At 37.9% G+C, this 72,089-nt stretch overlaps 1 protein-coding gene across 1 annotated transcript; it reads right to left on the reverse strand.

Annotated features, from left to right (window-relative positions):
• Window positions 1-12,038: 12,038 nt before the first annotated feature.
• On the reverse strand, window positions 12,039-54,833 carry LOC308657035 (uncharacterized protein). The gene is made up of 5 exons (XM_081308488.1): window positions 54,820-54,833; window positions 53,595-53,772; window positions 27,650-27,729; window positions 14,233-14,305; window positions 12,039-12,560 (listed from the first exon to the last, which is right to left on the reverse strand). Exons 2-5 carry the CDS (start codon window positions 53,740-53,742, stop codon window positions 12,508-12,510), a joined length of 354 nt encoding a protein of 117 aa, XP_081164614.1. The 5' UTR covers window positions 53,743-53,772; window positions 54,820-54,833; the 3' UTR covers window positions 12,039-12,507.
• Between the last annotated feature and the right edge of the window lie 17,256 nt (window positions 54,834-72,089).

The following is a 72,089-nucleotide window of genomic DNA, read 5'->3' on the forward strand; positions in this document are numbered from 1 at the left end:
AATATTTTTTTAAAAAATTCTCTCTCTCTCTCTCTCTCTCTCTCTCTCTCTCTCTCTCTCTCTCTCCCCCCCCACTCTCTCTTAAAAAAAAAAAAAAAAAAAAAAAAAAAAGAAGCATCCTTGTGTTTAGAAGGACTGGTTAGAGAGCCAGGTCACAGGATCCATCAAGAGCCATCGAGGTGTCCCGGACTAGCAACAATGAAGAACCATTGCCACCAGGGGCCCAAGAAAATGATGTTGCTGGAGCTTGGTGAGAACTGGAGCCATCTGGCCAGCAGGAACTATAGTCGGAGAGGATGCAGCCTCTACCAGGTGGGAAGGAAGTGGGTATTGCAGACAAGGGTCAGCAGCCTGGAGCCCACTGAAGGGAAAGAAAGGGCAGAGAATGAACCTCAGAGGGGAGGTGGGGAAGAACTAGCACAATGTGTACATATGAAAGGACATGCCTCCAAACCCAGAAATGAAATTGCAACCCATCCTGAGGCATTCAGCAATTCATCCACACAACCTCCCAGAGAAGTCTAAGGAATTTCCTATCTGTTGCATTCCAACTCATCTTTATTAGTGTTTCTGGAAAAGAGAGGTCATTTTAATTTCTAAAAATGTAAAGTAGCATAACCTTATTTGTGAATGTGATTCTCTCAGGATGCTCCCAAGATTCATGCTACATCACTCTCATGGTTACAGAATATATTAAGGAGAAATTTTTCTCTCTTTTCCAATTAATAATAGTTGGAAAAAACATCAATTAATGTGGTATCTGTAGATCATGCTTCTTTTTTTTAAGTGGGTGATTTTCTGTGTTCCAATTTCTAGATGTAAAGCAGTGGTCTCAACCCCAGCTACTTGTCAGCATCAACTTCAGAACTTGTATCCAGTATAGAAGCCTGTGACCTGCCCCAGAGAGTCTCAATTGAGAATCATTAATTTAAAATTATGGACATATGATTAGGAAGCTGTACATAGAGATTTTTATCCAAGCCTCTTTGATCTATCAATAAAGTTTAACATCATTCTGTGTCATGTTTTTAAAAAGATCTCCCATGTTAGTCTCAAGATAATTTATTAGTTGGAGGTATGTACCCAAGGGAAATAGAAATTAACTTTCACATAATTTCATGCTCTTAAAAAGAAATGGATTTACTTCAAATTGAGGCTTTTCACAGAATTAAAATAAGTTTGTGGCTAAAGGCTAGGGCTGTGGCATTTCTGAAAAATTAAAATGAGTGATCTAAAACTTACTTCTGTAGCCTTCCAAGTGCAGCTCAAATCCCTCCAGAAAATGACCAACGTGAGGCATGCAGAAGGCATAAATCTTTGTTCCTCAGTTTCTCCACTAAGAAGCCATTCTGCTGTCCACTGGATGAGCAAAGTATTCTGTTCACACCTCCTACTTTGTTTTTCTATGAATATTTGCTTGCTTATTAATTTAAGTTTTTACCTTCTGGATTTTTCCAACACCTGTGTGCATGTCATATATGAACATTTTGAGCTTAAGAATTGTCTTGTTTATTTTTGCATCATTACCCATTACGCTTATCTATTTATTCAATGTTGAATCAAGACCTAACTTTTTTAAAAAATTACTTCTCTCAAATGGAGCTGAGTTTTTTAAAATGTGCCTATATGGATGATGTTTTTTATTGACTTATACTTTTCCCCATCATTCTACCCCACCCATTCTCAATTCTAGGACCAGACAAAAAAATTAAAATCTAGATCCCAGATCCAACAATTTCAGGCTCAATTTAACATTAAAGGTGCCATGCATTTAAGATCCAGAATTTCTGAGAATGTTCATTTGCAGGCAAATGTTTAGATCTAGTTAGTGGGACTTCCATTATTTTGTATGACATTTTGATTTTCTACTGTTATTGAACCTCCCTGCAAGTCCTTCTGATGAATAATAAACATCCCCCACTTTTTTTTATTCTATGTCTTTTTTCTTTCTTTCTTTTGTGGTCCTGGGGATTGAACCCAGGGCCTTATGCATGTGAGGCAAACACTCTACCAACTGAACTATATCCCCAACCCATTCTATGTCATTTTTAATGAAATTTTAAAGCCATCAGCCACCTACAAGATGGAGGATATTGTTTAAAAAAATTTTAAAAACACTGCCCATTTTATTTGATAGCCAGGAATGTCAACAAAAGATGTGTCTGGAAACATCACCCTTGCAATCAAGCACATGACGAAAAAGGACCGGAACTGATGAATTTTAATACAAGTAGGCAAAAACCCAAGGCCTGTCACACCAGCTGGTCATCCTTGCCTCAGCCATTAAAAGTAGCCTTTTTTTTTGTGGCTAACAACAGAAATGTCGGTCAATCAGACACAGCTGTAGGTCTGGGCTTGGAGCCCACACTCAACCTTGCCCCCTCCCTTTTTCCCCCCAGGCTAGGACAGAATGAAAGGGTCAGGATTGGCAGTGGGCACAGAGAAAGGGAAAACCAAGATGCTTAAATTCAGATGAAAGATTGATTGCTGCAGCATCTCAGGCCTTAGCCCATTAGGTAAAGTTTAACCCCTGCAAAGCAGGTCACTTGGCAAAAATGAAAGGAAAATACGAACTTCAGGTTGAAAGACGGTGCAGAGGCGAGGGGAGATGCTCTGCTGCATATGGTGTTCCATTAATAGGTATCACACTCCATAATGGGAACATTTTTATACAAATGTGTTCTTTGGAATTCAGCCAAAAGCAGGGCACCCTAGTGAAATCACAATGCACAGCTAATGAGCTATTTTTGGTGAATTTGGCACTAGAGACTAATAGAACCAATTTGTCCCCAAAATGTTAAATCATTTAGCGCTTCTTTGGAGGTGCTAAGTGCATCTAGAACTTTTCGGGGCTGTCAATAAAAATTAGAGACTACTCAAAGGCCTTCCGTCTTGGCTTGCGATCCTTTATCCTCAGATTAGCGAACTGCTGGGCACCTGAGGAGACTCTGAGCAAAGCCTGCTAGCTGGGGGAGTGAGTGGAAGACTGAGACCAAAGGCACTCCCCTGATTGACTGCAGAGTGAGTGTTCTCTGTCAGCATGCTGTCAACTGAAGCTCCTCTGCGGTGGCTGGCATCACCTCACTCCTCCACACGCACACTGCCATCTAGTAATGCCCCCTCCTGGCACCGACACTGGCCCAGGATCATAAGGGGAATATTGACTCCTGCCTTTCATTGACCATTTTCCTGCATCTTTCACTAGCCTTCAGTCCCGTACTCCTGGATTTTTTAAATTGTGTGTCAGAACTCCCTCTTACTAGCCTCCCTCACCACCAGCCATCCTGCATATTGGGGCAAGATGAATCTTCATTAACTAACACTCTCAAAAAGTTACCCTCCTACTTGGAAACTTTCAATGGCTCCCTGGTACCTGCCACATCAAGTCTGAGCTCAGCCATCTGACTGTCAAGGCCCTTTATAAGATGACCCCATTCAACCAAGATAGGCTTATTTTCCACAAGCTGTCTTATCCTGCTTGGCTCAGGAGAATCATTAACCATCACTGAATAAATAAATCCCTGCTACTGCTCACCCTGGAGCCCACTACAAAGAGTGAGTAAGTTACACTGAGCTACCAATGTGAGAAACAATAAAATCCAGAAGTAAAGCCTGCAATTTAAAGCATCTGCCCTTGTGAATTACAATTTAGAGCTCAGGTTAAAAAATGCTATTTGTTTTCTTGGTCTACGGCCCGCCCACCTCAGCCCCACAGAAAAGCCTCCCTCCTCATAAATCCAAAATTGGTGCAAATCCATGAAACTATTGTTGATGCTGCAGTAACAAATAAAATCAATTTCATTTAGAGAGTTGATTGCCCCACACATGTCCTTCACTATCAGACTGTTCTGGTGTTCCAGGAACACCTGCATTCCCTCCCCCCCACCTCCTGTTGCATCTGAATTGCTCCTCTTCTTGGCATGCTCCCTCCTCTCTACTCCATCCTTCCAAATTCCACTGTGAAAGGCAAGTTCTTGCCCCACCCCCTCAGGTATGCCTGCCCTAAACAGCCTCAGGTCCAGGACTTTATTCTCCATACAGTATATACAGTACTACTCATTACTGAAGTTCATATTCTCTCCAGTACTAATAGCAGATCATTTCTTTTGCTTCCTCAAGGAGAGGGTCATAATTTAAACTTCACATTTTCACACAGTGCTATGATCATGAGAAGCAACCTGGGCTCACATATAAATACCTTTTGACTGGTCCATCAAGTCATACTTTAATTCTATTCCTATCGTGCCTAAAATGGTGCTGAGCATACAGCAAGGGCTCCAAAAGCCTTGTTAATCAATAATCAGACACACTGTTACACAGTTTTTTGTTTGTTTGTTTGTTTGTTTTTATTTTGCTTTGCTTTGTTTGCAGTGCTGGGAATTGAACCCAGGATCTCACATGCTAGGCAAGTACTCTATCATGGAGTTACATCACAAGCTCTTTTAATTATTTTTTTTTTAATTTTGAAACATGGGGGCTGGGGATGTGGCTCAAGCGGTAGCGCACTTGCCTGGCGTGCGTGCGACCCGGGTTCCATCCTCAGCACCACATACCAACAAAGATGTTGTGTCCGCCGAGAACTAAAAAATAAATATTAAAAATTCTCTCTCTCTCTCTCTCTCTCTCTCTCCCCCCCCCCTCACTCTCTCTTTAAAAAAAATTTTTTTTGAAACATGATTAGAGTTGCTGAGGTTGGCCTCAAACTTATAATCCTCCTGCCTCAGCCTCCAGATGCTAGGACAAGTGTGTGCCACCATACCCGGGCCCCTCAAATGGAAGTTTTTAATGTACCCCAGATGTTAGATTGGAATATTCTCTATCATTGTGGCTAGTGTACGAGAGAAGACTAACCATCCTCCAGAATTGTGTGCTCCCTCTTACATTATACAGATTTGTCCCTGAGTAGCAGTTTTCTTACAAATGAGTGAAGCAACCAATGGAATGTGAGCCAAGGTTGCTTCTGAGCAAAGGCAGCTGAAAAACAGTGTAGCTTCTCCACCTTTCTTCTCCCTACTGGCAAGATACCACCAGGATGCAGATCTCTTGAGCTTCAGAGGATGGTAGAGCCAAAAGCTAGAAGGAATTGGTCACCTGAATTACCCTGTAGAGGAGTCTTCCTGCCAGTCATATCCCCTGTCTTGCACTTTACATATATGTGTTACTGTGGTGAGCTACCAAAAATCTGAGGTGATCACTTACCTGTCTCTGAAAAAGTAAAATTGCCATTGAGAGGAAGAGCAGTTCAAAATGAGAAGCAATTAAACTCTCATACATTAATTCATACATGATGAATTATCAAGCTAAAGGCTAACTGGCTTCCAGAGTGAGTCTCTGTACATTTAATGAGGAATTCAAGCATGTTCCACCAGTTCTAAGAAAATGATTTTATTGTATGTCCTAACATATCCAAACCCACTGCTACAAGGATAATGTGAGGAGGTCTCAATTTTCCATCTCCAGTCTAACTACTTCCCAAACTAGAGAGCTATATAAATAATTGCCACTAGGTATTTCTGGCTTGCTATTCCCCAGGCCTCTCAAATGCAAGATCCTTTAGTGCCAATCTCATCTTCTCCCATTCATCTTCACCATATTATTCTTCCTCCTGAAAGTCCTCAGTTAGGGCACTAACACCTATTAGAAAATGAGTCTCGACTCCCACAAACTTGGCTTTCTCTCCTCTTCTCCTTCTGCATAGTTTGCCTATCTCTGCCACAGCAATTGTGTGCTGTAAGAATTTGTCTACGCACTTACCTTTTCACTAGACCATAAACTTCTTAAGACATGTACCAACTCTTTTATCTGTGCAGTCACAACACCCAAATATTTGTTCAATGAAAGAACAAATGATTGTAGACCCGAAAAGAGCTCAACAATGCTATACAACTTTTCGGAAAACACATAGAAAAATCTTCAGAACATCAGATTTGGTAAAGAGTTCTTAAATATGGTAACAAAAGTATGATCCATAAAAGAAGAAATTGATAAATTTTATAACTATTAAATGCTTTTGGACTTTAAAAAGACACCATCGATAAAATGAAAAGATAAGACACAGAGAAAGGTGACAATATTTGCAAATTGTGTTTCTGATAGAAACTTTATACAAGATATATTTTTAAAGTTCCTACAGCTCAATAATAAAAGGACAATTTTGAAATTGGCAAAAGATTTAAATAGATATTGAATCAAAGAAGATGCACAAATTGCCAGTAAGCACATGAAAATATACTCAACATAACTAGTTAAAAGAGAAATGAAAATAAGAACCTCAATGAAATACCACGTCACTCTCACTAGAAAATCTGTTTTAATAAATAAATAAATAAATAAATAAAAAGCATTGGCATGGATATGGGGAAACTGGATTCCTCAAAATATTGCTGGTGGGAATGTCAAATGTTGCAGCTACTTTGGAACACAGTTCAGCAATTTCCTAAAAGTTAAACCTAAATTTACCATATGACCCAGTAATTGTAGTCCTAAGTATCTATTCAAGGAAAATAAAAACAATCTACTCAGAAGGGGTTAAAATGTGTGTCCCAAGAGTTGTCTAATAATATTCACAGCAGCATTACCCATACCTAAAATGTCTGGATAATCAATCCAAGTGAGCAGCAACTGGTGAATGGATTGCGGACAACAATATTGGATTGTGATGATGGTTGCACAACCTGTAAATCTGCAAGACATCATTGAATTGTACACTTTACAGGGGAAAATTGATAATATGCAAATTATATCTGAATGCAGTTTTTAAAATAAAAATAGCTTTATATCTGTACAGATGTGGCAAATACCATCATAATGACAACATGTGTTTATGCACCCACCATGTGCCAGGCAATGATCCAAGCACCTTACACATATATACATGTAACCCTCACAATAATGCTATTAGGTAGGTGTTCCTATTTTCCTATTTTGCACATAAAATTGAAGCACATAGAGGTCAAGTGATTTATCTGGTACCACATTGCTGCAAAATGGTAGCTCTGCAGATACTGGGAAGGAGTGAAATTTTCAAATAACTGTAATTACTAGATTAAAAAGATGTCTCATTTTATTCATATACTTCTGGAGGAAAAAAAGACAATGGTTGGGCAATTTATTTTTTCCCTTTAGAAACAAATTAAGAATAAAACATTTAATCTGAAATGATTTAGGCTCACAAATATCATTTAATTATTCTTTCTAGTAATTTCCACCATGGCATTCCTGTTAACTCACTACATGGAAAAGGTAAGATTCTATGTAAGCATGTTATATACTAATAAATGCAAGCCTGTTAAGACTCATTCCCTCCAATTTGTGGATACAAGTCTTTTTGAAGATAGAAGGATTTAGAAGATACAATGCCTCAAAATTGGCCAAAGTAAAACTCCCACTTCCCTTCCACAATGACCAGCTTCACATACCTGTAGCTGCATTAGCAGCCGTCTCTCCAGAGTTCTCTGTACTGTCATTTTGCTCTCAAACATGCCCCTTGTCCATGCCTTATCATAGGTTGTGTATGATGGTACCCAAAGTATCCATGGATGCCCAGGTTTATGTTTCATATAAGTAGTAAATATTGTATGAGGGTTAAAAAAAATCTGTTGGCATGGTTAAGCCCAGCTGTACTATAAGTAATAATTTTTCTGTCGATTTTGTAAATAAACAAGAAAAAAATTTTAAAACCTTAGAAAACCCTGTTTTAATCTGGATAGTAGTAAAAGTGTTGTCTCATGCTGAATAGCACACTGTCCACTCACTGAAGATTCAACCAAAGTTAAGTCACATGAGAAATGTAAATTTGGGTAGGAAAATAGGTCTTGCCTTTCAAAAAATGAGACAACCTTTTACTTCAGCTACAGCTGATTGAAATGTTTAAATTCTGACATAACTGATAGTAACTCGATGTGTGCAAGCATCCCCTGCAAAAATAAATTTCTTCCCCTCTTCTACCCTCTTTTTTCCCATCTTATTCTCCAGATTAAGAATATTAGCTCCTTTTTGCTGAGACTGAATCAATAATCTCATTTCTTCATTACAAATCTGAAGACAATTGCAGCAAATGAAAAATGGAATTTGACCTGCTGATGCTTAATTATTGATGTGGTCTTTTAAAAACATATTTGGTTCTCTGAAATGGTTTCTCAGAACTGTGCACCATTCCTCATTGGTTCCCTATTCTGTTTGTTCTTGGCCTCTGCGTTCCTTTTCGATTTTCTGCAAGTTAGCAAGCGCTGCATCGTCTGCTTTTGAAATGTGTCTTTAGGCATGCTTTTGTTTGACAAGGAATGCCAAGGCTGAGCTGACAAAATCTGTTTGAAAATCTTTTTCCAGGTATACAAGATCAGTGAGCCTGTTCAATGTATACTGTGATTAGAATTTTTCTTCAGATATTTATATCAACATCTCAATTTTAGGGAGAGATGTTTTCTGAGCCTACCTGTCAGAAAGAAACTTATAAAAGGTAAGGAACTCTATCATTTATATATTCAAATCTAGAAATACATTTGTGGTAAAGAGTTGACATCCTCCCCTGAATGACTTGAAAGAAACGAGACAGGTTCCAAGTACAAAGTCACTACTCCTCCCAGGGGCGGGGACATCCATCTTCCTAGGAGTTTGGTCCTCAGATGAGGGATTTCAGGTTTAACTTGGAAAGATTTATGAGGTTTTAATTGTGAAAGTTCATCTCCTGCATGTTTTCCTTCTGAGCGTAGAAGAAATGGAGCAACTGTGAGAAAATAGAGCTACTAAAGGAAAATTTGTCTCTATAAAGCTGTATATTAAAAATAGAACATACAACCTGCCAATAAGAGCTTATACGTATTCAGACTTTTTTCATATAGAGCTTCATAGTTCAATTCAGTTCACCAAATATTCATTGCGTCTCCAGATGTATTTAAAGCGCAATACATTTTACCGAAGACCTTAAAAAAGAGAATATATTCTTTCAAAATAAAAAATCTATTTTAAAATATTGCTTACTTGTGGGAAGTGAAGCTTAGCATATTACAAGAAAAGGGCACCACCCTGACCACCAGTCAGTGACTGGATCCCAGAAGTCAGGCTTGTACTAACTTGTTATACAAAGAGTTTGTAAAGGATAAAAGATAAACTAGAGTTGAGGGTCCTATCAGCTAATGAGATAAAATAGTTCTTAAATACTTTGATATGCCCTTGCAGAAAATTTACTTTCCAACTTGGTTTATCACATGATTCAATCTATTGATTAAAGAAAAATTCACAATTTATATACCTGAAAGCATTTTGTTAGCCTTTCAAGTTGGCCAATATATGCAAACAAAACATTCTGGTTTTGCTTCTATATTTCCATAATTTAGACTCTAGTTTAACTAATTTAGACTGAGCTTATCCCCAGTTATAGATGTTAAAGTTATATTGGACTGCCTTGGTCTCTGTTAAAGATTGTATTTTGTTAGTCAATCATTTAACTAATAAATATTCGCTTATAACTGCAAACAGCACAATTCTGAACTCAGAGTTATAGTCTGATGAAGGAAAAGAATAATCAGAAATGCTCTTGACAAGGTTAAAGACAACAAAAGAGCTTAAAGGTCCTAATGTGTAAAGAATAATATCAGTCAACTTAAATGCTTTGCAGAATAAGACTAAGTGAATAAAAAGTTAAATAAAGTTTGAGTTTACATGTAGCATTCCTTTAAGAAAGCATCTTAGACAACAATATTCTCATGTTATATAATCCTTTTCTTTTCTGGGGCAACATTGACATAACCATGTTCCTTTTTCAATATACTCTTCTATCAAAAACAAGAAGTTACGCTGCCTGATTCCACCACTAAAATGTATGAATGCAAGATGCTTTCCATTGAAAAGCACTGAGCATTGGTCACCCTTTCTTGTTCGTGTTTGCAAGTGCTGAACATTGATGACAATATACATCAATCTGACTTTCTACATCCAGCAGAGGAGAGTGAGGGGACAGTGAATGGAGGGATGTATAAAGAGCATCTTTATGAAGCATCACGCTTCACTGAGGGCTGAGGGATGGAGCTCCACTCTGACATCTGTTCCAGAAAGTACTGGTTCTCTGTGCTAAGTTCACCTTAACCCCCGGGATGCATTCTCCATACCTAAAATAGAAAGGGAAAGGAAAGATGTGCCTATTACATGGCTAAATAGCTCATTTTCACATCAAAACAGGTAAGTAATGAGTACCAACCCACTGGATAGCCGGTTTTAAAGCCCCATCCCCTACAGCCACTGAAGACCAAGCACAGAAGAGGGTGTGTTTCTTTGTCTCTTCATGGTTTGGTTCCCTTGGTGCCTGTGCATCAGTCTTTTATATACAGAAGGACTAAAGTCATTCCAGATACTTGGACTGTCATTTTTTAAAAAGCTGCAAGATCATCCCTGTCATGAGGGCCAAAGAAGGTGTCAGAATCTGCACTCGGGAAGGAGACAGAAAAAAAGAAATGTCATTTTAAGATGGAGGAGATCTACAGCCTATCCATTTTGTTTTGTTTCTGCTAGCTTTAACTGGACACATTATACAGAATCTCTTGTTTTTCTGCAGAAATTCCAGAGTTGTCTATGAATCCCCAAGATAAGAATATCTAATATACTTGGGGAGGTGTTACTATACTCACAAATTCAAATGATAAAAACAAATAGGGCTTTGCAAAATATGTATAATGCCAGCATACATGTTAATGCCTATGGTCTACCAGCTTAGGAGAGAGGGCCCCAGAGAAAACACTTCAGAATTCCATAACACACCTACTTCAGGGCTCGTTTCAGGAATGAAGAGTAGATAATCATTTGTTTCGGATGCACAGGAGGTGAGCAGGGAATTTGAAAGGTGAGGGAGGGAATGTTCTTATTGGGGATAAAATGGAAATTATTTACTCTAGCAATCCTCATTATCCTGTTGATTTCCATCCTACTGACACTAAGAGGTCCTCTTATCTCCCACACACTCCCCCTCTGCTCTTACAATTCTCTATTCCCTTTGATTTCATGACAAAAATTTGCAAGTCTGAAACTTATATTTCACCTGAAATGTTAATATTCAAACTCTATGTATTAAAAAGGAGGAATGGGGAAGGCCCCCACTTTCAAATCCACAGCCAGCCCTTTAGGATGAGAGAAGTTTGACAAGCAGGATTGCAGGTCCGCTTGCCAATGCATCATCACCACCTACCACTGTTGCTTTCCTTGGCTTTTTTCTAGGGGAGTCATTGCATGCAAAATTCTAAATTCATGTCAAGACAGATTGAAAAAGAACATTTTTTAGAAGAGTGCCTGATGTGCAAAAAATAATGAAGCCTAATTGCTTTCTTTCTCTTTACTTTTCTTCTTTGTAAGCTAGAAATACATTTGCTTGTGGTCTTTTGTTGTGGTGAATAGAACTTCCTGAAAAGGAAGACCAGAAATATTCTCAGGGCATGGGGAAGAAAATCCATTAAAGAGTTTAATTCTGCTAAAATAAGATCCCTAGCTGCCCAGTGCCTGAGGCAAATCATATGACGGGTGCAATTTGAAAACTTGACTAAGTAAGTAGGCTTCGCTTCTCTCCTCAGTACAGTAGTGCCCTGCCCAGTGGCCATAACTCTCTAAAACCCTACCTCTAATGCAACTTCCAAGTCATCAATACCACACTTCAGAGGAAACTTGAAAGAGTCAGACCCATTAGAATCCCAGCTCAGCAAATGTATTACTCATGACATCATTAGTCTTGGTTTCTTTATTGATAAAATGAATTTTAAAAACTGATTTAAATTTTTTCTCATACAGTCGTCATTAAAAAAAAACTCTGGAAAAACACATAAATGCTATGCCAAACATATAGTAGTCACTCAATAATTATTATTTTTCTTTTTCCAAAAATGTATCCCTATCTAGGATTTACTCTCCCTTTAACATAATAAGGGAAAAAAAACACAAAGTAAAAGAAAATCCTGCAAATAAGCAACTTATTATGAGCTTACAATCCCTCAGCCAAAACAAAATACAAACACCTTTTTTTTTCCAGATATGTGTGCTATACTAATTACATTCAAAGTACTTGCCTTCAATAATTTATCCCAAAGGGGGATTATACTTGTTGATACAGGCCCTGGATCTAAATCAGCATGTCAACATGACTTTGATTAGTTTCTAATTTGTATAGTTTGGGAAAGAATCTAAAGAAGTCCCCAAGAAAATCCTTGAGGGAAATTACAGGGGACTTTTACTCTAGGACAAGGGATTCTTGCTCAGATGTCTATTAGACCACCACAAAGGGGACAATGTAACTAGGGTCTGATGGTTCCCAAGCTGCCTTTGTTGAGGTAAACATAACAAACAAGGTATGTATCACCATAGGATAAACTCCTTAGGAAATAGAGCTTATCTCCTGTCACAGAAGCTAACCATGTTCTTCCCCAACCTGGAAATAAAGTAAAAATCAAATTGTTCAGGCTATTAGCAAGACTCCAGAGAGCCTCCACAACTGCCTCCACTGTCTTCCTGAACACAGGACTCTCTCCAGGGTCAGACCACACTGGCCACAGACAGCTGAAAATAAACCAAAGCACAAGATCTCCCTAAAAAAAAAAAAAGAAAAAAATTAAATTTATTCTGCAATATAGAATAAATACTCAAATCCCACTGAAAGCATACTCGCTCTCAACCCAATCAGATGTTTTCGGGGCCATAAATGGACCATAGTTTATGCTAAAGCCCTAAGACCTATTCTGAAGCTTATAGCCTACCAAAAGACAATATAAAAGAAAAGAAAAAAAATCACCCATCACATTCATATAACTTGAGTTGTTCTATCAAAATGGGAAGCTAATATGCTTTGACTCTATCAATTTCTAGTAAGATAAGAAAAAAATATATATTTTAGGTAGTTCTCACTTTCCCAGCCAAATAGAGTAAAAGTCCTGGTCTTATTTCAATCCCATTATCAAAGGACCATTCATCTAATATAAAAATGGAGCTCTTCATCAATTTATCATTATCAAGAACATTACTACCTAATGTAAGGGAACTGCTTTATCCCCAGGGATTCTATTAATGGAAGGTTGAAGCCAGATAACAGGCAGGTGGGCCACAGGAGGGAACTCAATAGACATGCTCAGTATTCCCTGGCAAAGGACATTGTACAATGGCCTTCAATGACTAATGGAGTTCCTGGCATGCTCAACAAGGACAGAGGCTGAGGTGCAAAAAGTTTAACTTTCCTGAGAGCACCATCTTGGTTTTTATTATTATTTTTAGAAATCCATGCTTATTTTTAATACACATTCCCCAGTGGCTCTTGATTCCTGCCCAGCCTTCTCACCCTCTCTTTATGAATATTCAGACTTGAAGTTTTGGGAATGATGCATCCTGGAATAATAAAACAATGTAAATGAGCAAATTTTTCAAAGTCTATGATGCTACTACTAGCTCCTTATTAGGTCACCTGGCAACAATACCTAATATGAAATATTTTTCTAAACTCTCTATTGCTATTAACTAATTTAATCCTCCTCAATAATTCTAATAAGCATGCTTATTATTTTTCCCATTCTACAGAAGTAAAAAAGGAGGCACAAAGAGGTCTGATAACTTGCTCTAGATAACAGAGTTAATACATACATGATAGAGCCAAGATTTGAAACCAGGAATTCTGGCCTTGGAGTCCATAGTCTTAAGCAGTAGATTATAATGGCAGTCAATCCACTTATAATAAAATAAGAGCAGGCAAATTCATACATGAATTGAAACTCAGAAATAACCAATGCACTATCAAGCATTCAGGCTGGGAAATCTGGGTGCTGCAACTAAACTTTAAACATTGAAGTCAGGTTCGTCCTAGGCAGGCTCTACAGCATGTTAGTCAGTGTGATGGATTGAATGCTTTTGCCCCCTCCAAATTCACAGGTTGAAATTCTAACCCTGGAGGTGACAGCCTTGGTTGCTGTGATAATTACCATTATCAACATATTATATTATTATTCATTATACATGTGGCTTTTCATTGCAGGTGAGTATTTGCAGGTAAACATTCTTCTTCACTCTCTCCAGGCACCCCACGGCTCTCAAAAGCCCACACATATGAGATGACTAATGGAGAGTAGGGGTATCACTGCAGCTAAGGATCATAGCATAGCTAAGGTGCTCACAGGGACCAAACCCCTCAACCTTAGGCTTCATTATCAAGCTTCTCTAGCTGAACTAACCCAGCCCACACCAGTCAGGCATTCCCTTGCAAATACAAATCATTACCCAATAACCCACAAACACAGAAGACTGTCCACAGCAGAGGCAACTGTGGGTCAGAGCAGCCAAGCCCAGAGGCCTAGAAGAAAGAGAGAAAATGCAACGGCATTAATTATATAAACAGTTACTTGGAAAAAGCTTTAAGCAAGTGTTTTAGATTCTTCTTTAATTAGGATAAATAATTACTTCACTTTCATCTTTCTGTGAGCTCCCAAACTCTCCCATGTCTGTCTTCAAATACCAACTAGAAACACACAAAGGTCAGAGGAATAAACTAACTGTGTACACTTCTAAAGCCATTTTATCTTCCTGGATCCTGGCTTCACCATCTGTACAATGAGGAGATAGGACAAGGTAAGTCTCAAAGGCCCCTTTCAGCAGATTTTCCACAACTCTGTGAATGTATTGGGGCTGACATTGGCTACATGTTGTCACTCTTCTCATATGCTTTACTAAGGAGCAGCATAACATTCAAAAACACTAACTGAATTTTTTTATTGAAATTTAAAAACTGTTTTATAAATACAAACATTAAGACATTCAACAATTCTCTAAGTATGCCAGTCTTCTACTATGAAAGAATAAAAGGGGGGGGGGAGTTTAAAAATCATTTGGAGAGAAGCTCAAGGAATGCTTGGGCAAAGATGTTCTTGGAAGTGACCAAGTTATCTCTTTTCATTAGCCTTTTGGTGTAGCTCCAGAACTGGAATCAATGAATTGATATGTCAGGCAGAGAAATACTGTATAACTTTATAAGAAATAATTTTTCATCTGAGGTAATCATTCAAAATGGAAATAAACATAATATAGGATTACAAAGCATTACTGAAAGAAAGAGGAAGACTTCCTAACAAGGTTATTTGGAAGAATTTTCTTGGCTAGGGTGATAAGTGAGGGGCATGTGCTGAGCTCATATGACTTCTGAGAATTTTTTCTGAATCCCCCCATATAGTAATAGTTTCATCATTCATGACCCTGAAACACCATTTATATAGCTCAAGTAGAGAGCTTCTGTGTAAAGAACATTTGTTGATTGGTGTCACCTTTAGAAAACTAAGAATGTCTTATTATACTTTGTATATTTCCTGATAGTCTCAAGCACATAGTCAATTTTTAGTAAATATTGGTTAAATAATAAAAAGAAAGTTAATGACCACGGAGTTTAAAACTGTCTTTGCCCTCAGAGAAGTTTGCAATCTAGTTGAAGAGCCAAAATTAACATCACTGAAATAAATTTTATATAATCATATATAACATCTTATACATAGTATTATGTTTGGGAACCCAGTCCAATTGACAGCAGTTAGTCCTAAAGTGGTGGTTTAGAACACCAAAATCTGGTCCCAACCTACCTGACCATTGCCTTTCTCCAAAATACCAACTGATTCCTTGAAGTCTCCAAAATTCACTCTTATCTTTGCCGTTTAGCTCAAGATTCTTCTGCTACCTAGACCATTCTCCCCCACTTCTCTAGAACATCAAGATCCTCATAAATTACCAGAAATCTGTATTGCTCACTTCACACCAAGTAGTACATCTAATTGCCATCTATTCATTAAGCAAACAGTCTCAATATGTGTATTGACTATCAGTATGTGTAGGCTGAGCTAAACTTTGGGGATGCAAATGGAAAGGATGTTATTTCCTGCCCTCAAGACATTTAAAGTTCACTGGAAACCAAACATTGTCTACTAACATGACTTTTTTTTAACATCAAACTACTTTTTACTGGTTCATAATAGTTAACATGATCACTTTTAATGCAGAATGTCCTGAAGGAAGCACTGACATTGGAACCTAACAGTCTGCAGACAAGGGAGGGAGAGCTTCCTGGAGGAGATGAGAAAAGTGATTCAGGGAAAAGAGTGAAGACCTTTTTAAATGAAGTGGCATAACCCCAGGTTATAGGAGGAGAAAGTAGCTGGCAACTAAAAAGAAGTAATAGCGGAGCATGAGCTGAAATAAGAAAGTGCTCTGTTGGAAAGGCTATATTTCATCTTCCCACTAATGGAATCTTTTGAAAGATTGTGAGCAGGGAAATGACCTGATCAGATTTTTCTTTAATAATGTTAATTGAAGCAGGGGTGGATTGAAAGGGAGACCAGACCCTAGACAGAGAGGTATGTTAGGAAGCAATTTTAGTGAGCCATGTATGGAGGGCATAAGGTAGTCTCACTGGGGAAGAGGAGGGGGAGACGAGATTGGCGCTATAGAATCAGTAGGGTTATTAGGGGTTCAGAGTGATTAGGGAGTCCAGGATGCCTCCTAGGAGTCTAAATGGAACAGCTAAGTGGCCAGGGATGACATTACCTGAGATAGAAACACAGTAGCAGGAGCAGGGACAAACAGCTCCATCAGGGATTGTGAGGAAGAAGGGTTCACTACCCATCCCCATCCTGCTTCCAAAAAGCAGAAGAGACCAGAATGTTCTCCACCCTGAGGCAGAGAGACTGAAATCATCCACTCGTCCCCAATAACCACTCCCCCGAGAGAAAGAAACAAAGATTTATGAATCCTAGTGGGTCAGGAGGAGACTGTCTGCTGGTGACTTATCTCTAAATTTGAATGGTACCTTTTTTTCCTCTTTCTACTTGCAGATACTTTGAAAGGTGACATTTTCTATAAATCTGCTGACCATCACCAACCCTGATTGTGACTATACATTTCCTCCCTCTAATGTGTTCTCTACTTTGTCTGAGGGAGGTGGAACAGCTCCAAGTAGGAATTCGTTTTTTTAACTGATTAAGCTTCCACTTTTCTTTTCCCTGAAGGTTGTTTTAACCAAACCACTTTACTCTACTATTTCAATTTCAAAATAAAAGGAAATTTAAAGTGGACCAAAAGACAGAAAAGGAATGTTCCCTGGACCTGAAGTGCTGCAAGGAACATTCACTTTTCACCCTAAACAATTGTAAGCCCCCTGAAGGCAAAGAGTCAGATTGTGTGTGTATGCTGGTCCCACATAGCAACTGGCTAAGTGCCTTGCATAGAGAAACTGCCCAATATCTTTTTAGGGGACTAAGTACTCATGCAATCGTTCATTTATATGTATACTTTGTTAGCTCTTGAAGTCTGTTACATACTGTTTAGCACAATTAATTACTGTCCTATTCTTTGGTTATTTCATGGATGCTGTCCTCAGAACTGCAAGTAGGCAGCAAGCTTCCTGAAGATAGGAATCGGACTCAGACCTGGCCCTGTGTTGTGTGCTGGCCTGACACAGAACTCAATAAAGCTTGTCATTCACCTGTGTTGTTCTGACTAAAAATGAATCTATTCCGCCATGTTACACCTTATGAAAGCAAAATCACTATCTCAGATTTAGCAAGACTGAAATAAGTAGTCCGAAGCATACCTTGAACAATGCAAGTTCCTACATATAGCCTAGTTGAATAACTCATTGAGGAGTTTTCACTGAGTTGGCTTCAGCAAGCTGCACTTGGGGTTTCACTGTGATCTTCAGTTGGTCAAGTTCACATGCAGACTTATAAGCAGCATCAATGATGTGGTTTATTTCTTGTGAATTAAATCATCAAAGGCTTTCAGTGTAATGTGGAAAGTTGCACTCACTGAACAGAAGGAGAGAGGAAGAGATAGAAAAAGGCAGAATTATTCAAGGAGGAAGAGTAGTGGCTATGCTCGTGATAAGAAATCTACACCAGTGGGCTCAAGCTCAAACAGAGCAGAAGGGCACTGCATAGCCTCTATATGGCTTCACAAAGATCCTTCCATTCTGAAAGAATTGCAGCAAACCTTCCTAGAAAGTATCACAATAGAATAACCAGGTTTCTTTAAATAATCCCACTTTGACTCAAGGCTGAAGAATGATCATATCTCCATCCTTCCTAAAGCCACCACAGGTTGTTGTGTTGCATTATCAAACACAGACAGCTCTAAGTGTTCCCTTTCTAAGAGTCCAAAAATGCCACCCTGAAACCAGGCATCATACATCAGTCACTAGAATGGCAATATGTAAATCAATGGAAGTGTAACTGATGTGCTACAGCAATCGGTATACGGGGTAAAAATGGGAGTTCATAACTCACTTGAATCAAACTGTGAAATATGATATATTAAGAACTATGTAATGTTTTGAACGACCAACAATAAAAAAAATTAAAAAAAAAAAAGAAATCTTAGCCCAGAGAGGTAAGCAAGAGGCCTCCAGATATGCTCAGGAAGCAAGGATCAATATCGAGGGAGGCCTGAGAGGAGCTGTGGCACAGGCAGTCAGTCACGTGCACACTCAGAGTGAATCTAGTCTGGGCCCCGGAAAACCACGCTGTTAAATACTTACGAATGAACAAGAAGAAAATCCTTCACTCCTTCCTGTCTTTCTAGCTCCCTTCCCTGTGCTAGTGCAAAATGCCAATCCAACAACTGGACATTAAAAAATCTGGCTCAGCAGGAGAGCATGGAGTAAGCTCACAGGCAGGGAGTGCACACCAGTAAAGTGGCCCTTAAATGTTGAAGTCAGTCTATACCATTGATAAATAACTGCTGCCCCAAGTCCCCAAGTACCCCAGGATGTCCTGGTCTTTCTTCCTAGGATACATCAGCCCTCTCCACTAAAGAGTTAGTGGGTCTCAATCCTATACTACGGGGACCTCCCATCAGGACAATACAGTGATTTAATGAGCCTCTTCAGTACCTCGTCACCCTAGGAAAGAAAAGTCCAAGGATATGAAGGTTGTCAGGTAAGCATGGAATCAACCAAGCACCGGCCTGACTGGAGATGGGTGAAGATGGTACTGTCTGTGGAGGCAGAGGTTGGATTTGGTTTCTGGCTTCCTTTAAATGGTTATATCTTTGGCTAGTTATATCATAAACTTTAATGCATGTGAATGTGTTCTCCCTCCTCCAGCCTGTAAGGCCTATATCAGTCCCTCAGACTGCAGTGGCTCCCCTAATCCTAAGCCAGATAAATTAAAACAAATTCACACCTAGACACAATTGCAGCATAACTGTGTAATATCAAAGGTAAGGAGAAAAATCTTAAAATATATCAAAGAATAAAAGTCAGAACATTTACAAGGAAATGACAACTGGTTCTTCAGAAGGCTTGAGTAACAATGATGCCAGAGACATAAATAATATCTTCAGAATGCTAAGGGAAAATTACTCCTAATATAGAATGCTATCAGACTAGCTAATGTAGCTTTTGAGAGTAATTGACTATTTATAGCCCCTCTTTGAAATATACAACACCATGCAGAAGAAACAGCATTGAGTAAAGAAACTGATGCATTTTTGGTAAACTTGAATAAGAATTGACTATAAATAAAAATAATAATGTCTAAAATTTGGGGGATTAAATTCATGGTGAAACTAAAATTGTAAACAATAATATGCAATATGCAAAAGGAAATTTCACATTAAAATCATTTTAAGGTCATAGTTTATTCATATAGTGGACTTTCATTGGGGGAGGTGGATTTTGCTACATTAAGCACACTTAATAACCATTTAAAGAATAACCAGTGAAAAATAGAACTAGAATGTATATCCAAACTATAGAATGGAAAAGAGAATAAAACTAAAAGTAATATGTTCAATGAGATAAAGATAAGAAAAGGATGATAAGGAACCATGATAATTTTTTAAAACATGAAATAAAATAGTAAAAATTAGGCTGACACATCAGTAATCACCCAAAAAAGTAAATGTATTATGTAATAATCTATATGTAAAGCTGGAAATTTTTAGATGGAATATGGTAAGCAAAACAAAACTAATTTCAATTACCATATGGTGTTTACAAGAGACACTCATGAAATATAAATGATGCAAAAAGGTTGAAAGTTGTGACTAAGGGTTTGGCTCAGTGGTAAAAGACCTGCCTAGCATGCATGAGGCCCTGGGTTCAATCCCCAACACACACACAAACACACACAAAAAAAAAAAGACAGAAAGAAAAGAAAAGAAAGAAAGTTAAAGAAAATGGGAAAATATACTGAGCAAATATTAGCTAAAATAAATCCATTTTGGAAATATTAATCAGTCACAAAGTAAATTCAAGGAGTACTAAAGGGATAGAAAAACTATAAAAGTCACTAGAGGAGCAGAGTGTACAGGGCTCATCTGTGAAAGCATAGGATAAGTGCAGGGTCTGGGCCAGGTATTGGTAGTCAAGACCAATCAGGAAGGATCAATTGAACAATTATTAAACTTGTTCCAATCAGGCCTACAGAAAAACCCATAACCAACAAGTAGAGTCTGTGATATTTTCTAAACATAAAACAGTTATGAAAACTGACCTTTCTTTACACCCTATGAATCAAGTGGTATTTTATTCTCAGGTTACACATGGAAAACCTGGTGCACAGGAGCTAAGTAACTGTGCATAATCATGCAAATCAGAGAGGTGCAGAGCTGGGATGAGGATGGAGACACTCTGGTTCTAGAGTTCAACTTTTAACCATAAGGTTGACTAATACAGTCAGAGCAAAACAATGAATAAAATAGGAAATTGAGAAACAAGGGATGTTCAACAAATCAAAAGCTTTTTCTCTGAAAGGCCAAAATTATACACTGTTGGTGAGACCGATCCAAAAGTTAAAAATAAAGAAGTCATACATTAATCATGATAGAAACATAACTACAGAGTGGAGATTCTAAAATAAATAAGAAAACTCTATCAACAACTCACTAAGTTTTAAAAGAGATGAAATGTACAGTTTTCTGAAAATATCTAACTTCCTAAAACTGACATAAAAAGTTAAAAACTAAGCCAGGAGCAATTAAAGAGATTAACCTGGCAAACTCCACTACTCCCCCAAAAGTCCCCAGGTCTGTTTAATTTTACAGCTAACTTTCTCCAAACTCTTAAGAAACTATTATCTACTATTATTTGGGGGTTTTTTAGTTACATTTTTAACTGACACACAAAAATTGTACATATTAATGGAGTAGCATGATGTTTTGATAATAAACATTATGCATTGTATAATGTCTTAATCAGGTTAAACACATCTCTCTCTGCAAACATTTGTCACTTCTTTATGTTGAAAATGTTCACATGCCTTTTTTCTAAGCTTTTTCAAATGTATAGTACATTATCTATAGTCCATTATCCATATATTATGCTAGTCTTTCATAGAACGGGAAAAGAAGATGAACTTTATTAATAAGATCCAGGGGCTGGGGTTGTGGCTCAGTGGTAGAACACTTGCCTAGCATGTATGAGGCACTGGGTTCGATCCTCAGAACCACATAAAAATAAAATAAAATAAAGGTATTGTGTTAAAAAAAAAGATCCAAAGTAAACTTAAATACAGATGGTGGGATGGATGCAATGTTACCCTTTATGTTTTATGTATTATTTAAATATTTCATATTAAAAAGAGGGTATAGGCAGTATATGGGCCTAACTCATCAAACAGGTCTAGATCATATCTTTGATTTCAGATTTTATATTCTTTGATTCACAATTTAGTCAGTAATTTCAGAATCAATGACTTCTAATTATGTTTTCTTTTTAGTCCAAGTACATGTTTTTTAGGGATGCCTCCACCACACCAGGCCAACCTCAACAATTTTGTCAGCATGGATGTGACCTTTTCCCACAGACCCCCTTCTTTCAGAGAGTGAACTGCTATTCTCTCCTGGACAGTTACTGAGCCTGTAACAATTTGAACATACCGCCATTTCAAGTTTCCAGTTAAAATTCATGAATTCCTACTTAAGAGTATTTTTAAAGACTCTGACATTACTCTTGCTTCTATAGAGGAATGATACTTAGCAATAGATCAGATTAGTCTTTCCCCATAGGAGCATTCGTGTTTAAATTTCAGAACCTAGAGAGACATCAACTTAGAATTAACCAGTATAATGTTCTGAGGGCGTGGGAGTGAGTCTTTCCTGGGTTTGGAAAGACCATGCCTTAGCTGAGAAGTTTCAGCAGAAGTTACAATAGGAACACCACCTTCCCAGGAAGAACTTCACTGCCTTCTGTTCTATGGGGCTCCTAGAAGAATCTGGGAAAGTCATAGTACAAATTTCACACCTTTTCATTAATTTGGAGAGAATAAAGTATTTCTCAAGAACTACACCAGAAAGTTAACAAAAGTAAAATTTAACTGCAGTGAATAATATTAGAAAGACATCTATTTGGAGTCAGGTTATAAGGAATAAGAATTCAACATAAAAGCCCAGCTTTTATGCTTTTTTAAGCAAAAAAAAAGATATTAATTTATACATTATAATGGCTTACACACTATCTCTGACTCAGCTTCGGCTAGACACTCTCTTGGAGAAAAACTATGAATTTATAGATGAGTATTTTCAATTGTCACTCAGACTCTCACTCCTAATCTTGATAATGATTGATTTTATATTATCCTTCAACAGTATTTTCCAAACCAAAAGATACTGAAGAATAATAACTATTAGTTTTCTCTACTGAAGACCCACAAAGGGCAAGGAGAATTATATTTTAAATGTATCCACATTTTCATTTTGGATTCACTATTTAAAGGAAATATGATGTGAATCCTTTGGGGAAAAGAACTTCTTTTTCAGAGTAAAGCCACTTTATAATTTATCTGTTTTTTATATAAAAGGACATGATTGCTTCATAATTATCCTTTCCTGTTCAAATTAGCATAATATGTGATGCCAACTGTATTGATTTTATGCCATATTTCATGTCACACTGATCTGTAGTATGTCATATATTATATAATAAGTTACACTGTAATATTACCATTATCCTCTAGGATGGCAATCAATGTCCACTTTTCCATGTTAATTGTATTTGTTTCTTTTCCTATGTTTTCCATAAGATGAATTGCTTTTGTGATCACTGATCATTTTTCTCAATCTGAATTGTCAGCCTTCTTCTTTATTGTGTGCTACTTTACTTTCTTCTCCACTAGTAATGTCTTAACAGCATTATACCAGAATTGCCTTGATGTTTATCCACTGATTTTGTTGTTGTTTTGCTAGAGTATTACTGATTCTTTCAGTATTTGTATGTAAAATATGCTTATCCCACAACAAAACACTGGAGATTTTATACTTATTCATATTATCCTTCAGTAATTATTTGTTTTATGTCCATGATGCACTAGGTTCTGGAAATGCAAACCCTAAATAAAATACTTGAGGTATTTATTCTCTTGCTCATCCTCCAATTCTTCAACTGGCTAATTTTTACTCAACTTTCAATCTACTTAAATGGAGTAGATAGGACACACAAAAAAACTGAATTTGGCACTAGGAAGATCACTAGGGACTTTAACAAGAACATTTTCAGTGAAGTAGGAAGAGAGGGTCAGAACCTAGACCACAGGTGGAGTAAAGAAGCAGAGTCAATGGGGACAGCCTATTCCAGAATAAAAGAAAAAAAAAAGAAGGAAGCAGATATGGTGGCAACTGGAGAGAACAGATCATCAAATAGAAAGTTTGCTTTTAATTTGGGGAAAGTTGAATATGCTTATCAACTCAAAGGCAAAGAGTTATAAAGGAGGAATTGAAGATAAAAGAAAGAATGAAGATAATCTACATAGGTAAGTTCAGAGTGATATGTTCTGAGTTGTGAGCATAGCTAGAAGATTCTGCCTGGGCAGGAGGAATTTCTCTTTGCCTGGAATATTATGGGAGGTAGCAACAGAAGAACAATTAAAATCTGGAAGTGGAGAGTAAGGAAGGAAGATAAAAGAAATGCCTCTTATTTTCACTCAGGAAAAAAAATGGAATGGAATCTTTTCCTAAAAGAAAGTTAAAGCTGAGGTAAGGAGTTTGAGAAGAATGGTAACTATTCAGAACCACTGCCAGGAGGTGCATGTATACAAGACATGCAGTGTGTCTCCCTTTTGTCTTTTCCACTTCATTCTATGACCCAGGAGCCTGAGAGTTACAGATTGCACCAACCAATTTCCCAACTCTTTGACTTTGGATTGATTTAAATCAATGGAGAAGGAAGAGTTTGGGATGTGTATTCCCTTGGGCATCTTTCTGCCTTGCTGTGAATGGCTAGTAGCAGACTTCCTCTTCTGAGGTCCATAGCTCCAATTAGAGACCTCCCCTTAAAGCTACAGGTCCTAGTAGAGTCCCCATCCCCTGCAGGCTTGGAAGGAATGGCTTTCCCTCTCTAGCTAGCCCTGGGAGCTTCACTATGCCTTTTTGGTTTTCCTTAACTCTACCCACACCTGGGGGATTAGGGGGAGTCCTTTCTTTAAAACTCTCCTCTCCTCACACTGGAGTGTGCCATTTATGTCCTGCCTAGGATCTTATGGATAAAGAATGCAAGAAGAGGCTAAGTGGAAGAAAGTAAAAAAAATTGTCTTGGGCCCAGATGAGATTAGGACCTATAAGACTGTCCCATTTGTTTGACCTGGTTATCTTACTGCCCACAAGCAGAAGCAGATGAAGAAGATGGTAGGATTCATGGAAGTTTTTGACAAAAGAATACATGTGGCAAAAGATAAGGAGGGGAATCAAGTATGCTGGTGAATGGGTCATAAAAATGACTGTCTTAGACCTAAGACTTGTTCTTCCCATGTGCAGTCAAAGTTTAAGAAAAAGGCTCTTTTCTGCTGGTTTCTTAAGTCTTTATAGCTGAATTATAATCTCTCTTGAATTGACCTATATATTCAATAAATTTTCAGAAAATAAGAATACATACTGTTTTGGTTTGAATATGAAGTGTCCCCCAAAATTCCTGTGTTAATGCAAGAATGTTGAGAGGCCAAACACTCAGATTATGACAACGGTAACCTAATCAGCCCATCCTAGTTTGAATGGACTGAGTGGTTACTATAGGCAGGTGGAGCATAGCTTAAGGATGTGGATCAGTGACTGGGGGCATGCCTTGAAGATTATATATTTTGTCCCTAGCTTCTCTCTCCTGCCCCATCACTTCTTCCTGGCTACCACAAAGTAGGCAGTTTTCCTCTGCTGTGATACTCCTCTAGCCCAGAGCAATGGAGTCAAGAAACTATGGACTAAAACCTCTGAAACCAGGAGTCAAAATAAAGTTTTATCCTCCAAGTTGTTCTTGTCAGATATTTTGGTCATAGCAACAAAAACAACAACAAACAATGACTAACACCCACACACATATAAACACTTTTTTTTTAGAGTGAGAGAGAGAGAGAGAAAATTTTTTTAAAATATTTATTTTTCAGTTTTCGGCAGACACAACATCTTTATTTTATTTTTATGTGGTGCTGAGGATCAAACCCAGCATCCCACGCATGCCAGGCGAGCACGTTACTGCTTGAACCACATCCCCAGCCCACACATATAAACACTTTGTGTTGTTCCAGACCTGAAAATACATTGGACCATCTAAACCTTCTACTACTATAGAAAAGTAACCACATTATCTTTTAGGATGTAATTATAGTTCATTCAATCCACTTGCTCAGCCCTTTATCTTCTTCTGCTATTATTTATACTTCAAGTCTGGTTTCAATTTCTCTCTCCTGGGCAGCCTCCCCTGACCAGGAAAGCCATACCTTTCCTGAAGGAATGGGTTCATTCCTTAGAGATACTGTCTGGCTGGTCTTGAATTATCATTTGACTTTACTATTTTCTTCCCTAAGGCCAAAATCTTATACTTTTGTGAACTCACCCCAGCTCCTCACAGTGCCTATACATAGCAAAAGCCTAGTAAATGTTGAATTGACTGATTATTTACCCATGATGGGAAGTGATAAAAGATTTTAATAATTAGAAGAAAACTGTTTAGTTTCATTTGTTCCTATACTTTTTAGTCACATTCAGAGAACATGAGAACACAGGGCAGGAAGACCATAGTGGTGCCCTGTTTAATAGCATGAGCGTAGCTTCTGAACCTTCACTATAGACTCTCAGTCTTCAGTCAAGACCATGCATCCCTGAGCTGGAAGTCTTAGGAATGCTGAGGGGATCATCAGAACTGGTCTTAAGCCACCTAAGAACATTACCAGTTCATTCAGTGTTTCCCAAGGCAGGGTGCCCCAGGAATTCCTGGCAAATCAGATCAAGCAAATAATTAAGTCTCCTGTAATTCTGTCATTTTAGAGACCTAAGACAATGAGTTCCCAGCAGGGTATGTTCTGGTCTAAAAATATGTCTGAATTAGTAGTTTTTGTACCTTGAAAGTAACAGCAGCTTCTCCAAAATGAACTTACATCATTTAACAGGCTTTCCATGACAAACACTATTAAAACAATTCTCTTTGAACCTTGCATTTCATTTTTAGAAAACTGGCAGAAGTCTTGAAAACTCCATCACCTTCAAAATAAGCCCATCACTCATTAATTGATTTCCAAACCCAGTTAGGGACTTTGGGTTAAGCACAGTGTTGCAGTGAGACTATCCTGGATTGAGCCAGAGCCCCTTCTTTACCATAATTGGGAAAGTCTCTGCTAGGGAAGCTGAGCAGAGACTGGTTCTACCTCTAATCTATCTTCCTAACATGAATACTTTATACAGTCCCTACAAGACCAGGCCATCACAACCCTCAGAGATGGTCTCTACATGCAGATCACTTCTGATGGCTGGTCAAACAGTCCCTTCCCCAGCAGGAAGCTTTGGTTTCTTTGCCTATGACAGCTCTTGTTCAAGGTCAGGGTGATGGCTACTGAATGTTAAATTAGATATTGTGAATTTGGTATTAGTAATTCCCAATTTGTCTTATTTAACTAAAGTCTGACTTGCCTCAATATTTAACTTTTAAAGGACTAAAATCCCCTTCCTGCTAATAGAGGACAATAATAGATGGACACTTTGAAAATACATATATCTTAAAGTTTATAGGCCTGAACATATCTGAAAATGGAAAGTAACTCAGAGTAGTAAAAAAAGGAAGGAAAGAGGGGGGAAAGCAAGAGCAGAATATCAAGGAAGGCAGGGAGAGGAAAGGAAGAAATCTGATGTTACTCCTCTGCTTGAAACCTTCCCATGGTTCCCACAGCTATTAGGGCCCAATCCAAAGTCTTTCCCATGGCTCCTGCCAACCCTCCAGCCTAATTCCACTATCCTACCCTCTCTGTTTGCTGTACCCAAGCCACACTGGCATTTGAGGGCCCTTGAACCAGCTCAGAGGCTTCCCATAGGCTCTTCCCTCTTGCCCCCTGCCTGCCCACCTCAAGGCTCCACCTGAGTCACCTGTGCTTTTTCCCTAGGCCTCAACTGCAAGATTGCTTTCACAGGTGGGTCTTTCTTGACCCACTCTCACCCTATTGTGTTCCTTCTTAATATAATCTATCTTAACCTGTATTATCTTTGCAGATCTCAACCTTAATCATGATTGAATAATTCTAGACTAGACTATAAGCTCCAAAAGTACAGAGACCCCATTTGACTTCTTCCTTCTGCATTCCCAGCACTTAGCATTAGTACTTGATGCACAATAGGGATGGAAGGAAGGATGGAAGGGAGGGAGGGAGGGAGGGAAGGAAATGTGAATGGGGATCTGCATAGATGAGGCTACCTCGAAGTCCAGCTGGACAGCTCCCAGTTGTTGGCTTCTTTGGTGAGATTTTCTCCAAAGTGGAAGGACTGATGGTCTCACTGGAAGGAATAAATGGCAGTTAAGTTGAGGGTTTCTTCCCCAGCTCCCTGTTTCTAGGTTTTAAAGTCTCAAAAGTGGCCCACTGAGTTTCAGTATTTGGACCATATTTTGTTACAGTCTATCTATCTACAAACCTAAATTTTTAAACATCTTAAATAAGGGTCAGCACTGACAAAGCTGTATTTACCATTAGACAAAAAAAGGGTGGGGGGGAATTGAAAAAGTAAGGAAGCCAACATGACTAAAGACCATTAAGATGGAAGAGAGGTGGCAGGCAGGATGGAGGTGAGGGTGACCCCTGGAACTGGAACAATTCTCATGGGGACATGTTACTGGGTAATGAGAGGTGGCTGTGAGAGGCACAGCAAGAGCATAATATCAATAAGGAAGAATTTAAGTGTAGGTGATTAATGAGATTTGGGGGGTGGCTTAGGGTGACAGAGGAAAACAACAGTGAAATGAAGAAATCTAAGTGAGTCTTGCTGAGGTGAAAAACAGCAGTTTTTTAGTTTGAGGTTAAAAAATTAAAGAATAAAAGAAAAAGTGGAAACAAATGAAGCACCTCCTTCACCCACCCCCCAACCTTCATCTGTGTAGAGTAAAACAAGGTGTCTTCACTCCTCCTTCAAAGGAGGCCCCTGTCATCAAATGCCACTCCCCTAAATTCATCTATCAAATGGGTTGGTGTGGGGGAACATGAGCCACTCCCACATCCCCAGGCTCCAAAGAGGAGGAATGAGCCCAGTGGCAGCCAGCTGCCTGCAAGAGCCACACACTCTGGGCCCCACTGGGGTCTCCTGGCAACCTCAGGTCAAGGTTGGACAATCCTTGACCTAGTATTACATGTTTTGAAACTTCACACTATACCCCATAAATATGTGCAATTATGATGTCTCAATTAAAAACAGCATTTAAAACAAAAGCCCTAAGTGATCTCTTTCCAGCTCATAGTGTTTTGAGAATTAAATGACACAATGTGGTTTCATCTTAGAAGATTAACTTCTAATGTTAATTCCTAAGGCTAACTTTGCCTTTGAAAGTCCATTAAACTCCCCCATAAAATACAATGATCTTGTTTTATGTTACAACCTGGTATAAAAATTCTTACTAACACCAAAATCTGAGAATTTAAAGGAAATTTACACACAAATGATTATTAATTAAAAGCAGTCTTTCCAGCCAGATTACCCTGGCTCAAGGCCCAGTTTTAACCACTTCCTAGCCTCAGGCAAGAGAAGGTAAGCTTCTCTATGCTTCATTTTTTTTTCATCTGCACAATAGTAATCATAGTACCTATTTCATAGGTTTGTGGTGTGATTAGTTAATATATATAAAACCTCTCCGCTAGGAACAATGTAGAGATTGCATTGATATCAAGAGTCAATATAGCTGAGAGACCCCCGCATTGCAATCACAGCTTCCTTCAGTGAATATCTATTAAGCATCTACTGTATAACCCAGCACAATTCTAGGTTTGGGTATAAAGAAAGATCTTACTTCCTGATACTTATGTTCTAGTAACTTCATCAAATACTCACTGTGATCTTGGACAAAGTTCCTCATATGTTGTCGTATTATTCATAAATGCACAGCATAATAATGGAAACAAACTATAGTTATCACTAGTAGCTATCATCACAAAAAACTAAGCTATTATTATAAAATACAAACATTAAGTTTGTGTTTTTTCTGAATTTCAACAAGAAGGTGCCATTCATGACTGTCCCTACATTAGGTGGGGCCATTTTTCACATCTGCACTGAGACACAGTTTCCTAATTCCAGGCTCCACATTAACCAAAAAAGCTTTTTCTCCATATCCATCAGTTTGGTTTCCCAAAACAAGAGAAGGACAACTCCTCCCCTGAATTAATCTGATTGGAGAAGGAATTTGAAGCAATTTCTCTCCCCTACCACCTCTCTTCCCCCAACCTCTCCTTCTCCCCTTGGGGAGGATGGGGGCTTTACACAGAGAAAATAGATTATCAAGATATGAGTAAAATTAAAATTCTATAAACCCTGCTTACCATTCCCCATAGAAAAGGAAGAAAGGGGAGTATCCTTAATCAAAGCAAGGAATAAAGGGCTTCTCATTATCCTAAGTAGAGGACTTTAAGAAAAGAAATTGGAGTTATTCTATCCAGAACTGACATGTACAGGCATATAGTTTGTGAACTGAACAAAGGATTCTGGTTAAAGAGGTGAATGAGAGATTAAATCTAGCTTTGGCAGTATTGCAACTATTTGGATGAAGATGTGTCTCTGTAGTTACTCAAAGGTACCTTATGCTTATCACTTCATGTACTATCAGCTAGGTTGACCCAGAACTTTCCCTAATTTTCTGAAAAAGTATGACATTCCCACTGGTAGCTCTGGTTTCAACAAGTTGTGCGGCCCAAGAAACCAGAGTTTATCCATAAAGGAGATGAGAGGAAGAGGTATCCTTCCATGGGCTTCAGGGAGAGCAACAGTAGCCATGTGGACAACATCTATGTGTATGGCCTGTGCTTCAGGCTGCCCAGAGCAATAACTGACCCCTCTATTTATCACATGTATTGAGTGTGATATTCATTCACTTAGAGAAGTCTATGTATTCAGGCCCATACGTGATCCACCAATCCTTTCAAGATCATGTCTAGAATTTAAACAAAATAATCCATTTGCTTTATCCAGCACTATATTAAGGCATACTTGAATCAATTTAGATAATCTGGTAACCCAAAAAAAAAGAAAGTCTTATCATCGTGCAACACTTACCTGGGGAGTCCAGACATCAAAAAGGGACTGCTCTGAATACCCAAGTATATCTCCCCCTCCTTACCTATCAATAGTGGCTCTAAGTTCCTGTTCTCCTGCCAGCTGATTGCCCTTCCATGGTGATTCTTTAAACTCAACCCCTTCCTTTTGTTCAAAGATCACTGCATTTTGTATGGGTCTCCAAAATGACAAGACATCATGCTCTACCTTAAATTTATTAGGATGCTTTTATTCTTTTACCCACCTTCCTCGGGCCTAAGTTTTCTCTTCCATCAAAGAGACTTAATATCCCCCATTCTACCTTTCCCACAGGAATGAAATTAGATCATCAATAAGACAAAGCCTCATCACTGGCAGATGAAGAAGAATCACTTTATATTTCCTTACAGGAGTATCTTCTTTTATACAACTGTGTTCCTTAGAGGTTTCTTATGAACAAGATCCAGAATTAAAGTCCTAGAGATGCTCACCATTTAAATAAATGTCATGGGGGGAAACTCTGTTAAATGAAGGCAAGTCTAACAGATGATCAACCCTCAATTCATCTGAGCTTCCACGCTGGACTAACTTAGATGGTGACCATAAAGATAACAATAAGTATCATGATGAAATTGTAATTCATTCAACAGTTTATGGGTTTTCAAGACACTTCCACACACCTCTCATCTGAGGCTCTTAGTGGTCAGGTATTATTATCCCCAATTACAGATGAAGAAGCTGAGGGACAGTGAGGTTAATGATTTGTCCAAGGTTACGCAGATAATGGACCTGTGCTGAAGGCTCAAACAATCTCAAAGCTCTTACCCTTGACCTCTACAAAACAGCTCAAGGACCAAAAAAACTAGGAATCATCTGTGGTCTGCAGAAATGCAAATAATTTTCTCTAAGCATTCGTGGCCTCAAAACCTTGAAATTCTAAAGCCAAAGTGTCCAACTCATAAAATTCTAAATGAATAGAAGAGACTGCAGACATCTTCAGAGCAAAACAAGCAATAAATGCAGTATCACCATGATAAAAAAAAGTGATTAAATACTAATTGTACCAACTGAGACACAATCATCAAATTTTGCTTTAACAGCTACAATTAAATAGTAGACTTATTATCTACATTATGCTTAGCTACATCCTGCCAGAATCTTTGTATTTTTGCACTAAACATGAACAAAAAGACCTTAATTCAACTTTAAGAGGATGGAAAGCAGAAGAATAAAATGGTGTCACCTGTATACCTGGTTGGGGGAGAAGCCTTCTGTGACCCTGGAGAAAACAGCCACAGCCTTAAGTTTTCAAATTTCAGTTTCAGGCATATTTTAGGCAGAGGTAAATTTCCTAATAATGAGATTCTAGATAAAACTCCTATGTGAGTTTAATTGCTCCCTGCCTCCCATCTACCACATAACACACCAAATATATATTTGGTATGTATGTATGTGTGTGTGTGTGTGTGTGTGTGTGTGTGTATGTATGTATGTATATATATATATATATGTATGTATGTATATATATATATATATGTATATATATATATATATATATATATATATAATTTGTATACACACACACACACACACACACACACACACACACGCAGGTAGTTCAGGAAGTCTACTGCCAGGAAAAGAAAAATCCTAGTGTGAGTTGATCCAAGAGCCTAGATGCCTAGAACACTTTTTTATTGATTGATAGGGCCACCTTTCAGTTCATACAAAATCAGCCTTGAATGGATGCTCCCTTCTTCCTTTGATTCTTCCTTCTTCTCGCTTTTCTGATCTTCTATCTTTCCCTAAGGTTCTAGTGCAATCTTCATTCTGCATCCCTTAGTCTGGGTCTTTCCAACCAGGAATAATGAAAAGTGGTAGAAAGAAGGATATATAGAGGACAAGATAACACCTTTCTGAATATATCTAAAGGCAGTGTACTCTTCCAAAGCCATCTTTTAAATATATTTTTATCACCTGGTTAATATTTTCCATTTCTACTCTCTTCCCATAATGGTCTCTCCCAGAAAAACAAATGTTTAAACTATATATACCTTATTGTGTTCTTAGTCATAATCCTTAGCTGGGTCAATTTTTAATGGATGGCTGTTACTTGTAAACTCCTCATCAGTATCCATTTTATGTTTATTTACTAAATTTTGATAGCTGATATAAAAAGCCAGATGTGATGAGGGCCTTGGTGAAGTCTGTGGTTGAACTGGTTTGTAATTGCTGTGTTCTGAACTTTCCGTGCAATGAAAACTCACAGAAGAATCGGACTTCCAAACTATGACTTTGCAGAGTTACATAGCATATTTTTTAAAAAACTTCCATTTTGTAATCCTTTGATATTGATTTGACCAATTACAATTCAAAGGATTTTGCAAACATCCCCAAATATGGTACATATCTTCCAAAATCTGAAATGAAAAGGAAGCATAGTATGTGTATGTGCCACAGTCAGGGGTTCTGAGTTCACACACTGTCAGCAAGAATGGACTCAATTTTTCATTTCATTCATCCAAACAAATTGTTGCATATATTGGATATTGGACATCATGCAAAGTTCTGGGAATACATCAGTGACCGGGATTAGACAGATTGAGTTCTTGCTCTTGAAATTCTCCTGCTTTAGTGGGAAGAGAGAAAAAAAAGTAAATGAACAGCCTAAAATAATTATAAATATTTTTAAGGTGTAAGAAAGAAAGAAATAGATGGCTGAGCAGAGAATTCAAGGAGCAGGATACAATCATTTTAGAAAGGAGAACTTCTCTAAACAACTGCAAAGTAAGTTGAGCAGTGAAAAGTGAGACGTTTTCATCCATGCAGAACTGGGGATAGGGTATTTTCAGGAGACAGAACCAGTAGAGTGCTGAGGAGGAACAGCACACTGAAGATTGACAGTTCAGCATGTGCATGATATCAAAAGGAAACCAGTGTACCGGAGTGTTCTCAAGAGAAAGGAAGCCAGAACTGTATTATGCAAGGCAGTGAAGGTCATAATAAGAAACATTTATCTTATTCTGAGGGGAACTAGAAGCTGCTAGAGGTTTAAATGGAGAATGATATGTTGTGGAGGAGAGGGCAAGGGAGAAATCAAGGAAAATTCCCAACCCTGACTTGGCAAACGGTGGTACCACACATTGAGATAATGAAAATTTCCCCCAGTTTCTTCTCTTCTAGTGAAAGACCCATGTGTAGTGATGTCCTTGTACCTATAAGGCCCTACAGAATTATTTTCTTTTCTTCCTAATAAACTAGCTGTAAAGAGGGTTTTTGTGCCCATTGGCATTGCTAGAGAGCCAAGAAAATAGATGAGTTGGTCCCACAGTCCTAGGGAAGGCAGAGAACTATCACTTGGTTCTCCCATCCCAGTCAAATGCAACAGCCAACAAACACCAAATGAAGTTTAATGATGTTCAAGAGAATTTTAAAACCACACAACATTAAGTCACATTTTTCCAGGGTGTAAGACCTTGGACACCAAACCTTGAGCTTGAGTTGCATTATCTGGTGAATTAAGCTGAATATATGCATTGTCCTCTAGCAGCAAATTCTTCAAAGAAAACCCAAAGCAGGGACAGCTGTCCAGTGGGGAAAGGAAACGACTCTCCTGGGAAAGGGCACAAACAGATGAACATAATGTCTGTCCCCTGGAAAACTGGCTTCTCTTCTAAAATGGGTTGTCAAAGACTCTTCCAGCCATTTAAACTCATTAAAACTTAAGGACAATGGTTCAGAGACAGACTCACCTCTGCAGAGCAGAGTGCTGCAGAGCAGAGTGCCATCTAAAAGTCATCAGTTTATGGGAGACTGTGAGGCTGCGATTTAAAGGATTAAGATAGCTTGGGGACAGATGCCATCCACACTGTATTCCATAGTATGCAGACTCTGTCTTATTCTCCATGTAGCTCTATGAAAACTCAAACAACTTTGAGTCATTGGCCGTATATTCCTCTCCAACTTGCATCACCAGTATGCTCATGCAGAGGAAAATCTGGTTATGAAAACTATTAAGGGAAACCTTGAATGGATAGACATTGCAAAAGACATACCTAAAAGAGAACTGAAAAGGGATGAAAGAATTGATCATATCTCCAGCATTTATCAAAATGCTGGAAGCACCCTTTTACTAATTTATAGAATACCATTGAGGCACAACTTCTGGGCAAAATGGAAAACATTTCAGTAAGAGGCACATAAAAGGGAGACGAGACTTTGCACTCCTTTATGGAAGAAATGTATTTTAGAATATTAATTGTAAGACAGTTCTACAAGGTATTCAAAATAATCAAGAGTAAAAACAGCAGAAATGTTAAAATTAAAAGTTAAAACTTAAAGGCTTTGGAGGATGAACTTATTTTTCTTATTAAACCCTGTGACCTATAATATGAATCATGTATTTTCCTAAAGATTAACAAAGTCAACATAATCACAGACAAAATATTGACTCTGAAAATACTTAAGTATATAATGTTGACTGGAAATTGCAAAAAAAAGATTCCATTTATGGATTAGCATCTGCCCACTTCTATAAATATAGACATACATAAGAGTATCAGGAAGGAATATCAAGTAGTTCACTAATAATTTTTCAAGTCTTAGAAAGTAGCATTTTTGAATGACCCCCAGAAGGATTAAAATATCATAAATATAGGTTCAAAGTTAGGACTGGGGATATACCTCAGTGGTAGACCACTTTTCTAGCATGCATGAGGCCCTGAGTTCAATACCTAGCACCCTGCCCCCCAAAAATCCTTTGTTTGAAAAAAAAAGCAGTTTTTCTTAAAAAATTTTTTTTTCTTAGACTAGAGATTGTCCCAAATCCTTTCCTTTTCTCTGCCTTTGCTTCTCGTATTCCACTAGCCATGAAGGAATGTGAAAAAGTAGATTTCAGCCATGAAGTCATCTTCAATATAAAGAAACTCACAAATTAGGTCAGTTGAACTTGTCTGCGCTCCTGATGTTGTTCTTGGAGATAGGAACTTTCCCTTTCTGCCATTCTTTTCCTACCTTGCATGCCCACAGGACTCTATATTTATTGATAAGACTCAACAAGTCTGCAGAATTTGTCTGGGAGCATGGCTTGATCGTAATGGACTTTTTCTGGAATACAGGGTGGTCTTGCTATCTTCCTGGTCAAGTCTTTATTTTCAGAAAAGTTTCCACTATTATCTATAAATCTTTCATGATTTCATTGGTCATATTTTATTCCCCATAAACATTAATTGCATTTATATTATATGTCCCTGTCATTCTTTTGTCACCTTTTCTTCCTTTTCTTCTGTATTTTTTATTGTGTCATAATACACATTAATTTACCATCTTAACCATTTATTTCAGTGGTTTTAAATACATCATAAAGTTAGGTGAACATCACCACCATTCATTTCTGTAATTCTTTTCATCTTGTACTAAAACAATCTCTATACCCCATTTCCCCATTGCTTCCTAGAACTTGGAAACCACCACTCTACATTCTGTGTCTATAACTTTAACCACTCTATACCATGTAAGTACAATAATAAAATACCTGTCCTTTTTGTCTGACTTCTTTAACTTATAATATTCTAAGATTTGTCAAGTCTCATAGGGATGTAGGTAGAAAAACAAATGGCAGGAAGAGAAAGTCCCTGCCTCCAAGAACAATGTAAGGAGTGCAGACAAGTTCAATTGACCTAATTTGTGAGTTTCTTTTTATCGAAAATGCCTTGATGGTTGAATCTAAATTTTCACACCTCCTTCATGGCCCAAACATCCGAAAATTTCATCCTGGTTGTAGCATATGTCAGAATTTCTTTCCTTTTTATGACTGAATGATATTTCATTATATGTACACGCCACATTGATAGACACTTGGATTTCTTCTATTTTAGCTACTATGAATAAAGCTGCTATGAATGTATACACAAACATCTCTTCAAGACACTGCTCTTAAGTCTCTTAGTTTTATGCCCAGAATTGGAATTGGTGGATCATATGATAATTCTATTTTTTAGGAACTGCCATATTGCTTTTCCACAGCGGCTGTACCATTTTACATTTCCACTAATGGTCTACACATGTATTAATTTTTCTGCATCCTCATCAACCCTCATTTTCTGAGGGTTTTTTTTTTCATAGTTGCTATACTAATGGATATGAGGTGGTAACTCACTGCAGTGTTGATTTGTACTTCTCTAATGATTACTGATGTTAGAGATCTTTTTATTGGCCATTTGTGTATCTTCTTTGGAGAAATGTCTATTCAAGCCCTTTGCCCATTTTCTTAATTGTTATATTTTGTTGTTGCGTTTTAGAGTTCTCTATATATTAAGAAAATAATAATATAAACTTTATCAGACATATGATTTGAAAATATTTCTCATATTTTTTATTCTATTGATAGTGCCTTTTGATATATAAAAATTTTAAACTTTCATGACGTCCATTTTTTTATTTTCTTCTTTCCATTTGTTACGTATGCCTTTGGTGTATTAAGAAGTCATTGCCAATCCAATGTTATGAAGTTTTTACCCTGGGTTTTTGAGAGTTTTTTGTTTTTGTTTTTTGTTTTTGTTTTTTTGTTTTGTTTTGTTTGTTTTTAGGAACAATGCAAGTACAGCTACTTTTACCACTTCTCTCTCTCTCTCTCTCTTTTTTTTTTTTTTTACCTTTACCATGTCTGTTCAACATTGCACTAAAAGTCCTAGCCAGAGCAAGTAGGTAAGAAAAGAAAAGAGAAATGAAAGGAGAAAAAAGGTAGGGGGAGAAGAAAATACATTCAAATTGGAAAGGAGGAAGTAAAATTATCCATTTGTTGATGATATTATCCTATATGATGTAAAACTCTAAGGATTCCACAGTTTCCATGAACGGTTCTCCCAGAATTTTTCCTTTTCTTTAAATTCTCTCCCTGGTCAACTCCATGCATTCTTAAGTCTTAAACTATGCACTTAATGCTTTATACACAAATGTTTCTTCTGAAATTGATAAAGGCGCTAAAAGCATGCAATGGAGGAAGGATAGCATCTTCAACAAATGGTGCTGGGAAAACTGGAAATCCATATGCAACAAGATGAAGCTGAACCCCTTTCTCTCGCCATGCACAAAAGTTAATTCAAAATGGATCAAGGAGCTTGATATCAAATCAGAGACTCTGCATCTGATAGAAGAAAAAGTTGGTTCCGATCTACATATTGTGGGGTCGGGCTCCAAATTCCTTAATAGGACACCCATAGCCCAAGAGTTATATACAAGAATAAATAAATGGGACTTACTTAAACTAAAAAGTTTTTTCTCAGCAAGAGAAACAATAAGAGAGGTAAATAGGGAACCTACATCCTGGGAACAAATTTTTACTCCTCACACTTCAGATAGAGCCCTAATATCCAGAATATACAAAGAACTCAAAAAATTAAACAATAAGATAACAAACAACCCTATCAACAAATGGGCCAAGGACCTGAACAGACACTTCTCAGAGGAGGACATACAATCAATCAATAAGTATATGAAAAAATGCTCACCATCTCTAGCAGTCAGAGAAATGCAAATCAAAACCACCCTAAGATACCATCTCACTCCAGTAAGATTGGCAGCCATTATGAAGTCAAGTAACAATAAGTGCTGGCGAGGATGTGGGGAAAAGGGTACACTTGTACACTGCTGGTGGCACTGCAAATTGGTGCGGCCAATATGGAAAGCAGTATGGAGATTCCTAGGAAAGCTGGGAATGGAACCACCATTTGACCCAACTATCGCCCTACTCGGTCTATTCCCTGAGGACCTTAAAAGAGCATACTATAGGGATACTGCCACATCAATGATCATAGCAGCACAATTCACAATAGCTAGACTTTGGAATCAACCTAGATGCCCTTCAATAGATGAATGGATTAAAAACTGTGGCATTTATACACAATGGAGTATTACTACGCAGCACTAAAAAATGACAAAATCGTGGATTTTGCAGGGAAATGGATGGCATTAGAGCCGATAATGCTAAGTGAAGCTAGCCAATCCTTAAAAAACAAATGCCAAATGTCTTCTTTGATATAAAGAGAGCAACTAAGATCAGAACACGGAAGAAGAGCATGAGGAAAAGACTAACATTAAACAGAGATGAGTGGGGTGGGAGAAAGGGAGAGAGAAGGGAAACTGTATGGAAATGGAAGGAGACCCTCATTGTTACACAAAATTACATATAAGAGTTTGTGAGGGGAAAGGGAACAAAAAACAAGGGAGAAAATTAAACAACAGCAGATGGGGTAGAGAGGGAAAATGAGAGGGAAGGGGAGGGGGGATAGTAGGGGATAGGAAAGGTAGCAAAATACAACAGTCATTAATATTGTATTATGCAAAAATGTGGATGTGTAACCGATGTGATTCTGCAACTTGTATTTGGGGTAAAAAATGGGAGTTCATAACCCACTTGAATCAAATGTATGGAAGATGATATGTCATGAGCTTTGTAATGTTTTGAACAACCAATAAAAAAAAAAAAAACAAATGTTTCGCCTCTATTCTGATCCTTTCTTCTGAAATTTATACTCGATTTCCGAAGTTTGTTTGACACCTCCACCTGCATAGACCAGAGGTATCTCACTTCATATGCTTCTTCCTAGATTCTGGTGGTTACCAATAAAACTTGGTGATGAGCTTGTAGCTGCATCATTCCAATCTCTGCCTCTGTCATAACATAACCTTCTCTCAATATTAATCTCCCTCTCCTTTCTCTTATAAATACACCTTTAATTGGATATAGTGCTACCCTAATCCAGCATGACCTCATCTCAATTTGATTATATCTGCAAACACTCTATTTTCAAATAAGGTCACATTCACAGGTAAGTGGGGGTTGGAATTTGAATGTATCTTTTAGGAGAATACAACTAATCCACTACACTGTGATAAAATACATTTTGGAAATGTTGGTTAAAGCCAAACCAGACAGGTTTCATTACTATAGAACTTCTCAGAGCCTTTAATAAACTAGTTTGAATTGTACTTTGAATCTCCATTAGGAGTTATCATTTGGAGTTTTTCTGAACTTATATGTCCACAAAACACTCTCCACATGAAGCCCTTCAAAAGATTTCTAACAACAGACTTTGAATGTTCTGCACCAGTGCTTCTGATTTTCATGTGCATATGGATCATCTGGGGATGGTATAAAAATTAGAATTCTCATTCAGTAAGTCTGGGATGGAGTTCTGAGATTCTTTATTTTTTATTTAAATTAAAATTAATTTAAAAAAATTATATGTAAGTTAACTTTTTAACAGGTGCATAAAAACTGTACCTATTTATGGAGTACCATGTTTCAAGAAAGTCTGTGTTTTCTCACAAAATTCCTGGAGCTGCTGATGCTGATGGTCTCAAATGCACTGAGAAATAATCCCCTAAGACAAAAATCTTTATTTCTACTAATTATAGTTCTTTTTCTAAACATTCTATCTTGTTTAATGACATCATCATTATTGACCCAGTAACTCATCTGGAAACTTTGGCCTCGAATTCCTTTTCCCTTACTCTTCCTCTCTCCTCCCCTCCAGTACAACTTATGGCTGAGTCAAATTTGTCTTTTGAATCTAGTACAGTGTCTCCATTTCCATTATCTTAGCTAAGGATGTTAGTCTTTCTGTGAGCTGTCAGTAGCCTCCTAACTCATCTTCTTTCCTTGCAATTTTATCCCTCGCAACTGTTGCCAGATGCAGACTTACTCAGGTCAACATCTCATGTTAAAATTTACATTGGCATGCCACTGCCCACCAAATAAAATCCCAACTTCTCAGCACTGAGACAGTCCAACTTCAGTATATTTTTCTCCTTGTGCCCACTACCAATCCATGATATAGCATATGCTGTGGTCACATTAGGCTACCCTGGAAATACCATGCATTGTTCTTACCTTTGAAGTTTGTCCAAATTCCACTCTACTATCAATATTTCTCCTCTACCCTTCCTGCATAGCATAAATTGTTCCCCAACTAGAAGTGATTTTTACTTTTTCTATGTTCCCATAGCATTTTGTTCACAACTTTGTTTGTACACCTTTAATACTGTTCTATACTGTTAATATACCTATACTAATACTGTCCTATTTATATACTTCTTTTTTATGTATCTCCTTAAGAACAGCAATTATTCACAACACATAATATGTATTTACTTATCAAAAAAACAAACATATATTTTATGAATAAGTAGGCAAATGAATGTATTGGACATAAGAGAGGCAAATGTCTCTGAATTCTTTCCAAAGTATAGAGAACAATATGAATAAAAATACAGACTACTAGAAGACAATCTCAGGCCAACCACTTCAGAGTTTTAAGGATGAGAGACCCCAGAATCTAATTTTAGCAAAAAAAAAAATGGAGACATTTTTAGCAGGCTAAAATGTCAAAACCACTGCCTAAAATGTAAAAGTAAATAGCTCATTGGTACCTCCTTGTGTTACTGATGGGTTTTAAACATTTGAGATAGAAATTCTCCTGGTCAAAGTTGATGTGTTAGTTTTTCATTGCTGTGACCAAAAGTCCTAACAACACACACACACACACACACACACACACACACACACACACACACACACAAAAGGGCATGTCCCGAGTGGCCTATTTCTTTCAGGCACACCCCACTGCCTATGGTTACCATTCAGTAGTTCATTCAAATTATTCGCCCATCGTTCGGATTAGTCCACCGATGAGGTTACAGCTCTCATCATCCAATGTTATACCTGTGAACTACATTGCCTAACACATGAGCTCTTTGGTAAACATTTTTTAGGTCTAAATCATAACAGTTAAAAATCTTATAAAGCAATGAAAAAGATTAACAAAGTGTATTTGACATCCACAAAATAGAACAAAAAAGAACAAAAATAATATAAAGAAAGTTTGGGAAATCTTCTGAGCAAAAAACTTACTATTCAGCCTGTGATGATTCTTTTTAACATTTTCTGGCCAATGACAGTTTAAAGTATGCACATGCTAATTATTTCAGTAAAGCTAGGCTATTCTAGTTGTCACATTTATCTGAGATAGAAGGATGTTTTTTTTACATTCTATTTTTTTTTTCTATGCAGTACTTAAAACCAACTGACTCCTAAATCACAGTTGAAATCACCTGCTCTTTGCTACCGAGATCCATGCAAAACTGCAGGCTATCTTGATGAATATAAGAGCTAAATGGAAGTTAAATTTGTCACATTCTTTACCATGCTGCACACTTTCAGAGTTTCATAAAATTAAAAAAAAAATCCACATAATTAGTTTAGCTTTACTCGAAAAAAAAATTTGAATGACAAGGTCAGGCTCCTGACCTTTCAGTAAATTAGAGAAGATTGCCATAAATTGCACAATATAATGAAACACCAATTTGCATATTTGCTGCTATATTAAAAGGGATCAGTTTTAGCTCACAAAGCAGAACAAACAAAAACATGCATTTTAATAACTCAAATTACTCCCAGGAAGTGACCCTCAGCAGAAAGCCTGATTATCACTACTTAATTAGAAGCCTTGGAAATCTAAATCCTCCTTTAAATCCTATTCTGGGTACAGTGAAAGATGAAGCCATGAGTTTTGTCTAAGATTCAATATTTACTCTTTACTAATATGTTTGCTGGAGAGACTTCCCAAGCATTATAAAGACATGCGAGAAAAAATTTAATATTCAAAGAAAGAGTGCACAAAACCTGTGTTGGCTTGCAGGTGCAAAGCAATTAACAAGCTGGCATTTACAGTACTTTTAATTAATTAATTAAAAATGCAAAGCTGACTTTCATTTCTTTAAATGTTTGAACATTTTATCCATCAATAATAAAGCACTACATGCTGCTGGGTGACAACATCTGGTAAATGAAAGAAGTCAGTCCAGTGTGGAAGTTAGTGAAGAGGGACTTGGAATGTGCGACTGCATCACCTCCTCCTGTCTCCTCCTCCCCCACCGGTATATTACTAAACTTAGTGTCAAATGAGAGGGGAAACGGTCTGTTGCCTACTCTGGATCATAAACTCTAAGTGACAATATTTGATGTGACATGTTAACCTTGAATGGGAATGAAAACAACAAGGCTTATTACAATTATGCTCACCATTAAGGACTTGCTGTTCTGTTTCCTTAGGGGAGCAGGGTTGTTTGGAATTGAAGCTATGTACCTCCATCTTGCTTATAAAGGTTAAAAACATAATTAGCAGAGGGAATTTCAATAATTTGCAAAAGAAGTAGGTGATGGCTTCTAATGTAATGCTGCTGTGACTAATTTTACAGCTGGACGCTGCTCAAACAATGACTTCACTATTCCCTGCAAACACATTTTTGGTCAGTACATATTTTAAAACAACACCATTAATGTACTTAATTAAAACATAAATACTACAGTGCTACCTCGGTAGGCATTCACTCAGCTGGAACTAACTGTATTTGCTTAATCTACAATTTTAAATGTATTAGCAAAAATAAATGTTGGTGAATGTAAGAGCCTGATTACATATCTTGGGTAAATTGGTGATAATGAGTCAAGAGACTTTGTGTTCATTCACATATATTAGAATAAGAATCATTATGAAATTAAAGCTAAGATTAATCCTGCTAATGACACCACAGAGCATCTGGGAATAAGATAACCCAGATGTCAGATTCACTGTGCTACTGTGCTGCTATTTGATAGAGTAACCCTTGAAGTGTTCTTCTAAGGCAGATAGCAGCTACCCCCCCCCAGTCCCAGCACTTGAAATGCAAATAAGTGACAAGATAGTCTAATAATGAGAGCAGATTCTAGCAGTAAAGAAAATGAATAAATTAAAAAAAAAAAAAACCACTCTGCACCACTGATAAGAACAAGCAGCAGGCACCCTGATGTCCTCAATTAGGGTAGATGACATCTGCTGAGCATTTCTCTCTAATAAAGCCCTCACTCGGTATTCCAAAGCACACGATTCTAACACTGTTAACATTTTAATGTCCTGGGCGTGCGTGGTAACATTAATTACAAGATGATTTGGATGACTTCTGAATCTCTTTTATGTCTTAGGCAGAAGAGAACACAGCATTGCAGCTTTGATATCATAAATAAAATGGGGACGCCTGCCAAGCATGAAAGGTATCCTGAAGTCACTCGCATCTGCTAGGTTATCCTGAACCTCTGTAGCCAGGCAGAGAGAATCCTCTGGGCATTTACAGAGGGTCAGCAGCTATGCATTTTAGGGGGAAGCAATGTGGCTCTCAAGGAGCTTTTTTCTCTTATGCTAAAGGTGAAATTTTTGTTGCTGTTTTTAATTCCTAATGAGCTTAAAGTCCAATTAATATTTTTCTAAGCACAGTTTGCCTTCCTAATAGTTATTTTCATGAGCTTTGGCAAATGTCACCAGGGCTTTCTTGTTTGTTGGCTGGGAGACAAGGGCAGTTCCTCCCCTTAGTCAACAGACTGATACAGTCTTGGCACTGTGGGGGACTCCACATGGAGAGTGGGGCAGTGGGGACATAAGACAAAAGAAATTTGGGGGGTCTCCTAGCACAGAACTGACAATCTGTAACCATCCTCCACCCAAAAAAAATTGTATTATGAAACTAGGGCACAGAGAAATTATACTACATGCTGGTGGGTTATTAAGCATCTAATAAGCCAAGGTAGAATTAGAACCTCTGTCTCACTGAACTTAAAATCCATGATCCCATCCTTCTCTATAACACCTGTGGCAGTCATGAGGACTTCTCATAAGTGATCTGGGGCTCCTCTTTTGAGGCATATGATAAGGTTTGTTTTCCTTGCCCTCCCTGAAGTGAGCACAAACATGTAAACTTGTTTGACCAGTAAAATGCAAACTGAAGCTTTAAAAGAAACTGTGGTTCCCTGGTCCCCTACATGGAATAATGGGTGTCATTCTCAGTCTGGACCTAAGGATGACTTAGAGCACAGCGCACGATCCTAATACTGGATCTGGAGAGTGAGAAAGAAATAAACCTTTGTTATTTACACCTCTGAGATTCTGAGGAGGTTGGTTAGTGCCGCATAACCTAGCCCATCCTGATGAATACAACACTATATAATGCCAACAGCCAAGTACAAACACGTAAAACCCCCAGCTGGCCTCAGGAATGGAGGAAGAAGGATGGGAAAAATAAAAGCCAGGGAAGATGTGACTCAAAAGGTGGTCCAAAAACTCTTAGACTCAGAAGAGAAGATTGCAATTTAATTAACCCTAGTGGGCACCACTGACATCATAACATGTGTGAATGGCTCCCCCTAGAGTCTTGCAGTGCCACTTCAAGATCATATGCAGTGGCCTTGTCATTTCTAGCCCTGCTGGTCTGAGAATCTGGTTCCCTGCTTATTTTACAGATTAAACCAGATTCGCAGGCTGCGCTGGTTATAGAATTCATAGCAGCAGTCAATGAGCACACATACAACCAGCCCACAAAGAGCTCAGAACATCAGGAACATTTCATCAGCAAATTTATTAGGGCACTTGGCCATGAGTCAAAATTAATTCCAGATATGACAGATTATTGTTGCTAGATCCATGTGAAATGATGTTATATAGTCATTAAAAGGATGTCTTAAACAAATGTGAAAAGAACAAGACAAAAGGCCCTTTTGGCTTTTCATAATTAACTGACTGTGGTACTGACGTGCTGCACCAGAAAAAAAGGTACATTTAAAAGAAAAGAGAAAATGAGACACAGCAATGAGGAAATATACAGTAACCTTTGGAGTCCATTCCCCTTTCTCTCTTGCAACTCTTTTCTAGCTCTGTTTGGACTCAGCGAAAAATTCCAATTCTCTAATGCTGACTCTCCCTATTCAAAGGAACACAGTTTGATAGAATAACAGCTGAACAGCAGGATCAAAGTCCCCAGTACCGATCAAAAGTCCCCTAGGATATCCCCCAAGTGTGCAGAACTAGAGATCTGGACAGCACCTACAGAATGAAAACAGTTAACAAAACTTCCTTGGACAGGTCCATAAGGGCTCTCAAGCAGACCAACTACACATAGCTTCCGCATCCCCACCTCACTAACCCTCGGACATTTCCCAATGGTTGGGCTCACCCAGGGAACATCAGAGAGGGTACAAATCAGCCCACTATTTGGCAGCCCATTTCTGCCTACAAGAATGCTGATTTGTAAGAGTGGGAACATCTAAGAAAGTTCAAACATTGATAAGGAAAGGGCAACTGCTCCAAAAGAAGGAGTGAAAAACAGTTTAGCAGCTTCCACAACTGCAAAGTTAAGATACAATTAGATTCATAGGCATTTCCAACCCAGTAACTCCCCAATGAAAGGGACCAAATCATAAAGTTTATGCTCTGGAAAATGTCATACCTGATGCAAGTCATCTTGAGATTTCATTCCACTGTGACTTTGCATATCATCCTCCAAGACACAACTCAAGCCTGTGCATGAATCCCCCTTGGCCCCACTCACCCAGAGGTGGGCTGCCCTCTTTTACTCTAGGCTTCTCTCAGATTCACTCTAGGATTGTAACTTCACAACATCTGCCTCTTCAGCTAGACACATGACCCCTGAGGATACTGTTGGCTTCCCCAGCTCCTGGTAGGGTGGCAAGCACAAGGGAAGCTTTATATCCTTCTTACTGAAAGTGTCTTGAATATCGATAGAGGACGTAGATCCCAGAGGCTGTGCCATCTTGGAAGATAAATATCGCCCTGTGTTTTGTTTTCAGGTGCTTAAGACCTGGTTCAACTCTCTCTTCTGACAAACATATAATACTTTATCTCTTCCTTTCCTGAGGCTTTGGTATCACCACTATACTTTCCCAGATCCTTTTTTAGTTTCTTAATAAGGTGTCCTTAGATAAGCCTCATCCAATTAGCATTATTTTGTGCCTGGCTGTGACAAGATAACTGAAAAATCAATGAAAACAAAGGCTGAATGGCCTGAGTTCTCCTGACTGAGTGGGCTCCTAGGTGTCTTTTACACAGAGTAATTTATGGAAACATCCTTTAAATACAGACATTTCCATCTGTTTCACCTTCACTCTTGAGGGAACATGAACTAGAAGGATATTCAGTTTTCAGCCTAATATTTTAACCTCTTCCTCTCAATATTTGGAACTCTTGGCCCCACATCTTTGAAAAATATCTCAAGGGCCAGAGATAATAATAACAACTACTCTATTGTTTGTCAACCTGGTGCTGGATTCTTTGCTCAGGATTTCAAAGGCTCAGTGAACTCTGTCTGGTGAGGAAGACATAAAAGTTATTTAAGAAATAAGTGCTGAGTAGAGATACAGTCACCACTGAGGCAGAAAGATGTGGGGGACCAATTGAGGGGTACTTGCACTTAGTTATAAGGGAAGGTGAGAGAAGGAAAAGTAGGCAGACAATGGAGGAAAACCAAAGGCAAGAGAGCAAAGGGGGTATTTTGAGAGATCTGACAAAGGAACAGTGAGAACAGAAGATGTGGCAGGAAACAATTGTGAAAGGGTATGAGGGGGCCATGCCCTGTGGAGATTGGGTACCATGCTGAAGAGTTTGACTTTACTGATAATGGGGAGCTCCGGATGTTTGGGGAAATAGATGACATAATTCCACCCAGGTTTTGAAAGAATATTTTCAAGGATATTGAGGAAGGAGGGACTACTAGAGGGATCATTTGGAATATTTTGCTGAAGGCCTAAGTCAATAAATCCATGAGATTTTATTTATTTATTTTCTAATTAGAAAAAGAACAAATGGATTTTCTAGGTAATAATTTTTGAAATGTGAAAGAGAATTTTAGCCATTTAGCTTTAAAAATGTTGTAAACACTGGGCTTCTCTTCTAGAACATGCTCAATGCTGACAGCAGATGGGGGCCCTGCAGTCAAGCAAGGAAGAGAGGAGAGAGGTTAAAAAAAATTATCAAAATGCAGTGTGTATGTCATCACTGAGGTTTGTACATAAAATGTACTTGAGAAAAGGAAGGATGGATAAGAAGACTCAGATAGTTTCACAAAGGCAAACTGAGATGGGTTGTGAAGTATAAATAAGAGTTCATCAACCAAAGTGAAAAGAAAACCAAATTTGATTTAAGGAATTTAAAAAAAGCTCAAATTATGGCAATGAGGGTCTAGTTCAGAGGGATGAAGACAATCTTCCCAACATCATCCTGAGGTTTAAGAATACCTCTACAACAGCAATATTTCTTTTAATTAGCTTTCATGAACCTGATATTCATGGAGTTTGTCTTTTACCTTTTTAAGAAGTTATCTCTTATTTTTACTTCCTAGAATTGGAAATTCGATATTTAAACTTCTCATTCAACTGAAATTTATTTTATTTCTAGTTCAAGGAATGGGCCAACTAGTCCTATTTTTCAGGATTCATTGATGAGTTCATGTCACTTCTACTGCCTCAAAATTGGAGAATGTTAACCTTTGTGTCTATATTAATTTTCTCACCCCTGCATCAGGATCACTTGGACCAATATATAGACTTATTCCATCCACCCTAGCCATCTAGAATCTTATCTAATGAAATATGAATATCTCTCCACAGCAAACATGGCACCACAACTCTGCTACTCCAGGGCAGTCACTAGATATTGCTTGTTATAAGTCTAATGGTATATAAGGACATTTTAATCTGTATGTTAACTTGTGTTCCTGAAATGACATATCATATAGAGAATTCAATCCAAGAGTTCTAGAGAAAAGTGGCCCCAAAGGACCCTATTAAACGTGGCATCACAAACCTGAGCTGTTAATTACTTGACCTGTTCCCCTTGCGCCCCGTGTTATTTCCTGATATTTTTCTAACTCTTCTTGGCAAACAACCTGTGCAGTAACTCATTTAACCACAGTTGGTTCTTTACTGTTTCTCTTCTTTCCTTCTTTGGGTAAGAGAGCTCCTTTAATAAAAGTGAATGTCTCAGAGGAAACCTCAATCCTTCTACCTCCCTCTGCTGCTGCACTTAATGCTGTGTGTTTAACACCACCTTGGGGATTACACTTAAATCCTGGGAAATCTTCACGCAGCAACACACTGGCAACAGGAAACGCTCCCTCCCTGGAGATCTCAGGGACAGGAGAAGAGCCAGAGTGTTGGGCTGCTTGAGAGAGGTAGACATGGAGCTGAGAAGCCAGCCCAGAGTGGTGTGGAGATGGCCCACCCCAGCACCCAGCAGCCGGCACTTCTACTTCTCTAATGACCAGGTTTCCACAAAGAAATTAACAGACATGGTCTCAGAGAGATATAGGTGGTCTTCTTACCATTTATTTTCATCCCTGCCTGCAGTAAAGATCTGATTGATGCCAATCCAGAGAGGGAATTTTGGCGATTTTTTCTGATCCTTTCTGTACATGAGATTCATCATCAATCACTCAGTATAGGATTTAATAAATTTTACTGGGGGCTTCTTCATTGTCTCTGACCAGATTCTGTCTTGCTAAAGCTAAAGCATAGTCCAGTTTTGCTCTCTCTTCATGGCAAAAGCAAAGAGGTGAAGTTTAGCTGGGGTTTAGGAAAGAATTTTGCACACACTGTTTTCTTTATATAAAATGTGCATATATCACTACCCTAAGTATATGTATGAAGAAGACCCAAATTGGTGTGAATATACTTTGTATACAAACAGATATGAAAAATTGTGCTCTATATAGGTAATATGAATTGTAATGCATTCTGCTGTCATATGTAACAAATTAGAATAAAAATATATAAATAAATAAAATTAATTAAAAAATTTTTATTCTAATTTGTTACATATGACAGCAGAATGCATTACAATTCATATTACATATATAGAGCACAATTTTTCGTATCTCTGGTTGTATACAAAGTATTTTCACACCAATTTGTGTCTTCATACATGTACTTTGGATAATAATGTCCATCATATTTCACCATCGTCTCTAACCCCATACCCCTTCCCTTTCCCTCCCACCCCTCTGTCCTATCTAGAATTCATCTAAAAAATTTAAAAAATAAATAAATAAAATGTGTATATATTTAAGAAAGCATTAATCCCAGAAGCAGCTGCAGAAACATTGTTTAATGTTAATTACCACTTAGACGAACCTCAAAGAATCAAAGCGCATTCTTTATTCTACAAAAATTTGCTTGGCATTGACTCTGCACCCAGTCAGTTCTGGATCTGGTGTTATTATCATTGCATGTCAGATGACACGTTCTTAATAAGGCTCTTTTAAAAATACAGTATCAATTTTTATTACAAATGGATCACTGACTATTGGCAAGGATTCTTTGGAGTACAAAACAAATATTTAAAAAGAAATAAAAAGAGAAGTTTTGTTTTATAGTTACACTCTTAATAAAAGGTCATGAACACTGGCTGCAGTGGTTAATTATGTCAAATAGGAGAATTTTTATGATGCAGTGAAACAAAAGATTTGTTTGCTATACTCTTCCAAACCAGAAATCCAGCTGATGGTTTGTATGTATTCCGACTCTGCTTTTGTAAGGAAGTTCAAGGACATAAACAAGTGATAAACCAAATAAACATTTTTCCTTCAAAAATCCATTTTGAATTTTACCACCTGAAATACCAGGCTTAAGAAAAGACAGTTTTGATCTGAAAGAACAAAAGCAAAGCTATGCTGAAATATCTGTGATGGGTTCAGTCTGTTTAAGTATGGGGGGTGGCAAATATGCTGTTCCATGGCAACATCACTTATTGCCCCACATGCAGAATGAAAGCAGTACTTCACACTACTTCATGACAGAGAGGTTACAATCTCCCAGACTTCCTGTACTGTGTCATAGTCTAAGGTTTCCTTCCAACCTCTCTATTGAAGTTGGGTCTACTTTGGTCTCCAACTCTTGTCAAATGCATGATAAACTCTTCGTATAAGAGCAAACTACTTGGTTTACTTAGAAGTATAATAAAAAAAGAAAAGTTGTCCTTAGGACAACTCAGGAATTCATAAAACTTAAGGAAAGTTGAAAAATCATGAACATTACATTTTCACATTAAAGAAGCTGATATGACAGAATTAAATATTGCAAATTTTTTGCTTTGGTTTGGACAATTTGGTATTTCCCCTCCCTTGGGAAAGCCATGAGTGTGGGAATGCATAACAATTGTGGCTAACCTAAGACATCATGTCCTGTTTGATCTCACACTTAGAATCTTGGTAGAATGTGATACAAAGCTAACCTAATTATCTGCATTAGCTTTTTTATTTTAAATGAGACTTTGGATTTTTAGGCTAACTTGCATATTTCTCATCACAGAGGCAATAGAGTCCACCTGTTCATGAGCAATTTCCTCATTGGTGCTGACAGCAAAGCTGGTGCAGTAACTCTTATTTAACCACAGTTGATTATTTACTGTCTCTCTTCTTTCCTTCTTCAGGTAAGAAAGCTTCTTTAATACAAATAAGCATCTCAGAGGAAACCTCAATCGGTCTGCCTCTCTCCACTGCTGTATTAATGGTGTGCATTTTACACCACCTGGGGGATTTTATGGGCGTATCCTCATCTCCACCATCCATTCTCCCAAAGTTTATTGAACACCAGCTCTATGTCAATATTGTGATGAACACAAAGATAAATAATAAGTGTATGTCCTCAAGCCAAAGTCTAATACTAAACACCAAGGAAATGGAGCCACTTCCTAGGTTATAAATGTACAGCCATAACTTGGTGAACAGTGACTCAGTTTACTCAAAAGGAACATCACTCTTCCATCTTCTTGGTCCATATGTCAGGTGATTCACACAGTGAGTGTTTCCAGGGCAGACCTGTCATTCACCATCACGTAGCTACCTATTATTTAAACCCTGGAGAACCAAACGCCTTAGAAAGATGCAACAAGGAGGCTGCGTAGGTTTTCCTGAGCTCAGGATTTCAGTGGACAATGGTCCTACCATAGTCCAAGCATGGCCATTCACCACTCATCCCCCTCCAGGATTACCATTCCAAATCATATTGTTTTTAAGACCAAAATTTACTCAAAACCAAATATAGACAACTCTGGAGAATAATTAGTTTATTATCCTTCTGAGGCCATCAAATGGTTCTGATCTTGGCTTTTTTTATTTTTAGGGTCAGGGCTGCAGATCAGTGGCAGAGCACTTGCCTGGCATGCTCAAGATCTTGGATTCAGTCCCCAATATAAAAAAATAATCTGTTATTGCAATAGCATACCATTGGCCCACTTTCCACTTTCCAATTTTTTGATAATCATTGAAAACTGTTCTTTTACAATAGCTGCTTTTCAGATGGGAAAAGAACAATATGGGGCACTTAAACCAAAGGAATGGAGACTTGCCCTGCTGCCACTAGCATCTCTGCCTGCTGGTATTTAGAGCAACAAAAGACAAGCAATTTTTTTAAACTTAGATGTTGCCTTAGATAATTGGTCCTGATTGTCAGAAAGGATATTCTAAATCTACAGCTATTACATTTTGTAGTACAGACCCAGCTCTTAACTGATTCATAAATAATCATCACAGGGACCTAGCAGCTACATTCATTTACCTTGGTTCACATATCATCACAGTTCACCTTGGAGGTTATGACACACCAGGATTTAGGATTTGCTAAAGCCGAACATGCTGCAGCTGTTGAAGGTTTTGAGTTTTGTTTTACGATGAAGTCAAGAATCTAGCTACATCTATTTTACCATTTTTCCAGATTAGCATTATTATATGGAGTACAACTTTGGACCCTTGATCACACATTTGTTTTGACATTAGAACAGATTAAAAACTCTTTTCTGAGTTGAAATCTTGACCTACCTACAGATACTCTCTTGGCTGCTCATCTAAAGCAGAGACAGCCCTTCTCTCCAGGCCGCCTTCCTTGTTCAACTTCCACAGGGAATCTCAACCTTAGCCCTTGCTTAATTGTCTGTTAAAAGAGACATAACTATTTACGTGGCACCGTATACCAGCTGTGCTGAGATACTTTTCAGGGAGTACATCTCAGCAAATCCTCAGCTGAAAGGAATGACATTTGGAAGCCTTTCCTAGAGGAAAGAGTTGATCCATCTCTCCAGGATCTCTAAATTCTACTACTGGGTTAAGCCAGGTCACAGAGAACTGGGTACTTGGACAGCATTTGTTTCTTTTGACTACAGCAAAATGGTTTTACTGAAATTGCATTTTGGCAAGAAGCAACTGGGGTCTATTTTCAGGGAGTAAATTTAGGCAGTATGGATATCTTTGAAAACAAAGAATTGAGAAACATTTAGGTAATAAAATCTTTTGGCACTTGATTGAATATGAAGAGAAAGAGAATAAAGACCAGATTTCCGATATCAGTGATCTGATGGATGATGGTATATTTGATGTTAATGGATGGGCACCAACTGGGGAGGTACAGGATTCAAGGTGCATGTAAAATATCCAAGTATTAATGTCTGCATGCATTTGAATAAATGGATCAGAAGTCAGAAAAGAAATTAGTTCTAGAACAGTGGGCCAAGAAAAAATCTGAGCAACAGATTGTGTAAGTAGGACACTACTTACACAAGAAAATTGAATGATACATCAACCACATTAATATTTGTAAATAAGGAACCATTTACTATGAATGGCATGAAATGGATAATGTGATCATTAGAACTAGAAATAAGAGAGCTCAGCAATTTTATTAACACTCAACAATAACAGTTTCAATAACATTAACAATAAATAAATTATTTGAGTCTGGCAGTATTAACATCAACTATGTGTATTTTATTGACTTATACCTCAAGAATATTTCAATGATGAGGGAGAAAACTAGACTGTTTCATTAAAAGAAAACTATGATTTCAAAGTGGGCATCTACTACTCAAGGAAAAATATTTTCATGAATATACAGCAAATTATTAATACTAAATATCTTTTAGGCCCATGGGTAAGAAGGCACATCCTTTTTCTTGTACATTTTTATAGGAGTTGAGGTTTATCTAATGATAAAGCATTTTTAAACATAAAAAAATCGATTAAAAGAAAACAAACCTATCTTTCTAATAATTACCCTTTCTCTGCTGCTTTCCTAAATCTTCAGCTCCAGTTTAAAGGCAGCTGTTTTTACTTTACCTATCTGAGTTAGTTTGACCAGTAAACGAGAAGAATCTTGGTTTTAGGGGAAACAATGTGACACCCCACCACCACCATCCGCATAAGAAACTAGAGCACAGCCTGTCCTTTGGCGGACTTCTGCTTCTCTACAGGGGATTACTCACCAGAAATGGGAAGCAGACTCCTGCTGAATCCACTTGCTGTCACCCACAAGCAGCCCAGGCCCTCAGTGCCCTCTAGCCAAGTAGAAATGGAGCTTTTTGTCGATTTCAGCAGCCGCCTCCTCTCCTGCTCAGTCTCTCCTGAGGCCATTCCTTCCTGCCGAGCTCTAAACTTGCAGTTCTGCAGAGACAGTACCTGGGACTGAAGGGTCAGCCCCCTAGATCAAGAGGGCTTCTGCCCCTTGGCCCTGCAGGGCTGTTAGTTTCACATTTGCAGATAGAAACTTGCCCCCTGTTGCTCACACTGATGAACCTAATGGTTTCCTGGCATGCCAAGGTTCACAGCCATCTGCTCTGCTGGCAGTATGCCCACATCAGAGGTGGTGTGCCATGATCAAATGGGGGTTGGGGTGTGTGGATAGCAACCAAGGAGAGTTTTCAAGAGTAAGCCCAGCAAATGCAATGATGCCTTATTTGCAAGAAGACCTCCTGGTAGCTAACAAAGCTGAATCAGGAACACACGGCTGCATTACAAGGCAACACATCTACTGGCGGTGGTCGGCACAGTATCTTTAAGCCCAGTATTTATTCTGAATCCCTTTTTCTAATTGGTCACCAGATGTGGTATTTTGAGTGTAGAGGAGGTAAAGCCTAGTTGACAAGACTTTCTCTGGGTGACCACACATAGGACAGACGATAGCACCATGTGTGGAAGAGCCCTCTCTGAAATATGTAGGTAGCAGTTTATTAAGCTGTCACCAGGGCTGTCCAAGCTTCATAGCTGAGAAATGTGCCTTTCCATGGGCCTCCTAGATGTGGTTGCATACATGTAATTACATGAGACATAGTTGTACTGAAAAATAATGTGTTTCTTATCTGAAATTCTAATTTAGTTGATAGGATCCTATGTTTTTATTTACTAAATCTGGTCATGCTACTCTTAGACCAAGCTGAAAATAAGAGACAAGGAAGTAAAATGAAGAGATTTGGAATGAGAGTAGGACAGTCAACAGAAATAGACTCATGGTGGCTTGAAGAAATCACCCCTTATCTGAAAACACCCTCTTACCTGTGCATGAACTGCCTTGGATTGTCGGAGGACATTAATAGTTGAGTCTTGCTTCAAATGCCAGTAGCATTTAAAGCCTTTTCTCAAGCTTTTTCTTCCATCATGCCTCTACACACACACACACACACACACACACACACACACACACACACACCTCACCTCCAGCCTACTGGTAGCTGCAACCCCCTATGCAGCCCAATCTCCACAGCTACCTAGAATGGTTTTCTTCTTCACTTGTATTCATTCATGTGAGACAAGGACTACAAGGGAAAAGAACAGTCACTTCACTTTCAGAGGCAGTTCAACCTCAGTTTGAATCCCGGTTTGCTACTTACTAACTGCAAATCCTTGGGCAATTCTCTCCATCATGTCTTAGATGGCAATTCCAAGTTTTCTTTTCTCATCTTCAAAGCCTGAATCATGATCCTACTATACAGAGTTATTGTAAGAATTAAAGTGATGATATACTAAAGCAAATTGCATGGCACATGGTAGTTACTCAAAAGTAATAAGTTACTATTGCTACTGTTGTTGATGTCATCATTACTGTCATTCAAGGCCAGCTCACAAGCAAAGAAATGCAGGAGTTGACTGCCCAATTTTGAATCCTGGGTCATTCTTTTGTAAGTTGTATGACCTTGGCAAGTTACTCTGTTTAGCTGTGCCTCAATGATCTCAGATATAAAATGCATGCCAGATCTGGCAAATAGGAAGTGCCACATAAGTATTAACCATTATTATTGCCCTCCATGAAGTGTTCCCAGCCTACTCCATACAAGGATGGTGCAACTGCTCTCTGACTTTCTGTAACACATTACCAGCTTCATGCATAGTACGTCTGGTTTTCCCAGCTCTGCCTAGCACCTAGTAGAAGCTCACTGAACAATGATGAAGATCATGAGGAGAAAGCAAGTACATGAGACACTGATCTAAGCAGACACCAAGATGAGTGCTCCTGACCACAAGCAGGGGCATAGGGGGACAGTCAGCCAGCAGCTTACCTCTTTCCCCGCCCACTGCTCTGGAAGCTGCCACACATATGCTCTTTCATTTAGTGTCCTAGCAACCTAAGAAATAACTTTTTGTTTTCTGCTTTACAGATAAGGAAACTCAAGCTTCAAGAGGTTCTGTTGCCCCCTTACTTTGTGCAGACTGTAAGATATTTCACGATAAATCATTGGGCAACCTGATGCTGCAGCCAGCACCCAAGGCTACCATGCTATTGTCTGTGGACAATGACTTACACAGCTGAGCCTTGGCTTCTTCCGATGGGAAGCAGAGATGATAACAGTACCTCTTAGAATTACAGTGAGGATTAACAAGGGCAAGTGGTGTGCAGGGCCTTGCCCAGTACCTGGTATACATTCACCGCAGACTTGTCCAGTGTCGGGTGTTAATAATAGTATTGAATATCATAGACTCACTCCAAAGCTCTTAACTGCATCTCTGTTATGCCAATCAAACATAGACCTGAAAAAAAAAAAACACAAAGAAAACAAAAGCCAGGACTGGCTCAATAGCAAGGAACATTTTAGGTTTTCCATGGTCTTTCCTAAAGGAGGCTTTACCCTTGAACTGTGGTTCTGTAGCACATTTCTGACTAAGGAGCTTGGGAGCCCACACTCAAGGGCAGATTTTCTCTGAGATGAGGGCTCAGGTCTCCTGAGGTGAGGACCCCACAGAACCATGAGGAGCAAGAATCAGATTCAGAATCCTGGCATCTCCTTCGCCACAGATGTGGGCTCCAGCTCTCCAAGGAGTTTGGCCAAATCCTGAGAGGCTCATGGTCAGGAGTGGGCCTCCCATGTGGACTATAGTGGCTGTGTTTGACATAACACTTACCTATTTTTCCCCACAGAAAAGGACTATGGCAGCATGGGCTCTGACCTGGTTTACCCTCATGTGCTCTTCAGCCATTTACCAATTCCTTTTCAACTTGAGTTGTTTAAATCCATGACATAGGTGAATAATAGTTACTCACAAGAGCTAAAGACGAAACTGAAGTGACATTATGCAAAAGCCAGGTTCACAGTAAGCACTCAATATTTAATTTATAAGCATGTTCATTGATACACTAATGTGAGGGTTCTAATAGCTTTACAATCAAAAGTTCGTTTGATACTCGTAATAATCTTATGAAGGTGGGCATCATTTTTAGCTCCGTTTTACAGATAAGGATACTGGGTTATAGAGAAGCTAAACAACTTTCCAAGGTGACACAGACAATATGTGATAGGTAAGATTTGATCTTAGGCAAATTTCATACTTTTAGTCACTACTTCAAGTATAAGTTCTCCCCTTCCCCATTGCTGACTTTTCTCTTAGAACTCTTAGGAAAAAAATTATGGTGTCAACAGTCTTTCCCCAAAGTGACATGTTGGGAGCCCAAATCACTACCCCTACGTGGTAATAACCAGGACGGTTGTAGAGAAGAAAAACAGTGTTAAAGTCTTTAGCAAAGCACTTCATGATGCAGCTCCTGCCTAATTCTTCACCATCCACAATTCCACAAAATCCCTTTGCTCCAAAGGTGACCTTTTATTCTCTTTCTTCTTTCTAATGTGACTGCTCCATATCCTTAAATCTCTGATCCGGTCTCCTGCTACCACTGCATCACACATGCTTCTAGGTATCTGAAAATTTCTTCTCTGCCCCCCTCATTGTCTCCCTCTTCCTTTTAACTCCTATCAATTCTTTCGTGCATTCTTTTACTAAGCAGGTCTTCCCTGATCCTTAGAGATTAGATGACCATTCACCATCCTTCCCATAATATACAGGCAATTTTTGACACACTGGACCACAATAATTGATCGCTTTCTTTGTTACCTGTACTTAAATATGAGCAGGGATTGTCTCCTATTCATCACTGTATCATCAGTAGCTGGCACTGTGTCTGTCATGAAGCAGGACTCTATATACATTTATTCCATGAACAAACAAAGGTTTGGAAGGTCTCTGTCTGCCCTCCAACTTCTGTTTCTCTCACTTCATCCATAGACATACAGTGTCTGTACAGAGAGGCAGAAAAAGCTGTTGGAAGGATCAAAAATAAACCTCAAATACTCAGGAAATGGTATGGAAATGGATCATTTTGGTTTACCAGTTCCTTAATTCTCTGAGATTGCCAAAAAAAAAAAAAAAAATTCATTAAAAGTATGTAAATCTGAATGGAAAGTTAGCATTTGGTCCATTACCTACATCTAAGAGTTGTTATTCACCAGATCTAATTGGTTAGATTATTTCCAATTGATCTTTTGTAAAAGAGAGATAATGTTCTTTACTAGTTAGAGGATTGAATTCTAATTCTAAAAAAATATGTAAATATTAACCTCAAATATGTTCTGAATACCAAATAAAATGGGATTGGCCCTGGAGCAACTGGATAAACTGTTTAAATTATACATTTTTTTTTTTGCAAAAGTATGCTAATCAGTCAAGCTCTTGGAAACACATAAAATGGAATGGAAGTGGTCTATTTCTCCTGAATTGATCTCCTAACATGAAGAAGAAATTGGGCGGGCTCTGGTAGTTATTATTGAATATGGGCAGGAAGGTTGAAGAACATAAAAATGAAAAAATTTATCTTGTGCACCTCATGCAGTAGCATTTCTGCTTTCGAATTTTTCTCTGACCTTTCTGAGAAAAATATTTGTTCCTAAATTGCCTTATCTAACAATCACAATGTTCAAGAAATTTAGTTCTGCTTACATAGTCATTAGAAGCTCAGTTTAACACCTCAAGAGTCTTTTTAAGGCAATTTTTTGATAATTCATCTAAATAAAAAGTAGAATAGGAAAACTGCATCTTTTCAATGCTGTAGGGAGCCAAATATGATTATCACTTACACCAAGAAAATATGTCACCACCAAAATAAGTTTATACCAAGACCCAAAGATACAAATCAATGGCACAATATATGCATAAATGAACATATACCTATGTATGTATGTTTGCAGATTCAAATTTCTGCTTAGACAATTTGAACAGTTTCTTTGAGCAATAAATCATAGTGAAAAGAAAGACTATTTAAATGGTTATTTAAGATATGCCTTTTTTTCTGACACTGGCTTCTGTAGCAATGTTCCTATTAACAAATGGTGGGATGTAGTTAGTAATTAGCTGTCATATACAGTTTCCATAAAGAATTGTATATCCCAGATACTATCATTTGGCTTTTAAATGTCCCCCGAATGTCCATGCATTAAGACTTGGTCCCCATCTTGGTGCTCTCCAGAGGTAGACTTAAAAGATGGGAGATCTTCCAGTCATTGAAAGCATGCCCTTGAAAGGGATATCTGGACCCCAGCCCCTTTCTCTTTCTTCTTTTTTCACTTCCCAGCCATGAGGTGATTGGTTTTGCCCTGGTACACGCTCCCACCACAATGTGCTGAAGGCCAAGTGGAGGCCTAAACACAATATGTCCACCAGTCATGGACTGGAACCTCCAAAAGCATGAGCCAAAATAAAATTTATCTCTTCACAAGTTTATTATCCCAAGTATTTGTAACAATAACATAAAGCTGATTAATACACCAGATAATTTCACTATACATTCAACTCTGTATTAGAAAATAAGAGAAAAGGTTTTATCCCCCCAACACCACCACCAAAATAATGATGAGTACCAAGAAATTACTCTCCTTGCCCCACAAAATCATGATGAGACTCTTTTGAGGTCCTACACCTCACTCCATGGGACAGCCTTTGAGCATGCTCTCCAGGGGGTGGAACATATTGTCATTCTCAAGGCCCAGATCAGCAAAAGAGCACCTTCTACAAGGGTGAACCTCTATCAGCTGCCTTTGCAGGCATCAGCAACACTTCTGCAGGCCATGTTGAAAAATCAGAATTCTAAGCAAAACAACACAGAAAAGACTAACTGGGAAGTAGATGCCATTAGAGAGGTTAAAAAAACAGAGAGCTGCTAAAGCGGTAACACCACTTATGTTTTATTCGGTTACAATAATAAATAATTTAATATAATAATTTATGTGCATTTAAAAGCCTAGGTAATAGAAGGTCTAGGGTAAGCATGACTTTCACAAACTTGATATGAAACCCATCTAAAAACAATTCATATTTATTAGTGGAATAAATCCCTAAAATTCTTTTCTAAAGGCTTATCAAACCAAATTGGGTCCCAGCCCAACAAATCGAATTAGAAATCCATGTAAGACTGTTAACTGAGTTATTAAAGTGATCTGCATGGATATTCCCAGTTTGCCTAGAAACCTATTTGGACATTTGGTCAAATGCTGCCCTCTAGTGAGAAAACTCTAAAAGGCTACTCAAGGCCCTGGGATTACAACGCTATTCATGGGCTTGGAAGAAAAGACAGACACCTGGATATAATCAGGTAGAACCTGCAAGCAGAAACCACAGTTGTTCCATATTAAGATATTTATTTCATTTTTCATTTATATTGATAATGCCAATATTTTCTTTCTAAAATATTTTAGAAAGAAATATTTTAATATTTAATATTAATATCTCGATATTTTACTGTTCTAACAGGTAAAATATTATTGTGTAATATTTACTCATGGAACATTCAGATATTTTTAGATTTTTACATTTGATAATCTAATAATATTAATTAATATTGAGGTTTGACGTCTTTATTTCTTTAGGCTAGTGGTACAGCTAAATATACTTTTCTAGCTACCTCCTATCTGCTTATAGTCACCACCCAGTACTTTAAAATTATTAGCCCATCAAATGGATTAACCTACTGATTAGGTTACAGCTTTCAGAGTCTAACCATTTCACCTCTAAACATTTCTGCATTGTCTCACACAAAAGTTTTTGGGCAACCCTCATAACTAAACCATTACAGGCAATGATGTGGATCCCCACATCAGTCAACTAAAAAAACATACAAAGTGACGGATATACCACAGAATGTTTGTGATGATAAGCAACAATTTACTTTCAGAGATTTACTTTGCTGTAAAAATCAAGAATGATAATGTTCTTACTACAAGAGTATTAAAAAATAGAAATAGAAAATGGAACTAGTCACTTTTTAGCAGAGGTAAAAAAGGAAGTTCTGTCCTTTCGAACCTCTTCACAGAATTTTAATTAATTTTACTCATTTAACAGTGACAGGTATTTAGCATGTTTTAACTTGTATGCTAAACTTTGTAAATCCTAATGTACACATTTCTTCCCATTAGAACAATCTTCCCATTAGAACATTTATGCACATTTTACAACTTTTATGAACCCTAAAGACTGCCTACTCTAAACCCATACTCTGCTAGTCACATGGGATGTAATGGTGAAAAATATGGATCCAATTCCAAAATATAAGCACCCTACAGCAGAGACTGCCAAGTGAGGAAGACAGACCATGCAATCAGGTAATTACGAAACACTGTCACAAATGGACAAACAAGGGGCTCTCTGAGAGAACATAGGAAGGACACCTAATCCAATACTGTGAAGGCAAGTACACTTGGCTCCCCAAGGGAGTTGAATTGGAGCTTCCCCAGGGCCCTACAGCCATTGAAACCCTCCAAAGCTGATACTAGCCAGAAAGACCAATTTCTTTCCACAGAAGTAATTCCACCAAGACTATGACATGGTGCATTCATCAATATATCATTTGCAATTAGATATTCAGTGATGGAGGTTCCAAACGCAGCACCAATCATACAGGTACTTGAGTTAAACTCCAAAAATATAGAGTAAAATATTCCTATTTTGATATATTTACTTAACAGAAACTTTTGTTCCTTTTTTAAATTTTAAACATATCTACAGAATATTATGCCTGTCTTTTTCTGAGAAATAGAAGAAAGATAAAATTCCATTGTTTTGTAATTACATGGTCCTCATGTGCTCTGATGTAACTGCTAGCACCCTGTGTGATCTTGAGCAAGTCATGTATTTATGGTATAAGATCCTTTCAGCCAGAATGTTCTGTAAGTCTATAAGCAGCTCTATATGTAAAATATGCCCTTCGTTCTAAAAAATTACATTCATTGGGAACTGTTCAACAACTTTCAACTTCTCAGCCTCTAATTACCTTCATAGTATGTAGGAGAAAAATTCCTGCTTGAGAAAGATTTAATCTTATCCTTTCTCATCAAAATTTTAGTCATTGAAAAAGGAAATAGATATTGAAGTTGCAGGGGGGGGATCTACTAAAGTCCCGGTTTTGTATAAAAATGTCAGCAATATTTCAAGAATATATTTCTATAAGAAAAATTAAGTTGGAAAAAATTGCTATGTGAAAGACTTTTTTGTTCCTTGTAACATTTTCACTAAACTTAAACATGCATGAGGAAAAAATTGTTGAGATTTTTGTTGTATATTAAAACAACCATTTTATGAATAGTTATTTCTTGACAAATGTCTTGAAATCACTTTGAGTGCAAAAAAAGAATTTTAAAACAGAGTCACACAGAGGAAAATATGGGCTATTCCCAACCCAAACTGTGTAATTAGGCTCAGTTACAACTTTTAAATGTCACCCCAAGCTTTAAGGAGTGGAGAGTTGTGTAAAGTCACACCAAGATGAATGTGTACCCCAAGCTTTAAGGAGTGGAGAGTTGTGTAAAGTCACACCAAGATGAATGTGTAAAGTCACACATGTGTAAAGTCACACATGAAGAATCAGGAAAACCTGGTTTGTATTTGAGAGCGTAACAAACCTTTGCTGAATCACTTAATGTCTCTGTGTTTGAATTCCCTCATTTTTCCTATCTCACATGTGTCCCTGAGTCTACACACTGATCCCATGAGCTAATTTTTATGAATGAGCATTGAAAACGACGGTAAATTGGCAACAACCTAAACATCCATCAATGGAGAAGAGGACATTATATTAGATCTGAGACTCTAATATAATGAAATAACACAAAAAAATAAAGAGCCTGGAGATAGAAATATATATTTTATAATATATACATATACATATATACATATATATACACACACATAGATAAATCTCAAAAAAAACTGTAATGTAGAATTAAAAATACAAGATACAAGATGATATTGTCATTGAACTACTTACAATTTTTAGAAGTGCCCAAAATAATACTAAATGTTGTTTAAGGATTATTTAAATGTGTGTATGTGTTATAACATATGTTACATATTTATACCTATGAATTTTTTAAAAAATGGACAGTGGTTGTCCTTCAGAGGAGGAAAATAAATTAAACTCAAGATTAAAGGGGATTTCACTAATTATGAATTGTTGTAAGACTGGAAGTGAGTATGACAAAGTTAACCATTCATTGTGAGTAATGGGAATGAGGGTGTACTCTCCTTTTTCATTGGGAATTTCTTTTTTAAAAAAAAACTATTAGGATTCATTTTTTAATATTTTAAATTAAAAAGACAGGGCTGGTGCATGACTAGCTCCTTCCAATCTTTGTTTTATGATCTTTACTTGCTGGTCAACATATGAGATCACCTGACTACAGGATCAGCCTATATTGAACAAGAGATGATGGCAAACTGGAGTGTAAATACAGAGATGCATCCTACTAAAAGAAAATTTTCTTAAGTGCCCAAATTTCAATTCCAGACAACCTGAGCATTTTTTCGAACTTAACACCAAAGATTATTTCCTGATCTGTCATAAAATCTCCAAATTATATCAGAACTTTCACAATTTTTTAAAGAGGAGGAGGTCAGCCAAACCCTATCATGTTCTTCATGTTGATATCATGGCCCCAGATATTCCTCCCAGTATTCCTAATTAGAAATAGACAAATCTATAATTTCAAATTCCAGATTCACAATCCTTTAAAATCAAGCAGGAAAATATGGGATTTGATTTATTCAATCGAAGTGATTTAAAATATAAAAGCAAATGGTTCACAGAAACTGAAAAATAAATAGTTGTTAAATTTATTTTCAAATATATTTAACTTACCCCAATTCATAATAGGAGAAATGAAGTTTAAAATTATGCTGAAGACAAAGGGGAATAAAGGAAAGGAAGGAGGGATGGGATAGGAAAAGACAGTGGAATGAATCTTACCTAATTTTCTTATGTACATATATGAATATACCACAGTGAATCCCACCATCATATACATCCACAACACACTAATTTAAAAAAAAAAAAATATATATATATATATATATATATATATATATATGTAAATAGCAGAAAGATAAGTAGAGGGAAGGGAATGAGGGTGAGAGGGAGGAGGGAGGAGGGGAAAGAAAGGAGAAGAAGGGACTGAATTAGAACAAGTTATATTCCATGCTTTTATAATTATGTCTACATGAATCCTATTGTCATATAATTAAGAAGAACCAATGATGAAAATTTTTAAAATTATACTAAAGTATCTTCTTTTCTAACCTATCAGATTAATTAATAAAGATAATTAAGTTTGAAAAGGCCACTTACTGGATGACCAAGCACCCTCATCCAATATTGAAGGAATTGGAAATTGATAACAAACCTTATGCAAGATAATTACAAGTGTAAGTTTCCTTTAATCAGTAATTACATTTCTAGGAATTTATCCTATGGATATTTTTGCATGTGACATGTATAAGGTTATGCTTGCTACAGGTTTTTAATTGCAAAATATTGGAAAGACCTTAAATTTCCATCAGTTGAAGACTACCTAATTATAATAGAATTATAAAATGGAATATAGTGCTGCCCTTCCAAAAAAAAAGCATGAGTAAATTCTTGTGATTTGATATGGAAAATCTTCAAAGTCAATTATTAAGAGAAAGAACCAATGTGCAGAACAGTGTGGAAGAATGCTACAATTTATATGAAAGGAAAGGGCAAGATGGGCATCAGATATTTCTAAAAGGATAGACTAGAAATTATAGTTGCAGTGATTCTGAGGAAAACAGGGTAGGTATCTGGAGAATAGCATTAAAAGGTAGATTTTCTCCTGTATACTGTATTTTGAATTTTGAGACTGTGACTGTGCTACTTCCTTTTGAAAATTAAATTAAAATGTAACTGTCTACATAATTTTAGTTATAATGGTGGGAAACCTTTGAAAGACATCCTAAATTTTAACAGATTGTTTTAGTAAATGTAAAAAGAAACCACCCTGTTACCACTCCCCCTTCAAAAAAAATTTTTTAATAAAATAAAAAGACATAGAAAGAGGAATTACATCCCAAGGAAGATAAAGGAGGAAAAAAATTCTCCAAGCACAGGATCATTTTGTCAGTTCTAACAGTTTATCCCACCTGAATCCTCCATATCAAAATAAACCCAGATTTTCTTAAAACCAAGCCAAATTTAATATGCTCGGCCAACCTCTGCTGAATGAAACTCCCATTCAAATTTGTAACAAAGCTTAAAAATCTATTGGTTTCTTTCCTTACCTGATTCTCACTTTGTTAAATTCTGCAGGTATAACATAAAATGCAGAATTTATTTTCTCTTTTGACAGAGTAAAAATTCATCTTCTTAGCTCAAAAACATATCAACCTCTGTAATGTAGAATCAACAGCTAAATCTAAACAACATGAGCTGCACATCTCAAGTAGGTGAAATCCAGCATATTCAAAGCTTAAGCCTTATAACTGGGCATCATGAAGCAACAGGGATTGAAATGTTATCATAAGAAGCCCTGAGGGAAGCTGCTCACCTTAGCAGATAGTTACCACTAATTTGCATCTGATTATTGGTTTATGATTTATTTTAACCAATTAGCAGAAAGAGTACTATGAGGTTAGGAATTTTACAAGAAGACACCTTCAACTGGAAACCTCAAAGTAAATGTTTCTGGCTTTCAGTGATATTTGACTTATATTTTTAAAGAAAGAAATCAATAACTTTGAGATGTCTAAATATTCTGTCTTTTTTATTGTTGCTATTTTCAGTTTCTTCAGATACATTGCCACCCATTAATATATCATGGTCCACTACAGGAGGCCAATGATTATGAGTGCAGCTTCTTGGTTCCAGAGGGTCTCCCAGCCTCTCTGCACAGGGGCTGCTCAGCTATTTCTACTCTGGGAAGCCATTTGACAATCTCTTGCTGGGTTGAAGTATTTGGGTTTTTCTTTTTCTCTGAAGAGACAACAGTTTCCATTTCCCTTATGATGAAATTTTCTTACTGAAATTCCAGGAAAAAAAAAAAAAGAACTCTCCAAAGTGTCCCTGGGAAGCTTGATGCCAAAAAGGAATGCTCTATGGATTAATCACTTTGACCTAACAGAATGGACATTTACAAGAAAAGCAAACAATGTTACCAAGTGGCCTCAGTGTCATCGAATTAAGTATATGTAAAAGAAAAAGAAGAGAGAAAAAGGAAATGTCTCAATTTATAGTCAGTGTACATTTTTCTATAAACAAAAAGATATAAGATCCTGGAAATACAAGGACAGTTTCCCACACAGGCTTCCCTTTAAAAGATATGAAGAAAAACTTCTTTAAAACACCTGCCAAAGGGCTGGGGATATGGCTCAAGCGGTAGTGCGTTCGCCTGGCATGCTCGAGGTCCTGGGTTCAATCCTCAGCACCACATACAAATAAAATAAAGATTTGTGTCCACCGAAAACTAAAAAATAAATAAATATTTAAAAAAAAACACCTGCCAAACAGACACCCACACATCTTGAGAGGTACCTATGGAGCTGGCTTTGCTGTAAGCTTTTAGTGCTTTTAGTAGGGATGAAAATGCTGCTTCATCTGTTTTCTCTCTCCTTCAGGACTTTAAGAATGAGTTTCACAACTAACCTTTGACAGGAACTCCCACCCTACATGTGAGCTTCCTCACATGTACCTCACCATTTCCCCCAACTGATGCGTCTGGCAGCCTGGAGCTGCCTATGATAATAACTGTGACACTCGCTTTTCTTCTTCTGAAGTTGTGGATTCATTAAAAAGAAAGCACTGCATCTTGCTAGTGAGTGGGTTGATCCCACTCCCACACTCAATGTTTCTATTACTTGTTATATTTACACACACACACACACACACACACACACACACACACCCCTACACGTCCTGCAAATTCTGTATATTTGCTGTCTACCCATGGTGGCAACCCAAACCAACACCCATTCATCAACTGCTACTCCAAGCAAGTGCTTTAAGAGTACAATCTGCACTTACGGAAAAAAAATCCCTTCATTATGTTTATTGGCTGCATTCGTAGCTTTCATTTTCCTTTTTAGAAAATTCCCCCCATCTCTCACTTATTGTTTTCTTTTCTGATCTTCATTTTTTGAAACAAACTGGAGCTCTGTGTACAAAATCGTATTCTAAACCTGTGCTCCTCCTTTGCTACATGCCTGGGTTAAAAATGGCCAAACTGACTTTTAATTTGGTTAAGCAAAAAATAAATAAATAAATAAACTGTCCCCAGGTTAAGACCCTGCATTCCAGGTTTCAGCCCAGAGTGAATTTGTATGGCCAAGTTATAAACCCCTGAAAATAGGAAACTAATGCCGCTAGGATTTAAAATAATAGAAAATGTTTCACATAATATAAATCCATAAGCAGTGTATTATATTTAAGTCTTAATATCTACATACTTGGATTATCTTATATCTTGACAATCACACAAAGTAATCTCACTATCTCTCCCCCTTCCTTTGACTCTGGCTTTCATTCCAATGTATTAACAATGCTCTGGGCCATAAAATACTGTATTAATATTAGTTTGTCACAGCAGACTAAATTTAGAACAACTCATTAATATGAGAGAGTTAAAGGCAGTCAGCCAAGAGTACCAGGGACTGTAAGCTCTTAAGGCTATAAGTTATGCAGATATGCCACTTGAACTAGAGAGCCAGCCATTCTTTTTGTTACTAATAAGAGATTCTATTAGTTCTAAGCTGATTCTAATTCTAATTAAGAAATGTGGGAAAAGGCAATTTTGCCATTGTAGGTATAGTTGATGTGCAACTGGAATAAGTCTTAGATCATCCTGCTCGGCTTCCTGGTCATATGAGATTAGCGGCAAATGCATGGAATGAATATTCCTCCAGCCATCTACATAAAATAAAAAAAAAACTTTGCTGTGCATTTGTGGTGGTGTAATCATAATCGATGTTCCTAGAAGAAGTCTAGTAATCAGTGCTTTTTCAAAGTGAATCTTTTGTGGCTCAGAATCACCCCAGTTGTACAAAAAGTTTTGCCTTTTTACAAATAAAAAACCTTTCAAATGGATACTTCTGGACCTGTTATGCCTTTCTTTGGGCTTGTCAAATATTAATTTTTTTTAAATTTAGTCCCTTGCTAAGCTACAAATATTCATGTTTAACACCAAGTAGCAGTTCAGGGGCTGACGACTTGGTATGTACCTTTTGAATGATGCATAGAAAGCAGCAGTTAGCACAAAGAAAAAGCCACCAGATTGGTCTCAGGGAAACCCAGTGTCTGAATTTTTCATGATTCCTCTAGCACTTAAAGAATAAAAAAAAAGTGGTTACTAGTGTGGGGAGACCAACGCCAGGAAGGTCAGAGCCTGGAAACGTGCAAGAGAATCTGGTCTTGCCTGGGGAAAGCAAAGGGGGATTTAAGCTGCTTAGGAGAATTAGAAGGGAAAAAAATTGAAAGAAAAATTTTTGCTTTGTTTGGATATTTTATAAACACCAGAGTAGCAAAACAAAACTGGCTAAAAAATATCCAATCATAAACCTCTAGAGTTCTTTCTTTTTTGGCTTCTGAGGAAACCAAAAACTTACCTTCTCTTTTGAGTTAAGGGGCTTATTGTTAAACTTCCTCCAATCAAGCATTTTCTGGCATACTTGCTCACTCTTATGGGTTCTCCCTCCCCAGGAAACAGATGAAGAGAGGAAAGTAGTAACATTCAATATTTTGTTTCCCTGGATGTGTTTGCAAACATCTCCATGGAGGTACAGGGCAAGTGGGGCAGATGACATCTTAATTACATAGATGGCCAGTGACTCAAGACTGAAAGATGTTCCTCCTTTGATGAACTCTTCTATGTTTTATAATGATTTATAGAAAAATCTAAACTGAATCCAGCAAAACAAATGAGTAACGCCTATGGAAGGAAAAAAAATTACAGTGTTTAAGCAAACTGATGACTTCACCTGTCACCGTCTCATTAAGCTCTTAATGAGTTCTTTTCTATTCTTGGTCACATCTGATTTTTTTTTAATATAAGTCCCTTTGAACAGCTGGGAGTAAGAATTGCCTTTGATCACTGAATTCTTCTGAAATTTCAGTCAAAACGAGGCCATTTTCATTCTGACTTGGGGTATTTTTATGAGTTTATTTCCCCCAAGTACATTCCTGGGCATAGCTTTCCAGGCTAAGAAGAGCCTGAACAATTAATGTATACATTTTTACATAAATGTTTATAAATTTAACAAAGGGAGAGAGCTTTGCCACAAGAAGCCTCCGCTCTTTTGAAGGCGGTTTTCTAATGATGACCCTTGGCGTGTTGGACCACATGGGATTCCTCTGAGAAGAGTCGGATGAAAATTAGTCTATTCTCATTTCAAACAGAATTTTGCTGAAGTCCTGATCAGAGCATCAGCATGGAGTCCGGGGAGACAACACGCGCTACTTGATTCACTCCGCAGCCTCCCTCTCCTGGTAATTGTTGCAGGAACGCAGAGTGACAAGGCTCTGGGATGTGAGCGGTCTGGATGTACTCCGGCTGTTACGCTCTGTTTAAAGATTTAAACCATCAGGGTATGATAAGGCTTTTTGATGTTCATTGAACACGGAGCTTGGGTACAGAAGAAGGGGAAAGGGCTTCACCAGAAGGCAATCATCTTTCAGAGCCACAGTAAGACAGGGAGAGGTGGGGAAATCTCAGCCTCAGCGTAGACACGGAACAAAGGGAGATGAAAGGGGCAGGGTGAGGACGGGGCCAGCTCTGGCTGTGAGGCAGAACTCCGCAGCCTCAGAGTTCGATGCCTTCAAATGCAGCGAAAACATTTAGTGTTCCTCTTTCATTAAAACACACTCCGGATTGGGGGGGGGGGGGGGGGTAGGGGGAGGGGAAGGATTGGGAGAGATAACGCCAGGTGTAAATTTGGGTGGCTTCAGTTGACCTTGGATTTAAAAGAGCCTCCCATGGCTTATTTTGAAATGACTTAATGAGTATTTACTTGGACACAGATGAATGTCATTTCCAGGGCTCACCACCACAAACCTGGAAGAAGACCTTCCTATAAAGTACATTTTTAAGATCCTCACGGTGTTTTCTTCCCCCAAAGGTAAAGGCTGAATATTTGTCTTGAAGAACGTTAATGATCAGGAATGAAAGGGAAAAAGGTTCCCCTACAGAACCCAACCCAATTTCTTCATATTCTGATCTATGGCAAAATTTCAGCTTTTAACCCCATTCATAGCCATATCAGGCCATGTTACCAAGCCTGCACTTTGTATTAATTAAACAAGAAACAAGTCTTCATCTTTCTTTCCCCAGCCACAAGCACAGGGTTTGCAACATAAACCAAAGTCTTCACAAATGTTTGTTGAGTGAATGAATGACCCCAGGAAATGACAGGATGGATACCAATTTATTTTCAGTAGCTCCATCCAAAGTTTCGGAGATATGCTGCACAAAGAAAGCAAAAGGCTGTGTCTACCCCCCACTTGCCTCCTGTTCTAGCAAGCAGTGTGGCCAGGCATAGTTGAAGAGAGCTGGTACTTTGGAATCAGACACACTTAGAAGTGAAGATTACTTAGCCACTTACCATAGGCCTCTGGGCAACTTATTTCCCTATCCTAAGCTTTATTTTCCCCATCTGCAGAATAGGTGTTAAAAAAAGAACTTCCTCTCTAGGGTAAGAAAAGTCCATGAAAAGTGTCTAGCACAGTGTTTGGCAAACAGTAAAACTTTCCAAAAAAAAATAACTCTTATTGTTATCAATATTGCTATGATTAATATGACATGGAGTCATCAGAAGGGAATTTTAGAAATAGTGATTGATACAATTTGAAACTGAATCCCTATAGTGATGTGAATGATGTAACCTTCTGGCCTCCTCTGGTCTGATAATATGCTGTTGTTCCCAGCACATATAATTGTTCTCTAATTAGAAGTAAGCCCTCCTTTTCTTCATTATTAGCAATGCAACTTGACCTGGATTTGGCAAACCAAGGTACAGCCAAAGTGGGGCCTGCCTATTTTAACCTGGCAAATGATAAGCCGGTTAAACAGATTTACAGTGCTGTGCCCATTTCCTCATAGATTTCAACTCAGTTCAGTACAGCATAAACACCACTCCTTCTGAGCAGGCAGAGGGGAGATGAGGCCCCAGACCCAAGCCCATCCCACAAATGCCACAGCCCTCCTCTGCCAAGGGTCCATCTCCAGTAGGCTCCATCCCAGGAGAAGCTACCAAACACCAGCTGCTAAAATTTAACCATACCTACTAGAAACCAGGCCCTCTCATGTACTTCTCAAAATGACTATAATTTACAGGTTAAAAAATTGAGACATAAAATAAGGAAAATGAAATTTACTGCCAGTTAGTAACCTATTGGACTCAACAAGGACACTCAGGGTCTCTGAGGCTCTGTATCCCTCAACTTCTCCAGGTCTCAAATTTCTCATCCCTTGGTGGGGGTAGTAGATGTGCTGTTCCACTCTGGCAATATGGTCTATGATCCATGTCAAGAGGTCTGAGCTGTCCGTCTCCATCCTTCTGCTGACACTCGGATCTCTGTGAAAACTGCAAACCTTAGAGAATATTCTTCCTCTCCAATTTCTCCCAGCCTTCCCACCTCCAGCACTGGCAATGGGAGCATGTCAGCCATTACCATTACTGAAAGAGTCCATTTTAGCACAGCTCAAATTCAGGGAACACAATGGCCAAATAACTTGCCCCTCAATTGAGACGTAAGGGAATTACTGTTTCCTTTTCTCTAACCTGCTAACACAGAGAAAGCCAAACCTCTAAAAACAAATTGATTGATGATATAATTTAATATCTTCATAAGATTTCTAGTGGCAGAATCAATCTGCTGCTAACACCACTGTCCAAGGCAGGGAAAAAGAAAAATTGCACCAGTTGCTTTTCTTTTATTGCACTTCCGGGTGCTCTAAGAAAAAAACTCTCTCCAGAAAATCAATAAGGCAGATTGTGCCCAGCAGTCCCCCATTACAGAATTAAATCCATATGCCAACACAAAACAATGAAGAGACCCAACTAGCGAGGGATCCATTTGCTTTGTTTGACTTTGGCTGCCAGGGAATGAGACCACAAGACTGGATGTAATTTAATGCAAACCTTGGCCTATCCTGGTCATGCATATGACTGACCCTCAGGGCACGACCATCAATTTTCTATTAAAGATCAGAGATTTGACATATCAAAGTCAACATCTAGCTGAATAACTGCAGTAACTTGATAATAATTCTTTTGTGGATTTCACAGTGGCTTTTCAGTAAAGTATCAGAAAGGTAGCCGATTTCAATCCTGACCCGGCAAGATCTGAATATGAAATAAAGGATTTCAGCTTGATCTCCCCATGATGTGAGGAT

Source organism: Spermophilus citellus, assembly GCF_964194105.1.
Source record: "Spermophilus citellus genome assembly, chromosome: 9".
Classification (NCBI taxonomy): domain Eukaryota; kingdom Metazoa; phylum Chordata; class Mammalia; order Rodentia; family Sciuridae; genus Spermophilus; species Spermophilus citellus.

Bases quoted from the DNA above. Each gene is read 5' to 3' on its own strand.
- LOC308657035 (XM_081308488.1), bottom strand. From the start codon at position 53,742: ATGGCCTCAGGAGAGACTGAGCAGGAGAGGAGGCGGCTGCTGAAATCG. The intron at 27,730-53,594 runs GTGAGTAATCCC...TATTCCTTCCAG, and splicing joins GAGTCTGCTTCCCATTTCTG to TGAGACCATCAGTCCTTCCA. The intron at 14,306-27,649 runs GTAGCCTCATCT...TCTTTCTTCTAG, and splicing joins CTGTCCAGCTGGACTTCGAG to GCCTCTGGGCTTGGCTGCTC.